At 39.0% G+C, this 57,812-nt stretch overlaps 1 protein-coding gene and 2 long non-coding RNA genes across 3 annotated transcripts; 2 read left to right on the top strand and 1 right to left on the bottom strand.

Annotated features, from left to right (window-relative positions):
* Window positions 1-25,104: 25,104 nt before the first annotated feature.
* Window positions 25,105-29,687, top strand: LOC139189358 (uncharacterized). Its single transcript, XR_011573230.1, has 2 exons — window positions 25,105-25,397; window positions 28,794-29,687. It is a non-coding gene; the product is annotated as an uncharacterized lncRNA (long non-coding RNA).
* On the top strand, window positions 26,012-27,806 carry LOC103448800 (uncharacterized). The gene is made up of 4 exons (XR_003766991.2): window positions 26,012-26,157; window positions 26,245-26,335; window positions 26,885-26,947; window positions 27,626-27,806. It is a non-coding gene; the product is annotated as an uncharacterized lncRNA (long non-coding RNA).
* Window positions 28,945-51,874, bottom strand: LOC103448801 (probable leucine-rich repeat receptor-like serine/threonine-protein kinase At3g14840). Its single transcript, XM_070808240.1, has 24 exons — window positions 51,512-51,874; window positions 51,014-51,185; window positions 36,601-36,681; window positions 36,384-36,452; window positions 36,032-36,103; window positions 35,858-35,929; window positions 35,641-35,712; window positions 35,456-35,527; window positions 35,297-35,368; window positions 35,140-35,211; window positions 34,986-35,057; window positions 34,703-34,774; window positions 34,314-34,370; window positions 33,650-33,709; window positions 33,523-33,558; window positions 33,341-33,381; window positions 32,781-33,169; window positions 32,430-32,625; window positions 31,224-31,373; window positions 30,750-30,868; window positions 30,415-30,625; window positions 30,062-30,299; window positions 29,713-29,863; window positions 28,945-29,574 (listed from the first exon to the last, which is right to left on the bottom strand). Exons 1-24 carry the CDS (start codon window positions 51,612-51,614, stop codon window positions 29,179-29,181), a joined length of 3,045 nt encoding a protein of 1,014 aa, XP_070664341.1. The 5' UTR covers window positions 51,615-51,874; the 3' UTR covers window positions 28,945-29,178.
* Between the last annotated feature and the right edge of the window lie 5,938 nt (window positions 51,875-57,812).

The raw sequence follows: 57,812 nt of genomic DNA, 5'->3' as shown, positions 1-57,812 counted from the left end.
AGAATAAGAAGATAAATAAAAGTTTAGGGACTCACTAAGTTCTAGCAATACGGGTGCTAATGTGTGTATTATCCTCTTTATCAAGCTTGGCCAATCCAAAGTTAGATATTTTCTGGTTAAGATTTTTATCAAGCAGAACATTAGTAGCCTTGATGTCTCTATGAACGACCTTCAATCTTGATTCCTCATGAAGATAAGCCAAACCTCTTGCTGTAACAATACAAATCTTGTGCCTTGTTGGCCAATCCAACTTCTAATGACTTTCTTCACCCGTTCAATTTGCCAAATTAAACAAAGTTAGTTGTAAGGGACATATTTTTAGTGCATAAGATCTTTTATGCCACTATATGATGAAATGAACTTTTGGCAAACAAGACTAATATTTACTGAAGATAAGCATGAGCGATGCTATAATTTTCCAGGTACTTATAGACAAGCAATAATTGATTTCTTTCAATACAACATATGTGGAGCTTGACAAGATGAGGGTGTTGCAGAGCAGAAATCATGCCAATCTCATTAACAAATTCATGATTCCCTTGCTTTGATTTGGAAGACAGCTGCTTAATAGTTATTACGGTGCCATCTGCTAGAATGCCCTACATTTAAGAAAGATAGTCAAATTCGCATCACTATGGAGCAAATTAACTTTCATTAGAACGGACAGTGTCAAACTAGAAAAAAATATATAATCAATAAATAAATTATTTGCTCCAAAGAATACCTTATAAACAGAATCAAAACCACATTCACCAATGTTATTGCTAGGCCTGGCAATTCCTGACACGACCCGATAATCTGACACGACACGACACGAAATTAACAGGTGTTCGGGTCGACACGATAACGAAGCGGGTCGTTATCGGGTAACCCGATAAGCACCTGTTAAGATAATGGGTTGTTCGGGTATACACGTGGGTAACACGATACACGATAAGCAGAATATTAATTTAATAATTTATAACCCTAAAAAAAATACTATAATAATTATATATATTAATTTAACAATTTTATACCCCTAAAAACTATAATAATTATATATATATATTAAATTAACTATAATAATTATAATAATTATATATACTATAATAATTATACCCCCAAAATATTAACTATAATAGTTCTATATATATATATATATATATATATATATATATATATATATATATATTAAATTTTATACCCCTAAAAACTATAATAATTATACATACAAAATAAATAGATTTAAATCTACTTAATAAATAAATAAATATATATATACACACACACCACTGAACTTCATGGGATACGAATTATACGAAACTAATTTCAACGATCCAACCGTCAAACTTGTTTGTATATGCTTCGAGATCGCATCAGCAAAAAATTACAAAAAAACAAACATTCACAGATCAAGTAACGAGACAAAACTTTCCGACGGTTATAAACGAAAAATCAAGATTTAACGGTTATTTTAACTCTGATTTTGATGATTTTTTACAGCTACACTCATTGACCGTATATGAATACAATGAATGAATTTGATCTTCAATTTAAAATATTTACACTAGTGGATACCACAAAATCTTATGTTATACTTGATGAAAGTATGAATAAACTCTTAAGTGTTAGTGAATATATTGTTTTGATAGGATACGCATTCTACAAAACTAGTTTCAACGATCCAACCGTCAAACATGTTTGTATATACTTCGAGATCACATACGCCAAAAATTGCAAAAAACAAACATTTAGAGATCAAGTAACGAGACAAAACTTTTCGACGGTTATAAACGAAAAATCATGATTTAACGGTTATTTTAACTCCAATTTTGATAATTTTTTACAGCTACACTCCTTGACCCTATATGAATACAATGAATGAATTCAATCTTCAATTTAAAATATTTACACTAGTGGATACCACAAAATCTTATATTATACTTAATGAAAATATGAATAAACTCTTAATTGTTAGTGAATATATTGTTTTGATGAGATACGCATTTTGCGAGACTAGTTTCAACGATCCAACCGTCAAACTTGTTTGTATATGCTTCGAGATCGCATACGCCAAAAATTGAAAAAAACAAACATTCAGAGATCAAGTAACGGGACAAAACTTTTCGACGGTTATAAACGAAAAATCACGATTTAACGGTTATTTTAACTCCAATTTTAATGATTTTTTACATCTACACTCGTTGACCCTATATGAATACAATGAATGAATTCGATCTTCAATTTAAAATATTTACACTAGTGGATACCATAAAATCTTATGTTATACTTGATGAAAGTATGAATAAACTCTTAAGTGTTAGTGAATCTATTGTTTTGATGGGATACGCATTCGACGAAACTAGTTTCAACGATCCAACCGTCAAACATGTTTGTATATACTTCAAGATCGCATATGCCAAAAATTGCAAAAAAATAAAAATTCAGAGATCATGTAACAGGACAAAACCTTTTGACGGTTATAAAAGAAAAATCACGATTTAACGGTTATTTTAACTCCGATTTTGATGATTTTTTACAGCTACACTCTTTGACCCTATATGAATACAATGAATGAAATCGATCTTCAATTTAAAATATTTACACTAGTGGATACTACAAAATCTTATGTTATACTTAGCGAAAATATAAATAAACTCTCAAGTGTTAGTGAATCTATTGTTTTGATGAGATACGCATTTTGCGAAACTAGTTTCAACGATCCAACCGTCAAACTTGTTTGTATATGCTTCGAGATCGCATAGGCCAAAAATTGCAAAAAAGAAACATTCAAAGATCAAGTAACGGGACAAAACTTTTCGACGGTTATAAACGAAAAATCACAATTTAACGGTTATTTTAACTCCGACTTTGATGATTTTTTAATGATATACTCCTTGACCCTATATAAATACAATTAATGAATTTGATCTTCAATTTAAAATATTTACACTAGTGGATACCACAAAATCTTATGTTATACTTGATGAAAGTATGAATAAACTCTTAAGTGTTAGTGAATCTATTGTTTTGATAGGATACGCATTCTATGAAACTAGTTTCAACGATCCAACCGTAAAAAATGTTTGTATATACTTCGAGATTGCATATGCCAAAAATTGCAAAAAACAAACATTTAGAGATCAAGTAACGAGACAAAACTTTTCGACGGTTATAAACGAAAAATCACGATTTAACAGTTATTTTAACTTCGATTTTGATGATTTTTTACAGTTACACTCCTTGACCCTGTATGAATACAATGAATGAATTCGATCTTCAATTTAAAATATTTACACTAGTGGATACCACAAAATCTTATGTTATACTTAATGAAAGTAAGAATAAACTTTTAAGTGTTAGTGAATCTATTGTTTTGATGGGATACGCATTCTACGAAACTAGTTTCAACAATCTAACCGTCATACTTGTTTGTATATACTTCGAGATCACATACGCCAAAAATTGTAAAAAACAAACATTTAAAGATTAAGTAACGGGACACAACTTTTCAACGGTTATAAACGAAAAATCACAATTTAACGGTTATTTTAACTCCGATTTTGATGATTTTTTACAACTACACTTCTTGACCCTATATGAATACAATGATTGAATTCGATATTCAATTTAAAATATTTACACTAGTGGATACCACAAAATCTTATGCTATACTTAATGAAAGTACGAATAAACACACTAGTGGGTCAGTTTCATTAAGCTTTGAGTTCCATTGGCAAGGTTTAAACTTTTGAGAAAGGCTTCACAACCTTGAAAACAAAAACGCTTACATTTTGCATATCCTTGCACATTTAATATTTGTAATAAATTAGTAGTGTATGGATGTATTTTTTATGAGGCTCTTATTTTCGAGTGTAGATGTAGTACTTAAGCGACAAATGTGTTTTAATGTTTTGAAGTAATATTTATGTGACAATGTGTGGTATGTGCAAATTTAAGAAAAAAAAATATTTTTCTTAACGGGTCATAACGGGTCGGGTCACTTTAAATGTGCAAGGATATGCAAAATGTAAGCGTTTTGTGACCCGACCTGTTGAGGACCCGTTAAAATAACAGGTGTGACACGACACGACCCGTTAAGATAACAGATGTTACACGAACACGATTGACACGATCCGTTTGCCAGACCTAGTTATTGCCTCTATTAAAGTTGCTTGTGGCATCTTTGAGTTGCTTGAAGGTAAATTTACCAGTTTGCAGGTCCACACCCTTCAAATCTATATAACAAGTAAAACTCATAAGAAATTGTGTCTTAAGAAAACTTTCAGAACGACAGCATTCTTAGTTCTTAATATTTTGTGCCTGATTCTAGAATTTAACAAGTAAGGCAGACACTTTGCATCATGAGTTTGGAAGATAAATATATTACAGCAACATCAAAGTGCCGGAAAGCTCAATATCTAAATAATTACTGTCTTTGTAGTGCACGTCAATATGCAGGAGAACCATGCAAAATAGCATAAATGTTGTACTTAATTAGTTACGAAAAAAGGTCGATGAGAAAAAGTAATGGAGAAACAAAAAGGAAAAACCAGTATAACAGAATAAACTGCAAATTAATACCATCCTCCAATGTCTTTTGTTGCCCCAAGAGGCCTCTCTTCCAATGAACACCAAATATCAGTAGTATAATTAAGACTCCCCCAACCACAATTCCAACCACCGTACCTATAGGCACGCCACTTCTACCAGTTGATGTGTCACTTACAGGTTTTGGCGGGGGATCAAAGTCTGTCTGAAGAAAGGTGATACGGATTTTACTACACACGTAAACGGGCTAAAAACTCCTATAATACTTGTAAGAATGACAAAGTTATTGTAGTATAAACGGATCTCGCAAGGTCGTTCTCCACAGGAATTATTAAATAATTCGAAACAAACCAAATTCCAATTAATTATTGTAAAGTAGAAATTGAGATGATTGAGTTTATAACCTACTTAAATTAAAAACGAATTTAATTAATAAAAGTAAACAAATTAGGGTCTCCCTCACTAACCCACATGTCATTGTGCCACCTCGGCGCGGTAAATCACTCAAGTTGTATATTTTGGCCGCCGAGGAATCCGTTGGCTGTCTTCGTGAAAGCATCTTGGTGCTCCTCACGCCATTCGAATTTGTCCGAATCTATAAGTTTCAAGAGCGTGGAGAAAGCTTTCATCTTCCCTGCCGAGTTAGAAATGAAACGGCAGAGGAAATTGACTTTATCGAGTAGTGATTGTTATTGTTTCTTTGTTGTCGGAGGTGGAGCATCGATGATCACCCGAGCTTTATTTGTGTCCACTTCAATGCCACGATGATGTACAAGAAAACCTAAAAAGTTGCCGACCGATACACCAAATGCTTATTTGGCAGGATTCATTTTAAGGTTATGTTGGCGCATTTGAAGGAAAACCTGCCGAAGATCATCTAAATGTGTTCGGCGATGTTTTGATTTAACTACAACATCATCAAAATAGACTTCGATGATGGTACCAATTAAAACATGAAAAATCGTATTCATAGCACGTTGGCATATGGCACCAGTGTTTTTCAAGTCAAATGGCATGACGACCCATTCGTAAGTCCCGAGTGCCCATGGGCAACGAAAAGTAATTTTATAGACGTCGGCCTCAGCAATGAAAATCTGGTTGTAACCAGCATGACCATTCATGAAGGATAATATCTCATGGTGTACTACTACTTCGATTAACAAATCTAAAATTGGCATTGTATACTCGTCTTTAGGGGTTGCCAAATTCAAATTTCAAAAATTGATACAAATATGTAGAGCACCACTTTTCTGTAAAAATAGGACGATGGTCGCCAGCCATTCAATGTATCGAGTTGTCCGGATAAACCCAGCTTTTAAAAGTCGAACGAGTTCATCTTTTATGCCAAGTTGTACTTCGGTCGAGAATCGTCGGGGGGGGGGGGGAGGGGTTGGAGGAACGGTTTACAACCAGGTTTGATGCGTAATTCGTGCTAGATGAACGTTCGGTCTAAACTAGGCATCTTATGGTAACTCAAGCAAAACAATCTTTAAATTCCTTGAGTAAATTACAAAGTGCAGTTTTCATAGGTTGGGGTAACAAAGCACTAATAAACAAAGGCCGTGGGTTTTCGGCCGTTTCGACATTTACTTCCTCTAAAGGTTCTTTGACTTGGGCCCGACTGTCTTCGAGCTCGGCCATGGCAGCTTGAATCTTGTCAAGTGATAAAACTGGACTGTTGTTTCCTTCGGCGAGAAACTCTACCAAGTTCACACCCGAATTTAGCTACCTAGAAATAGCATACCAATGCGCCAGTAGTCGTTCTATGATGGATGAAACCATGGCCCAGCATCTATCTAGTTTGGTACCAGACATCAGGATCGGCAACTAGGTCGGCCAACCCTAGTTTCGCCGAATCTTAATGAACAATCTCGGCGCTTACCTCGATGGCTTTCTGAACTGAGATCTAAGTCGACCGTCATTCCTCATCAAACGCTTGCAGGGTGATGTAGCCGACGTGATCGTCATAATAACGAGCTTGAATCATATTTGCTTCGAATGGCTAATTGTCGGCTAGATGAACTAAGATCGATTTGCCGTCTCAAAAGATAATGACCTAGTATAATAACGAGGGGATGCAGCTCATTTGATAGATCCAGTCATGATCAAGAAATGCATTATACCCTGTCTTTGAATCGACTATGAAAATTACAGTCATGTGATTACGACCTACGATAATTACCTCCAACGGAAGCACTCATTTGGTCTGGGATTTGTCACCGACGAAGCTGCTCATGGTGACCCCTGATGGAATAAGTTCGTCGTTGGAACGACGTAATGTGTTCATGATAACAACAGGCATGATGTTGACCGTTGCTCCATAGTCGATGAAAATTTTGAAGACCGGATATCCTTCAATATGAGCCATAACATATAACGGCTTAAGATGATGGAGATTAACTGATGAAAAGTGAGGAAACAATTCGGCAAAAACTGTTTTAAGTTTATCTTCTTTTGTTGCTTGCTAAATCTCTTCGGCGACCATAAAATCAACTTGCGTGGCTTCCTCGGCAACCACGTTGCTGTCCAGGAAATTTGGTTGGGATGTGGTTGGTTGGAACTCGGTAGGTAAAACATAGACCATGCTGATTTCCCTGTTGTCGATGACCGAATGACCTATCGGGTCATGATCTTCTTCTTCTGGACTTTCGGGTGAGGTGTCCTACGTATGGGCAGTATTTGCTTGCTTTTTTCAGCTGACGCCGGGGTATGCTCATGCGGTATGTTCACTAGAGTCTTCTCATTCTGCATGTTGACCTCAGGTTCGTTCAGTGTTAAAACTGGGTTTTGGTCTTGTGACGACATATGAGTTTGCTCCTGATATGTGATGCGAGTATCTCTCGTGTCAAGGTAAGCATCTAATTGTGCTACGCATTCCTTTTCATCGACAGTAAGGTCGAAGAGAGAAACATCTGAAAAGACTTTGAAATAGTATCGTAAATATTGAAGGTCATCGAAAGAGGAAGTTCGGCAGCGTCAATATCAATATATGGATCTACCTCGAAGTCGAAAACTCAAGGCTCTCGTATATGTTGGAACCTAGCTTTCATCCCCGGATCTGAGGTCTTTTGGATGATTCATTCAACATCGGGGCAAGTTAGAACAAGATCAAGAGTATCTTGGCATGCTTTCGGCAAGCCGTATAAATCATTTGCCGAATGCTTCTTGTGAAACTCTCGCATGTATTCTAAAGTTTCACTAAGAAATGGTGGGTGGAGATTCTATCTAACTCTGATCAACGGTTCTTGTGTAGATAGCAGGGGAAGTTTGCTCTTAATCTCATTCCGGAAGTGCTCGAGGCGAGCTTCTATTTCCTCAGGTTGAATGAGGAGTTTGATTCACTTTTTGGATTCTTCGATCGTGGTTTCAAAGTCACGATCAATCACTTTCTTCCCTTGGAGCAACTCGATCATGATCGCAGGAGGTTATCGGTCATCTTTATTATTGGTCGTTTCCTTCGGCTTCCACTTGGTAACCGAGGTATCCTAAGTTGCTCGTCGGCGGGCTATACAATCTATTCTTTGGCTCCGACGTTTTAACGATTTGGACAACGCAATGTATACACTGGTAGGGGAGTTATAAGTATACCAGTGTTGATCACGTGGCTCAGGAGGTCTGATGATACACTGGTTCGCAGGTGAACTTGAATTACCAGAGTTACACGTATAATAATCCTCGTTGTAAAACTGCACGTTGAAATCAAGGTGTCGTCTGGCCGAAGATGGCATCTTGTCTTGTACCTGCGGGCCGAGCCTATCAAAACTTTCTAGTGTTGTCCTACCCCAAGTACCTTTTGGGATGGTGTTGCAGTTGTGGATGCCTGTCGTGACCTTTTAGTTCGAAATAGCTTTTTCTTCGGCTCAGTTAAGATGACATTTGTTTTACACCGACTACATAAGATTTATCGGCTCGTCGGTTTCCTCAGTGCTGGAGTCCGACATTGACTCGATAATAGTTGGTCCAATCAAATCTTGGGGTACTCGTTTGAAAATAAATCAATCTTCAATCGTGGTTGAGAGTTCTGCTTTGGGATGAATTGCATTGGAACGAACTCGGCTTTTCATTTTCCTTTATCCCTCGGTAGATGAACATCTACCATGTTTACTGTCACCGTAGGAAAATGATCGGTGTCAGCGCCCATTTGTTTCTCGGGGAACTTGAGCTTACCATTGTCGATCCAGATCTAGATGACATCACGAAATACGACGTAGTTGTTTGTTGTATGTTTGTTCAAGTCATGGTACTTGCAATATGTTTTTCCTTTCAAATCTTCAGCCTTGAAAATGTTATGCCCTTACCGAAGCTTGATAATTTTCACGAGCAACAGCTACTTGAAGATGGCGTCGGCCTTGGTAATGTCAACAGTATAAACTTTCGATGTTTTGATGGTAGCTTCTTCAGAGGCCGAGCGGGTTTTGGCATCCTTGGAATTAGCATAAGCCAATGCTTTGCATATGTATGGCTTGTCAATCACTATCTCGGCCGCGTCAATACTGGCATATTGGGATTCTTCGCCTTCGACCGATGCATAACTGACCGTAGGGTTCTTGTAGATTGTTCCTCAGGATAGGGGCTTCAAATATTTTATTCTCGTAGCAAATAATCATATTGCTCAACATGTTAAGCCAGTTCGTACATATCTCGAAGTTTTCCCTCAAAAATTTCTTTTTGTATTCCACATATAGGTCATTCAAGGCAAGCCTAACGAACTCGACTTCTGGGATAGATACTCGACACCAGTTTTTGGCCGACTTAAACCTCGTAAGGTATTCCATTGGCGACTCGTCAGAAGCTTGAGCCATCCTGGCCAGAGAAAATACTGACACATCCATCCCTGGTCGATAGAACTGCTCATGAAATTTCTTAACTAATTCCTCCCAGCTTTGGATGGAATTAGGTGAAAGGTTTATATACCACGCGAATGCTGAGCCGGTTAATGAGAAATTGAACAGTCGAAGCTTATGAAAATCATTGTTAACGTCCCTACGTTGGGCAGTGAATTGAGCTACATGTTATAACGACTATAAGGATGACTCTCCGGCGAAAAGGTTGAAATCCGGAATTTTGAACCTCTTGGGGTATTCAAACTTTTCTACGAATGCTGGATATGGGTGAATGAATTTCGGAAACTTCGGCCCTTTTTTTAGGGCCGAATCAATCATTCTCTAAACCTCGACCATATCAATAGATGTTGTTTCCGCTCCTTGGTCAAATATGTCTGATCTACTAGTTGATCCACCCCTTTTCTTTAAGTCAATCATTTTGAGCCAACCATATATTGTCTCGGCTTGTATCACTGGTGGCAAATTATTCTTAAGTGAGGGCTGTCGGGAACGATCGACGGGTCCATCTTCGTGGCCTTTATTGACCAGTAGTTTGAGCAACCTGGTATGTATAGCACTATTATCGCTCGTCTCTTAGAGTATACTTTTTATCTAAACCAATCCTCTTTGCAATGGGATTCGGCCAACCTTAACTAGACGGTCGATGATGATTGGACGGCCCATGATAGGACTCTAAGTGTGTGTTTGTTTCACCTTCTTAAGTGGGACTGGACTAGCTAGGATTATTGTCTCATGTTTGGTATGCTTGGGGACTAACTTAAATGAGACTAGCCCGGACTCGTGTGGACTCCGAGCCTCGTTAGATTGTCCAAAATAGTCTCGTGTTAAACCATGGGATTGCCAAGGACTACGATATGCCTTCTTCTTCGCTTTCCTCACTTGCTACCTCCTTCTTCGTCTTTCCTCATCTATCTTTGTCTTTACCTCTCTCTGCTAGATCAAGCTCGTTGGGAAATTAATTGATGAGTTCCTCTTAGCGGTCGCATTCGATGCAAATCTCAAACCGAATCGATTATATAATCTGGCGATTTCTTTGGATGATTAAGCTCGACTCTTCGACGACGGCCTTTAGTGGTCGATGTCTATCTTCAGTCGCATACATGGCCATGGGTATAGGAATCTGAGGGTGAGAAGGATGAAGATTGGGTATTTTTAGGGTTATGGGTACTTTTTATTTGTAATAATCAAAATATTTGGGAATTGGGTCTTTAGCAGCGGAGGTTTATCTTCAAGATCAAGTTTAAGCCTTTTGTTATTGGAAATTTTGTAACTTCCAAGGTGTTGAGGAACACCAGGAAATTGGCGAAGAAGATATCCTCTTTCTTTAATCTATTAATTTTGATATTCTTAATAAAAAAAATTAGAATATAATAATAATTTATTGTTAGTCCAGCTTTTTAGTCTGACACTGCAACAAACGCTTCACTAAGTTAGTCCAGCTTAATCTAGTCTAAGTCAATCTAGGTTAGTCCATGAGCTAAGTCCAGTTCGAGATAGTTTGGTGCAACAAACACACCCTAAATGGTTACTACGCCAAGAGTCACTAAACTCGACCCAAACTATTATTTTGGGCCCAAACACATATATAAAACCAACCATGGAATTAAAGTGTTGTTTTGCTCCAAGTTTTTTAGTTAATTATTTTAACTTGCCAAATGCATAAATAATTAGATTATTCTGTAGTATTTCGCTATGGTGGTATTAATTTTCTGTTTTTTTTTTTTTTTTTTTTTTAGTACATCGTATTTTTATACCAAGGGAGGGGAAGTTTGGCTAAGTCACACATTAGACAGCCTAATTTGATATCGAATTCACCATCCACGATATTCGAACCTACGACATCTCACTTCAAAGTGAAGAGAAATATCACTAGACCATCGTAGTACTGAGTGGCTTATTCTGTTTTTAGATGGCTTAATCCGGCTTATTCTGTAATTTTCATGTCTAATTAGGTACTAATGTTTCTACTTTATGTGTTCTGTAAATTTTTTGTCATGAGCTATTATTAGTTTTTATTTACAAGGAAATGCTTGAGTTTGCAATTCAACCCTTAGATTTAATGTAATTGTATTTTATCGTATTTCTGAGGAAATCTATATACGATGAATTATATCTGAGGAAATCTATATACGGTGAACTTTGACAATAAATTACTAGCCTTCCTATTGATTTCTTATAATTAAATTGGAATGGTTGGTTTTAGCGGCCAACTGAGAAGGAACAAGTTGATGTGGAATGAGATATAGCCAATGAATTGCAGAGCTCATTATCGATTCTTGGCCTGATGTAAGTACTCCACTTTATGTTTTTCTGTCTGCCGCGTGTTTTCTTCTTTTGTTTAAAACAGAAGTCTTAGTTCCAATAAAAATATTAACCTCTTCGACCAAAAAAAAAAAAAAAAAAAAATATATATATATATATATATATATATATATATATATATATATATATATATATATATTAACCTCTTTGACACTTAGTATGTGAATGAATTAGCCCAAACTAGAGTTATTATATGTTATGCCTCCTTTCTTTCTATTTTTGTGCTCAAGGAGGTATTTAATATGTCATAGAAGTAGGCCTGGCAAACGGGTCGTGTCTGTCGTGTTCGTGTCGTTTTCGTATAACACCTGTCATCGTAACGGGTCGTGTCGTGTCACACATGTTATCTTAACGGGTCTTTAACAGGTCGGGTCACTTTACCCAACGGGTAAAGTGACCCGACCCTGGGTAAAGTGACCCGACCCTTTATGACCCGTTAAGAAAAATATATTTTTTTCTTAAATTTGCATATACCACACATTACCACATAAATATTACTTCAAAACATTAAAACATATTTGTCATTTAAGTACTACATCTACACACGAAAATAAGAGCCTAATAAAAAACAAGTTTGACCACATAAATATTACTTCAAAACATTAAAACATATTTGTCATTTAAGTACTACATCTACACATGAAAATAAGAGCCTAATAAAAAACAAGTTTGACGGTTGGATCATTAAAATTAGTTTCATAGAATTCGTATCTCATCAAAACGATAGATTCACTAACACTTAGAGCAGTTCCAGCGGAGGGCATTTTGCCCAGCACCCAGCTGAAAAAACTGCCCAGCACCCTGTGAAACCCCTCCACCCGACCCAATTGACTGGCACCCAGCGCAAGCTGGTCTGTAGCCCAGTCCAAAATTGACTGAGGTGTTGCCCGGTACATCTGACTCATGCTGACGCCAGCCGGGTAATGCGGAGGAGGAGGAGGTCCATTTTTCGAGGAGCGTTGGTGTGGAGCACCTCCACGGCGAGATCCGACTCCGTGGGTGTGGAGCACCTCCATGGCGAGCTCCGGTGAGGAGACGACAACGAGGTGCCTGTGAGCGTTTGTGTGGAGCTCCGGCGAGATCCCAACCGTTGGTGTGGAGCACCTCCACGGCGACCTCCCATTTTTGGGGGAAGAGGTCCATTTCAGGTGCTGGGTGCTCATTTGAAGAAGAAAACATGGAGAAAAAGGAGAGAGAGAGAGAGAGAGCTCACGGGAGTGAGCTGGAAAAGAGAGAGAGAGAGAGAGAGAGAGAGAGAGAGAGAGAGAGAGAGAGAGAATAAAAGGGTGAGGACCGGACAAAGAAAGGAAGAAAAAATAAATTAAATGATAAAATATTAATTGATATGAATAAAATAATATAATATTAGATGGGCTGGGTGCCAGTCCATTTTTAGGGGTGGAGCTGCTTTAGCCTATTACTGTTCATTGGGGTCTATTACTGTTCACTTGGGTGGATAAATACGCTGGGTGCTGGCGCAAAGTCCTTAGGGGTGGACTTGCTCTTAGAGTTTATTTATACTTTCATTAAGTATAACATAAGATTTGTGGTATCCACATGTGTAAATATTTTAAATTGAAGATCAAATTCATTCATTGTATTTGTATAGGGTCAAGGAGTGTAGTTGTAAATAATCATCAAAATCAGAGTTAAAATAACCGTTAAATCGTGATTTTTTGTTTTATAACCGTCGAAAAGTTTTGTCTCATTACTTGATCTTTGAATGTGTGTTTTTTGTGATTTTTGGCATATGCGATCTCGAAGCATATACAAACAAGTTTGACGGTTGGATCGTTAAAATTAGTTTCATAGAATTCATATCCCATCAAAGCGATAGATTCACTAACACTTAGGGTTTATTTATACTTTCATTAAGTATAACGTAAGATTTTGTGGTATCCACTTGTGTAAATATTTTAAATTGATGATCAAATTCATTCATTGTATTCGTATAGGGTCAAGGAGTGTAGTTGAAAAAATCATCAAAATCGGAGTTAAAATAACCGTTAAATCGTGATTTTTTGTTTTATAATCGTCGAAAAGTTTTGTCTCAATTCTTGATCTCTGAATGTTTGTTTTTTGTGATTTTTGGCGTATGCGATCTCGAAGCATATCAAACAAGTTTGACGGTTGGTTCGTTAAAATTAGTTTCATAGAATTCGTATCGCATCAAAACGATAGATTCATTAACACTTAGAGTTTAATTATACTTTCATTAAGTATAACATAAGATTTTGTGGTATCCACTTGTGTAAATATTTTAAATTGACGATCAAATTCATTCATTGTATTCGTATAGGGTCAAGGAGTGTAGTTGTAAAAAATCATCAAAATCGGAGTTAAAATAACCGTTAAATCATGATTTTTTGTTTTATAACCGTCGAAAAAGTTTTGTCTCATTACTTGATTTCTAAATGTTTGTTTTTTGTGATTTTTGGCATATGCGATCTTGAAGCATATACAAACAAGTTTGACGGTTGGATCGTTAAAATTAGTTTCATAGAATTCGTATCATATCAAAACGATAGATTCACTAACACTTAAAGTTTATTTATACTTTCATTAAGTATAACATAAGATTTTGTGGTATCCACTTGTGTAAATATTTTAAATTGACGATCAAATTCATTCATTGTATTCGTACAGGGTCAAAGATTGTAGTTGTAAAAAATCATCAAAATCGGAGTTAAAATAACCGTTAAATCATGATTTTTTGTTTTATAACCGTCGAAAAGTTTTGTCTCATTACTTGATCTCTGAATGTTTGTTTTTTGTGATTTTTGGCGTATGCGATCTTGAAGCATATACAAACAAGTTTGACGGTTGGATTTTTAAAATTAGTTTCATAGAATTCGTATCCCATCAAAACGATAGATTCATTAACACTTAGAGTTTATTTATACTTTCATTAAGTGTATCATAAGATTTTGTGGTATCCACTTGTGTAAATATTTTAAATTGACGATCAAATTCATTCATTGTATTCATATAGGGTCAATGAGTGTAGTCGTAAAAAATCATCAAAATTGGAGTTAAAATAACCGTTAAATCATGATTTTTTGTTTTATAACCGTCGAAATGTTTTGTCTCATTTCTTGATCTCTGAATGTTTGTTTTTTGTAATTTTTGGCGTATGCGATCTCGAAGCATATATAAACAAGTTTGACGGTTGGATTGTTAAAATTAGGTTCATAGAATTCATATCTCATCAAAACGATAGATTCACTAACAGTTAGATTTTATTTATACTTTCATTAAGTATAACATAAGATTTTGTGATATCCACTTGTGTAAATATTTTAAATTGAATATCCAATTCATTCATTGAATTCGTATAGGGTCAAGGAGTGTCGTTGTAAAAAATCATCAAAATCGGAGTTAAAATAACCGTTAAATCGTGATTTTTTGTTTTATAACCGTCGAAACGTTTTGTCTCATTACTTAATCTCTGATTGTTTTTTTTTTGTGATTTTTGGCATATGTGATCTCGAAGCATATACAAACAAGTTTGACGGTTGGATCGTTAAAATTAGTTTCATAGAGTTTGTATCTCATCAAAACGATAGATTCACTAACACTTAGAGTTTATTTATATTTTCATTAAGTATAACATAAAATTTTGTAGTATCCACTAGTGTAAATATTTTAAATTGAAAATCGAATTCATTCATTGTATTCATATATGGTCAACGAGTGTAGCTGTAAAAAATATCAAAATCGGAGTTAAAATAACTGTTAAATCGTAATTTTTTGTTTTATAACCGTCGAAAAGTTTTGTCTCGTTACTTGATCTCTAAATGTTTGTTTTTTGCAATTTTTTGCTGATGCGATCTCGAAGCATATACAAACAAGTTTAATGGTTGGATCGTTGAAATTAGTTTCGTGTATTCCATCAAGTTCAATGGTGTGTATATATATATATATTATGTAGATTTAAATCTATTTATTTTGTACGTATAATTATTATAGTTTTTAGGGGTATAAATTTAATTTAAAACTTAATATATATATATATATATATAATTATTATAGTAATATTTTGGGGGTATAATTATTATAGTATATATAATTATTATAATTATTTTAGTTAATATTTTGGGGGTATAATTATTATAGTATATATAATTATTATAGTTAATTTAATATATATATATATAATTATTATAGTTTTAAACTTTTTAGGGGTATAAAATTGTTAAATTAATATATATAATTATTATAGTATTTTTTAGCGTTATAAAATTATTAACAGGTGCTTATCGTGTTATCCACATGTATACTCGAACTAACCCGTTATCTTAACAGTTGCTTATCGGGTTACCCGATAACACCCGATTCGTTATCGTGTCGACCCGAACATCTGTTAATTTTGTGTCGTGTCGTGTCGGATTATCAGGTCGTGTCAGGAATTGCCAGGTGTGAACACGGAAAATTCCTGAAACGAAAAAGACAAGAACAACGTGCACAAAATAATATTTTGTGATTTTGATTTGGGTTACAATCTCTCTCAATTTTGATCATCTGATTCGATCTCCGTAAGGTGTTGATTTATGGATGTTTCGTTGATCCAAGGGCCGTCGAGGCTTGATCTTGGATGAACTGTTGGAAGTTTCTTCAAGGGGCCGTGGGCTTGATCTTTGAAGGTGGATTTGAGCGGATCTTCAAAGAGCCATTGGGGCTTGATCTTGAGGATGAGTGTTTCTTCAAGGGCCGTTAAGGTTTGATCTTGAATAACGGTGATGAACGGATCTTCAAGGGCTTTTGGGCTTGATCTTGAAGAACGGTTGGATGTGTGGATTTGTTGATGTTGTTGATCCAAGGGCCGTCGGGGCTTGATCTTGGATGAACGGATGATGAACGATGGTGCTTTCTTCAAGGGCCGTCGGGGCTTGATCTTGAATTGGTGGATGGTTGATCCAAGGGCCGTCGGGGCTTGATCTTGAAGATGGATGATTGTTGATCCAAGGGCCGTCGGGGCTTGATCTTGGGATGAACAGTTGTGTGGATTTATTGATGTTGTTGATCCAAAGGGCCGTTGGGGCTTGATCTTAGGATGAACAGTTGTGTGGATTTGTTGATGTTGTTGATCCAAATGGCCGTTGGGGCTTGATCTTAGGATGAACATTTATGTGGATTTGGTGATGTTGTTGATCCAAAAGGGGCGTCGGGGCTTGATCTTAGGATGAACAGTTGTGTGGATTTGTTGAACACTTTCTTCAAGGGCCGTCGAGACTTGATCTTGAATTGGTGGAAGTTCTTCAAGGGCCGTTGGGGCTTGATCTTGAAGGAGAAATTTCTTCAAGGGCCGTTAGGGCTTGATCTTGAAGGAGGATTTGACGAAGAACGAAGAGGGCTTTCTTGATCCTTCGGGATTTGCTTGAATTTGGGAGGTTGGATGCTTGAAAGCTTTAGAGTTTCAAAGCTTCAAGGATTTTGGATGTGTGGGGAGTATTCTCTTCCATTTTGGGAGTAGAGAAATGTATTTGTGAATTGGTTTATTGATTCTTTGATGGATGAGCCTATTTATAGGCTTTGGGAACGAATCACCACCATCCATTTGTTTTGGTGGATGTTGTAGGTGAATTTTGGTGGATGTTGTAGGTGAAACTTGGTGGATGTTTGTAGGTGAAACTTGGTGGATGTTGTAGGTGAACTTAGTGTATGATGTAGGTGAAGTGAATGAAGGTTGTAATTTTAATACAATGGTCAACATTTATTTCACCAAAATTTCAATGTTTACAAATGTAATCTTAATGCAATGGCTAACATTTATGCCACCGAAATTTCAATGTCTACAAATGCCCCCACTTCAAGGCGCGTTGTATACATGTGCTTGTTACATGTAGGAGATGCGTTTTGAAGTCCGTTAATGTAGTTGTCAATCCAAGGGCCATCGAGGCTTGATCTTGAATTGGGCTGGAGATTTCTTCAAGGGCCGTTGAGGCTTGTTCTTGGACTTTGTTCGAAATTTCTTCAAGGGCCGTCGAGGCTTGATCTTGAAGGTTGAAATTGGACCACAAGGAGCTTTATGTGGTAGATGATCTTTGGTTTTGGTAGTGGATGAATCGGCACGTATTTGTTTTTGCGCTTTGTTGACTTTCCACAGCTTTGATCTTGAACTGGGTTGGAGGATTTTTTGGATTCCTCCAATTGTTGATTTTCCACAGCTTATTCTTGAACTGGATTTGATTCAAATATGGTGGACGCTTGATCTTGAATCGGACTTGTGATTTCCTCAAGGGCCGTCGAGGCTTGATCTTGAATTTGGCCGGAAACTTCTTCAAGGGTCATTGATGCTTGATTCTTGAAGGTTGACTCGAACACATGGCAAGCAGGCACGAGGTGAAGGTGACGACTTGTTGCTTTGTTCAATCTTTCTAATTCACACCTGAGCAGTTTGGTCAACGGTATGATCTTCAAGATTGATGGGCTCTTCTTCCAGTTGGTGACTTGATCTTTAAGGACTTGATTCAAGGGTGGTGAAACGGCACATGCAGCCTACAACGCCTAGCAAGTCGACCCAAGAATTTGAGGGTCAAAACGAGTCCTCCACCCAGAGTGATTGCAAACCTGATGATATGAAATACTTTTGATTTTGAAGAAGTAGCGGATGAATCGACACGTGCTTTGTTGTGCTTGTCTCCACATGCTTCAATGTATCATTTTCCCTTGTCTTATCTATTCTTCTGGTAGAATGTAGCATCTTCTCGAGTTCTTCAGCTCAGACTCCTTCTGCTGAGCTGACTGTGCAGACTGCATTCTTCTCTGCTTGTTTCTTCAGGCAGATGTGGCAGTTTCTTGAGTTCCTCAGCTCAGACTCCTTCTGCTGAGCTGACTGTGAAGATTGCATTCTTCTCTACTTTTTTCTTCTGCACGTTGTCTCCACATGTTGCAATGTATCATTTTCACTTGCCTTATCTGTTCTCCAGGCAAATGTGGCATCCGAGTTTGAGTGGAGGTTCCGGCATATTGTTTTCTTTATCCTTGTCTTTGTAGGTAAGAACAAGGAAAAAGGAAAGGACAGGGAGGACGCATGATATGAGATACTCTTGCTTTCTACCCTGGTGATATGAGATACTTTTGCTTTGGTGTCATTTGTTTGCAGAGGTACCCCAAGGAATAAGAAACACTGAGTGACTCGAGAGGCTTCGTTGGGAAGGCATTCTCGGAGATGAAGAAAGGTTATGTATGTCTGCCTTGCTATGGAGGGTGAAGGTGGACAGTTATAGGAAATTCTTTAGTACCTGTAGAGGTACTATTCTTTTACTCGTGTCGGCAACCAATGCGTGATTGATCAGTATGGCTTCACATGCTTTCTTCTTTATCAGAAATCTTCGACAAATTGTCCGTAATTTTTGTCAAGCTGAGTGTGCATGTGACATGTGTTGACGAGGCTGAAAAAGACTGACGCCTCTTCGATATTTGGGATCGGCGCTTCGACAAATTGCCCTTGATTTCCGTAAAGCTGAGTTTGCGCGTGACAGGTGCTGACGAGGCTGAAAAAGACTAGCGCCTCTTCGATATCTGGGATTGGCGCTTTAACAAATTGCCCGTGATTTCCACAAAGCTGAGTTTGCGCGTGACGGGTGTTAACGCGTCTGGAAAAGCAAGATGCTTCTCCGATTTCTGAGCTTGCCTCTTTGATTTTTGAATTGGCCTCTTCGAATTCTGAGCTCGCCTCTTCGATCTTTGAAATCCCGTCGAGTGTTGATCTTTATAGAGGCACGCAGTTCGTTTCAAAGCACACTTGAATTTTCGCTTGTAGAAACTTCATTCTTGCACTTCTAAGATCTTGATTTGTCCGACCTCTTCTTTCTTCAACACCTTTGAAAATGTCTGGACCCTCCGACCGTCGTTTTGATTTGAACCTTGGTGAAGAGGTAGTCCTGTCTTCTCCAGATAACATATGGCGCCCATCCTTCATATCCCCTACTAGTCCTCTTACCGTTGGGGATTCGGTGGTGAAGAATGATATGACTGCTGCGGTGGTGGCCCGAAACCTTGTCACTCCCAAAGATAACAGACTACTTTCCAAACGGTCTGATGAGTTGGCTGTTAAGGATTCTCTGGCTCTCAGTGTGCAGTGTGCAGGTTCTGTATCTAATATGGCCCAACGCCTATTTGCTCGAACTCGTCAAGTTGAATCATTGGCGGCTGAAGTGATGAGTCTCAAACAGGAGATTAGAGGGCTCAAGCAGGAGAATAAATAGTTGCATAAGCTCGCACATATCTATGCGACAAACATGAAGAGGAAGATTAACCAGATGCAGGAATCTGATGGTCAGATTTTACTTGATCATCAGAGGTTTGTGGGTTTGTTCCAGCAGCATTTGCCTTCGTCTTCTGGGGCTGTACCGCGTAATGAAGCTCCAAATGATCAACCTTTGGCTCATCTTCTTCCTGGAGTTCTGTCGAGTAGTGTGGCTTCAAACAGTCAACCTCCGGTGCCTCTCATTTCTTGAGCTCTGCCGAGTGGTGAGGCGGCACCTGATCGTCCTTGAAGATCCCCTCTTGTAAATTTGATTTGATTTTTTTTTTTAAGTATGTATAATGCAAATTTATGTAAAATTTCCAGAAAAAATAAATAAAAACGGACTTTATTTCTCTCAATGCATTTGTTTTGTTTTGTTTTTTTGTTTTTTTTGTAAATACATAATAACATATGTATTTATTTATTTTTGTAATAAAATTGACTTTCTTTAATAAAACTTTTATATTTTTTTTTTAATTTTGATATGACTGAACTCGAACTTGAATGTTCGAGCCGCCTACGTACCCTTCCAAAAAAGAGATCAAGCTATAACGTAGTTCAAATGAGTGATGAATTTAACAGTAATTTTGATGATGATTTTGCCGTACACAGTTTATGCTCTTGCGGGCCAGGAGCTTTGGTTCATGCAGTTTAGGCTCGTGCGAACAAAGAGCATTGGTTCGTGCAGTTTAGGCTCGTGCGAACAAGGAGCATTGGTGTTGCCTTTTATGCTCGTGCAGACCAGGAGCTTTGTGCCATGCAGTTTAGACTCATGCGGGCGAGGAGAATTTGTGAATTTTGTTAAGCAATTTTGGAGAGGCGTTCCTCACAATCTTCATAGCAAGGAGCCTTGACCGAGTGATTGAAGAAGTCTTTGGGAAAGAAATCGCGCATCGTGATGGGGATGGACGATCTATGTGTCGAAATTTCATCATCTTCAACACGTTCACGTTGCTTTGAAGGTTGACAAGAGCTGTTTTGCCCCCTTTCCGATTGGCGGACTTGTGGAGGAGACGTATGCTTCTTGTGCAATTTCTTAGGAGTGACTTGAGTCCATCCTTCAACTTTGCTTGTCTTGGAGGATGCCCCCTGAGGTTGAGGTAAAAATTTTGAGTCGGAAGAGCCAGAAGTGATGGTGGTATAGTTTGACTTCACCACATCGTCAATATCTAGCTCGATGATTCCTTTATGAGCCAGCTTCATGATGAGATCTTTCAGCACGAAGCACTTTTTTGTCGGATGACTGATGAAGCGGTGGAATTTACAGTACCTTGGACTGTCGGTGCGATTCATCTCTTCTGGCCGTCTGCACTCAGGCAAGCCGATCACCTTCTTTTCCAGCAAGTCTTCTAACATGGCAACCACATCAGAGTCGGGGAATGGATAAGTTTTCTCCTCAAGCTCCTTCAAAGTGCGTCTACGCATCTCTTGATCACGAAAAGCTTCAGCTTGAATCGCCTTGCCTCGTGTAGGGATTTTGACGGGAGATGTGTTGACTGTCATTGCTTCCTTGGTGGATTTCCACGTAGCCTTCTCCACCTTTGTCTCAAGAATTTTGTCGTTCTTGTAGTCGGCGATCGGTTCCTTCTTCCCATGATGGGCGATGCTCAACTCCATGTCATGGGCGCGGGTGGCCAATTTCTCGAATGTCTGTGGTTTAATGCCTTGAATGATGTATTGCAAACCCCATTGCATGCCTTGGATGCACATCTCGATTGAAGAGGTTTCCGATAGCCTGTCTTTACGGTCGAGGCTTAGAGTGCGCCATCTGTTGATGTAGTCAATGACTGGCTCGTCCTTCCACTGCTTTGTGCTCGTTAGCTCTAGCATGCTCACAGTGCGGCGGGTGCTGTAGAAGCGGTTGAGGAATTCCCTTTCCAACTGTTCCCAGCTGTTGATGGACTCAGGCTCTAGGTCCGTGTACCATTCAAAGGCTTTTCATTTTAGCGAGCGCACAAACTGCTTGGCAAGGTAGTCTCCCTCCGTCCCCGCATTGTTGCAAGTTTCGACGAAATGTGCAACGTGCTGCTTTGGGTTTCCTTTTCCATCAAACTGCATGAACTTTGGTGGTTGATATCCCCTCGGCATCTTTAGGGCATCAATCTTCTTTGAATAAGGCTTTTAGTACAACCTAGAGGTATTTGAGCTCCCTTCGAACTGTGCCTTGACGGTGCTGGCAATCATCTCTTGCAACTGCTGGATAGAAAGAGATCCCATGAGTGCCGCTTCTTGGTCTGGCTCCAGCTTCACATCGATTCTCTCTACCGTAGACTCATCTTCTGGGTTAGGGTTCTCGCCGTCCTGTGGCTCCAGTCGACTGACGAGTGCAGCGATTTGCAAGTCTGTTTCTTCCACAGTTCGGGTTAGCCTTGCGATTGCTTCATTCATTTGAGCCAGTTGTTCTTCGATGGAGGTAACGCTGATGGTCATGACTTGTGCAACCACTAGACGTGACTTTCCTTTAGACATCCAAGATGCTGACGAAGAACGTCGTTGGTTGTTTTGGGATGTCATCTTGTGTGCCTCAGCAGCATGCTTCGGTGCCCCCAGCGAGGTCAGGTTGATGACAGACTCACACCTTTGATGCTCCATTTGCTCTTTTAGCGGCACCAACTTTGAAGTGGCATGTTGAGGAGCGGTTGTGGCGCTAATGGATTGTCCATTTGCGGCAGAAGTGCTTAGGATCATTCCCTCAGTGATTGCGAGAACGGCTTGTCCCTTGCTTGATGCTATTGACTTTGAGGTGTGTTTGGATTCCTTGAACGGAGAAAGAGATGAGAGGTAGAGATTATCCCACCGGGCGTGCCAATTTGTGAACACGGAAAATTCCTGAAACGAAAAAGACAAGAACAACGTGCACAAAATAATATTTTGTGATTTTGATTTGGGTTACAATCTCTCTCAATTTTGATCCTCTGATTCGATCTCCGTAAGGTGTTGATTTATGGATGTTTCGTTGATCCAAGGGCCGTCGAGGCTTGATCTTGGATGAACTGTTGGAAGTTTCTTCAAGGGGCCGTGGGCTTGATCTTTGAAGGTGGATTTGGATTCCTTGAACGGAGAAAGAGATGAGAGGTAGAGATTATCCCACCGGGCGTGCCAATTTGTGAACACGGAAAATTCCTGAAACGAAAAAGACAAGAACAACGTGCACAAAATAATATTTTGTGATTTTGATTTGGGTTACAATCTCTCTCAATTTTGATCTTCTGATTCGATCTCCGTAAGGTGTTGATTTATGGATGTTTCGTTGATCCAAGGGCCGTCGAGGCTTGATCTTGGATGAACTGTTGGAAGTTTCTTCAAGGGGCCGTGGGCTTGATCTTTGAAGGTGGATTTGAGCGGATCTTCAAAGAGCCATTGGGGCTTGATCTTGAGGATGAGTGTTTCTTCAAGGGCCGTTAAGGTTTGATCTTGAATAACGGTGATGAACGGATCTTCAAGGGCTTTTGGGCTTGATCTTGAAGAACGGTTGGATGTGTGGATTTGTTGATGTTGTTGATCCAAGGGCCGTCGGGGCTTGATCTTGGATGAACGGATGATGAACGATGGTGCTTTCTTCAAGGGCCGTCGGGGCTTGATTTTGAATTGGTGGATGGTTGATCCAAGGGCCGTCGGGGCTTGATCTTGAAGATGGATGATTGTTGATCCAAGGGCCGTCGGGGCTTGATCTTGGGATGAACAGTTGTGTGGATTTATTGATGTTGTTGATCCAAAGGGCCGTTGGGGCTTGATCTTAGGATGAACAGTTGTGTGGATTTGTTGATGTTGTTGATCCAAATGGCCGTTGGGGCTTGATCTTAGGATGAACATTTATGTGGATTTGGTGATGTTGTTGATCCAAAAGGGGCGTCGGGGCTTGATCTTAGGATGAACAGTTGTGTGGATTTGTTGAACACTTTCTTCAAGGGCCGTCGAGACTTGATCTTGAATTGGTGGAAGTTCTTCAAGGGCCGTTGGGGCTTGATCTTGAAGGAGAAATTTCTTCAAGGGCCGTTAGGGCTTGATCTTGAAGGAGGATTTGACGAAGAACGAAGAGGGCTTTCTTGATCCTTCGGGATTTGCTTGAATTTGGGAGGTTGGATGCTTGAAAGCTTTAGAGTTTCAAAGCTTCAAGGATTTTGGATGTGTGGGGAGTATTCTCTTCCATTTTGGGAGTAGAGAAATGTATTTGTGAATTGGTTTATTGATTCTTTGATGGATGAGCCTATTTATAGGCTTTGGGAACGAATCACCACCATCCATTTGTTTTGGTGGATGTTGTAGGTGAATTTTGGTGGATGTTGTAGGTGAAACTTGGTGGATGTTTGTAGGTGAAACTTGGTGGATGTTGTAGGTGAACTTAGTGTATGATGTAGGTGAAGTGAATGAAGGTTGTAATTTTAATACAATGGTCAACATTTATTTCACCAAAATTTCAATGTTTACAAATGTAATCTTACTGCAATGGCTAACATTTATGCCACCGAAATTTCAATGTCTACACCAGGCCTACGTAGAAGGTCAAAGGCCTTTGCTTTAATTTCCAAATCATCAAATTGAATGTGCTTATGTAATCTTATTATTGATTTTATTTTCGTTTTTTTCTTTTTATTTTTTAGTATTTGACTCCTCTCCTATTCTCTCTTTTGACCCTTTTAATTTTTTTTTTCCGATTTTGATAATTAATTAATAAGTTGGATTTTATATTTAATTTAATCTGTAAATTTTGTAAACTATGTAGGGGGAGTTCAAGGTCAAGAGGGGTACGCACATATTAAGTGTATGTATTTCAATCAGATTGTAGATTTTGTATGGAAATAGTATGTAACTCAGTCAGATTGTAGATTTTGTGTGATTTTTAATAGGACTATCAAATCTTTTGTATGTAAATAGTATGTAATACACATAAAGTATTATCCTTTGTATATAAATAGTACTAGATACAAAGTTTTTGTATGATTTTCAATCCCGCAGCATTGCTCTTGAACATTCTTTGCTAGTTATATATACTAAAGCGCCATGGAAAAAACATTGTTCATAAGCGACGGTGTAAAGACGAAAATACCCATCTTCAATTTGCCTTTGTGTATTTCAAGTTGGTACAGTAAAAAGACGAAAAACCCTTTTGCACACGTGGAGTGCTAATGAGGTTTCTCGGTGGTCTTGTCCTGATTCGAAACGAAACCGAATCCCGCCTATCCAAATTTTCTCACCCTTTCGTTCCTACCTCCTCCACCTCTTCATCCTTGCTCCACCGCGAATCGAAACCAAAAGTTGCTCATCCAAATCAGTTTCGGTTCACTCAAATCCTTAGAACCCTAAAACCCAAATTTCTCCAGATCATTCCAAAATTCAACGGCAAACACAAAACCCAGATCCCTAAACTCACTCGATAACGTGTCAAGGGCTGGGCATCCAGTTCTCGCTCCCGTTGGATCCAGTATGCTTTTGCTGCTGCCAATCTACAGGTAAAGCTTAAATTTACATACAATTTTTTTTTTCTTGATTGGAATTTGGGCTTTTTATTCCTCCTTAATCCCAAGGTTCTGTAATTTATGCAACTTCGATAAAGGGACATGTTTTTTATTGCTGAAAATTGTTAAGGCCAGTTTAGATATTCATTTGCTCATTAATTGCTTCATTTCGGCCTTTAATCCCGTTGGATCCAGGTCCTGTCTCTCGACCAGTTCAGCCTGGCCCGACTTCCTCCTTTTGGCCTTCAATTGCTTCATTTTTTCCCAGTACCATTCTGGGTATGTGTGTATTTCAAAACAAGTTTCTTCGGTGTGCCTTGTTCCATTGCAGTGGTTGCAGTGAAGCTTATCTTTGTCAATATTGTAACACCCGCCCTCTAATTATAAAAATATATGTATGTAATTACCCCAAAACATTTTAATTATATCAATTTTGTCCCATTTTATCTACCCAATCTGAAAATGGATCCCTTTCTTTCTAAATCTGCCACTTGGCAGCACCCCAAACAATTTCTCCTTCTTCTTTTCTGTTTTTCTTTTCTTTCTTCCTGTCTCTCCCTCTCGGCTCTCTCTCATCTCTCACTTCTCTCCCTCTTCTCTGCACCGCGCACACATGCACGCACCCATCTCCCCGCGCGAGGAAGCCCATCACCCTTCATCACCGCGTCCTGCTCTCTCTCTCTCTCCCTCTCGTTCCCGCGACCCCAGAGAACCGGAAAAGGAGCTCCGGCGAGATTTTTCAATCTCCGGTTAGGTAAGCCCCTAATTCTCTCTTTTCGTCCTTGATTCTTGCGAGATTGAGGTTTAATTGGAGTTAATTCGTGATTTTTGGAGGTTATAGGACGAAATCGAAGCCGGGTGTAAGCACACCCAACTCCGGCGACCTCGGGGGTTTTTCCGGCCATCTCCGTCCATTCCACGACGAAAGGAAGGTATAGAAATACTCCCCTCGTCTTGCTCTTCGTTTTGGTACCTAGATCGAAGTCTAGGGTTGTGTGTGGAAGTCGGCCGGAGCTGTGAAGCTCCGGTGGTGGTGCTCCGGCGAGACAGGCCTCCCAGGCCGGTTCCATGCTAAGCGGGCCTTAGGCCCGTGTGGTTTGGGGAGCCAAGCCCAAAACCCTAGCCTATTTTACTTTTAATTATTTTATTTAATTGTAATTGTTTTAGGACCCTTAAAGGCCTTCGGGCCATTAGGAATTTAGGGCCCGTAGCCCATTAGTCAAACCCAAGAAACCTTTTTAAGGTTTTTATTTATTTTCTGTTTTAGGAAGTAAGGCCTTAGGGCCAATTGTAAAGTGGGCTTTCAGCCCTTTTCCCAAGTCCCTTTAGCTTAATTAAAACCCAAACCCCAAGCCCATTCTGGCTTTCGTCCAGGATCTCTCCTAGGCTAATTTCGACGTCCTGGACCCGTTTTTGAAGTCCGTTTTCCCAATTCAATTGTTAAAATAGAGTTTTATTAATTGGACCCTTTATGTGCTTAGGGGCAATTATTGGTGACGTTTTCTTGTTCGTTAGTTTGCGTGACTCTTCGGCGGCTAAGTACTGTGAGTGGACCCCTTCAAAAGCATGTTTTAATAGTAGAAATGCATACATGAAAGACATGATTTAATGATTACGTTTTATGAAACGTTTTGAGATAACATGCTTACTAAGGCTAGTTTGAATTATTACTATTTTTCCTATAACCCATGTTCTTATAGAATATCCGATGGATGACGATATGATATGTAGAACATGTTTCGAACACCTCTTTATAGTATAGATGATGGATGACTTTATACTATGAAGTTGTTTTTTAATATATATATATATGTTCAATGGTTTTGTACTTACCTAGTGGTCCTTTCTGCTATGGGACGTAGGGATAGATTCCGGTCCGTCCCGGGCGACGGTTTGGTGTTGGCATAGGGCTTGGAGTGTGTTTCCTCTGGCTATTTAGCATAGGGACGGGGAGCCGGCATAGGGCCTGAAGTGTATTTTCCTCTGACTGTCTGCTCAGAGACGGGGAGCCGGCATGGGGCCTGGGGGTTATCGGACAATTCACTAGTGATTATTATATATGAATTATGATTTGAGATACTGCACATCATGCTAGAATTCGGAAAACCTATGTTTATCATTATATATATGTTTTCATAAACCTGGGGGTTAGTACGTTGATAACTGTTTTATTATATATATATCAACTTGGTCCACTCATGTTTGTTTTGCGCCCCCTTCAGGACTTAGAATCGAGGCGTACAATCCCGGCATCCAGACACTTCCGCATCGGTATCTTCGAGTCCTCTAGGTGTAGGACCCCGTTCTGTGTTCATTCAAATTGTTTATGTTAATTCTTCTAATATTCTCGATTAGATGTGTGCTCTGAACACGTTCCTTAAATGCATATTCTTTATTCTTTTATATTTATAAACCTTATCTATTCCTTATTCTCAGCATTTGCATTCAATTAATGGCTTTCGTCACCCTTGGGTGTCGGCCAGCACGTGCCTATCTTGGTATTCGAGGAATATCGGGATCGGGGCGTGTCAAATATCTTCTTGGGTGCGATTTGGGCTAGATGTTCCCGCGGATGTTAAACGAAAGGATGATGATGATGGGGACTTGGTGATCATCACCATAGAAGAGCTTGTGGTTTTAGATTTTGTTTCAAGCATAGGGGTTTGTCTCTGGCCTTCACGTCTAACCAAATAAAAACATTCTTCAATCCCAGGGATAGGTTTCATCCTTAGGATTTCACTCCTGACTTGATCAAAACCATGATCTAACCCCGCAACAAAGTCGTAAACCCTGTCCTTTGAAAGCTCCTCCCTACGGCTTTGCAGGTCTGCTTTGCATATCATCTTGATAGGGCGCCTTTTATCAAGATCTTGCGATACTCCTTTGAGTTCAGTGAAGTACAAATTTACTGGACGACCGTCTTGTTTAGTTCGCGTAGCCCTACACCTGAGTTCACAATATTGGAACTCGTCTGAATTGTCGTAAAACATCTGGGTTACACTTTCCCACACATCTTTGGCTGTCGGCAAGTCAATAAAGAGACTCGATAGGTGGGGCTTCATGGTTTTCAACAACCATCCTCGTACTATAGCAGTGATCATTGACCCACTTTGTATATCCAGGCGAGTCTTCAGCAACAACAGGGGTTTTTCCTGTCAAATACCCCAGTTTGCCAAGGCCAGAGGCATGGACCTCCATCATCTTCGACTAAACTTTGAAATTCGAGTCGCTCAATCTAAATCTGAATGGAAGGCCGCTGATTTTGGTAGACTCACTTTGAATAGACATAGTTTGCATGGGAATTATCTCACCGGTTTTTGTTTTTCTGTCTTCAGTCATTGCAGGGACTGATTTGTAGGTTTATTTTGATATGTTTTTTTGACTTTGTAGCTTTGTTTATTCCAAAGCCACAGACGTTGGATTTCTCGGTTCGTGACAAACACCAGCAATAATTCTTGATGCAAGTTGCATGCCTTGAGGGGGTTTTTAAGGGTTTTTGGAAAGAGACGGGCCGAAGCATCCTCTGATACCGACATAAAAGTTAAGGTGTAATTGTACGTATCCTTCTCTCTAGGAGGTAAATAAATAGTTGTTCAAGAGGTCCCATAAAATAGGAAATAAGAATCCGAATTATACAAGGAATCAATCACATGATCACATTCCTAAACTATATGGTTGACTCACGTCAACAAATAGTTATAGAGGAAATACAAATGATTTATTATTTGATGTGTTTGAGTGTGCCAAGGTTGAGTCAAACTGATAACTGTGCAGCTCAAGTTATATCGCTTCTGTTCTTCCAGTAATCTGAATCAGGATGGACGGGATACAGATCGTGAGCAGACGCAGACGAAGCAGTCCATGGCCCTTCAGTTGACTCCATTTCTATATGTTTCTCTCCCGTGCCCCTTCCAAAACTAGATTGAAAATGTTTCCTCATTGCATCAATCTCAATACTCTTGGCATTTGGATCCGAGACCAACTCATGAACAACAACCTTTCCTTCAAGCATGCTCACAACCGAAGACATGGTAGGCCTAGCTGTCGAAGTAACATTGCAACAAAGGAGAGCCACATTGATTGCAACAATCATCTCCTCTTTATTAAAGTCTGATCCCAACCTTGGATCAACTAGGTCCATCAAATCCCCCTGATCTTTTAGAAGTCGTGCCTACAAAAAATGGAAGCATCAAAGGCAATATGAATTCTGTCTTTGGATTAAACTTCATCGATTCAAATGTACTTTCATACGTATAAGGCATATTAAGAAAATTTGAAGTGAAATTAGGAAGTAGTAGATTCATGCTACCCAATCAAGAAGATAAAAGCTTTCTTCCTTTTTCCGGTAAGTTGTGTTGTTTCTCCCGCTAACAATTTCCAATACAAGAATACCAAAACTATAGACATCTGCTTTATCAGTCAGATAACCCCGCATTGCATATTCGGGCGCCATGTATCCACTGCAATATCATGAAATCAAATCATTAACCCAACTATATTGAAAGAACAAATCTGCCCTTGAAATTTCTTGAACAAGGATTTGGTTAGGTTGGAAATTATGTAAGTTAGAGACTTTCCGTTGCTCTATCTTCTTTTTTAAGGGTTGAAGAAGATCAAAACAAGAGAATAAGAAGATAAATAAAAGTGTAGGGACTGACTAAGTTCCAGCAATACGGGTGCTAATGTGTGTATTATCCTCTTCATTAAGCTTGGCCAATCCAAAGTCAGATATTTTCGGTTTAAGATTTTTATCAAGCAGAACATTAGTAGCCTTGATGTCTCTATGAACGACCTTCAATCTTGATTCTTCATGAAGATAAGCCAAACCTCTTGCTGTACCAATACAAATCTTGTGCCTTGTTGGCCAATCCAACTGCAAATGACTTTCTTTTGCCCCTTCAATTTGCCAAATTAAACAAAGTTAGTTGTAAAGGACATTTTTAGTGCATAAGATCTTTTATGCCCATTGTATGAATGAAATGAACTTTTGGCAAGCGAGATTGATATTTACTAAACAAAGCATGAGCGACGCTATTATTTTCCAGGTACTCATAGACAAGCAATAGTTGATTTCCTTCAACACAACATCCGTGGAGCTTGACAAGATGAGGGTGTTGCAGAGCAGAAATCATGCCAATCTCATTAACAAATTCACGATTCCCTTGCTTTGATTTGGAAGAAAGCTGCTTAACAGCTATTACGGTGTTATCTGCTAGAACGCCCTGCATTTGAGAAAGATAGTCAAATTCGCCTCACTATATAAAGCAAATTAACTTTCATTTGAACAGACAATATCAAATTAGAAAAAAATGTAATAAATAAATAAATATCAGCTCCGAAGAATACCTTATAAACTGAACCAAAACCACCTTCACCAATCTTATTGGCTTTGTTAAAGTTGCTTGTGGCATCTTTGAGTTGCTTTAAGGTAAATTTACCGGTTTGCAAGCCCACACCCTTCAAATCTGTATCACAAGTAAAACTCATAAGAAATTGTGTCGAAGAAAACTTTCAGAACGATAGTATTCTTAGTTCTTAATATTTTGTGCTTCTAGAATTTAACTAGTAATTGGATCTATAGGCAGACACTCTGCAATCCGCATCATGAGTTTGGACGATAAATATATTATAGCAACATCAAAGGGCCAAAAAGCTCAATATCTAAATAATTACTGTCTTTGTGTATGCACGTCAATATGCATGAGAACCATGCAAAATAGCATAAATATTGTTCTTAGTTACGAAAAAAGTTCAATAAGAAAAAGTAATGGAGAAACAAAAAGAAAAACCAGTATAACAGAATAAACTGCAAATTATTACCATCCTCCAATGTCTTTTGTTGTCCTGGGAGACCTCTCTTACAAAGAATACCAAATATCAGTAGTATAATGAAGACTCCTCCGACCACAATTCCAACCACACCACCTGTAGGCACGCCACTTCCACCAGGTTTTGGCGGGGGATCAAAGTCTGTCGGAAGAAAGAATATAGCTTAAATTAGAGTAAATGTAAATGTAATTGATATGAGAGTGGATTATTCAACCAGCTATCTAATGCACACAGAAACAGAAGATTGAACCCGGTCCTTGGGGCATCCTTAAATAAGTAGATAGTATATGAAGTAATCCATCGAACAAACTTTCTTCGGATGGTTGTAAATATTATATGTTTCCCTTAAGTGAACTGGATTATTTTCATGTAAATAGTTAAAAATGTTAAAACAGTCCAACCCCAGCCCATTCTACACAAATCCAGAAAATTCTAGCACTAAAGACGGTGCATCATGCAGGCGTATCAATATGCTAGATAATTCTAGCATTATCCTATTAAGTCAGTGGGTGTGTGTATATAATCATGTGCTAGAAAGTTCTAGCAGCTTATACAATATGTGGCTATTATGAAAAGTCATATGTCGGTGCAGTGTGTGCATGAACATGCACTAGAAAGTGCTAGTGAAGTCGGCATACATGCCTATAAATAGGTGTGTGATGTTGTGAAATAAACCAACCAACCAAGAAGAAGCGGGCAACCAAGTGAGAGTGAGAAGTCAGAGTAGTCTTGTGAGGAGTATGAGTGATCTAGAGTTTGTCTTTAGAAAATGAGTGAGGTCATTGCCTCTAAAGAGTGTCTTTGAGAGTTTGTGTGTTGCAATATTTTGTGAGTGTAATACAAGTAATTTGTTCACTTGTTTTGTGTCTCCAACACTTGTGTTAGAATTCTGTACTCTTAAGTTTTTCCTCAACAAACAATCCTCAAGTTGAATTTTGTTGTATTTAAAAGCACATACCGTCGCCTAGAAAATTCAGCATATTATGTGATAAGAAAATTTAAAAGAGTATTTCAAGTCTTGGCTCAAACTATGTAAAACAGGAGAAAAGCACAGAAGCATTTTTGTGAAAATACAAGGGAAAGGAAATATTGAAGAACCTTGCAGAGCTGAAGTCGGATCTCTTAATTTAGTAGATATATCAATGCATATGGTCGACGCATAGTAATAAGACAAAGGTCAGATCATTGAAAACTTACTTGGGTCTACTGAAATAGCTGAAATAAGAGGACCATAGACTCCTCTAACAGGGATGCCTGTCGTCCCTTTCCCGGCCCAATATAAACGAATCTCCAATGTATTATTAGTTACAGGAGCAGTAAAGTTCATTATGACTACATCACCAAACACACGAGCTTCATCCATGATATTGAAGTCCTTCTTCACTAGGATTCCCTTCAATATATTTATGTATATATACTAATTTAGTTGCTTAACATTTCATGAACATAAATGTGAAAGTTAACATTCAAATCGACCAAAATATAAACAATGCTAGCTGAAAATTAGAATAATTCACTGGTATACATGGAAGTGGATGCGATACTTACCTGAATGTAAATATTGAATATGCGCCTTCCCAAGCTTTTATATGTTTTGCCATTTCTAAACATTATCTCTGCAAAATGGAGCTTTACAGTGTAGTCTCCATTTCCCAGACAAAACCCAAAATAAGTTAGAGAGATGGGAGAAAGGCGTGCGTTCATGTACAGTAGAGGATTGGCCATAGAGAGTGTAGTTTCATTACGCCATATAAAGGTGTCCTTAGGGCGGTCATCATCAATGAAGGAACCGGTGCTGCTTACTGCCCAATTTGTTGTGCTCTGGTACAATGATGAAGGTCCATCTAGAAATGTGTCAGCTTCATATAGTGTATCTTTCTTTCCAGGGACAGTAAATTGTGTCCCACCACAATTTATATGGAGCGAGTAGTACAAATCTATGAAAAAAGAAAATGGAGATTAGTAGGCATTGAGGAGGAAAACTAAAAAAGAATACAACAACAACAACAACAACAACAAAGCCTTTTCCCACTAAGTGGGGTCGGCTAAACTAAAAAAGAATGAACCGAAAAAATAAAGGTAATTATTTGTGTAGAAACCCGGCTTACATTTTGGACATTCTGAAGTTTTGAAACATGAAACAGTTCTCCTGATAGAGTAATTCAGGGTATAGAAAATGTCAGCAATCATAAATGGAAGAAGTAGGGAAAAAAAAATAGTACAGAATACACCGTTGGAAACCAAAGTAAATTTATAGGTGCATGCTTTGAGACGGTTAATTTGAACTTACGAACTATTGCCTTCTGACGAGCTTGCAAACAAGTTACTGCAGAAATTAACACAAATGAAAAGTTAATCTAAGCTTTGCTCCACATAACACAAACAGATTAACTTCAAGCTAATGGAGACATTCTTACGTGTTGCTTAGGGCTGGACAACTTGCATCCTCTATGGTGAGGTTGTTATATGAAAGATCACTGCACAAAAAGAGATATGATGCAAATTCTGTTGAATTGTAAGTCTCTAGCTGATTAGAATTAGTGAAATAAGTTATGAGCTTAATTGTGTATTCACTTGAGTTGTAATATTGCCAAGTGTGAGGTTCAAAGATGTAAGGCAAATAATGCAAAAATAGTTAGATGTGTGGCTGAGATCACTTTGTGATGTCTAAGGATCCAGCTGTGCTTTGCTAACGGTAAAATTCTCTTTGCACGACTTGTATGTTAGAGAGAGAGAGAGAGATATTGAATGAAGAAGGATTCTCCACTGCTGCATTCTGCAGAGCAGCGAGGACATACATTCTCTGTGTGATTTTCTTCATCCTCCTTTTTCAGTATTAATCATCTTCTGCAGTCCTCATATTCATTGAGGTTTCATAAACCAGAATCAAAGAAGCATAAACAAATTCTTTTCCAGATGTGGTTTGTCAGTACAAAAGGGAACAAGGGTGAGGAGAAAGAGGTAGGCATTAACATGGTTCGAATGAAGTTTTTGATGTAATAGTTTTATATCTATCTTAGTAAAAAAAACAGCATAAATTTCCTGAGTAACTAAAGAGTAGCATTTGGAATAGAAGCTTACACTTTGTATTTCGGCCAATTAGGTACAGGTCCAGTCAGCAAGTTTCCAGTTAAGAATCTAAAAAGAAAGAATACAGAAAAACTCAGTAAAGAATATAGTGTTTATTCTTAGGAATTTCTTTATAAAGGTTTGAAAATTTGAGTTTGCCAACTCTGAGTGCATTAGATCAGTACTTCCATCAGAAAGACACATCTAAGGGTGATCACCTTGTGTCAGTTAATTGCATGAATAAACTAAATTCTATTGCAGTATAACCCGTGACTCATAATTATAGTAATCCTGATTGGAAATCCTTCCAGCTTGTCAGGCTGGGGTGTATCAAAACCATTGAAGAATGTCTGCTTGAATTTCATGTAAGGAAGACTAGATTGGTCATTCCAATTGCTTACATATATTGCACTTTTGGTAGACTAGCCAAGCTGCTTGGAATTACTCCGGTCAGCTTGTTAAAGCTGAGGTCTCTACACAAACAAATAGCAAATGCAGTTTAGATGTGCTCTCTGCAGAAAGGGAAATGACATCTGCAAGAGATGTTCTCTTAATAAATACAGAAACATAAAGTCCGCCCAACAGCGTCTAAGTCACTTCAATAATCCTAGAGTATAATCACATCTAGAAGAAATTTTTTATTTGAAGACGGAAAAAAATAGGGACGAATACATTTGTACTTACAAAGTTTTCAATTCGGTCATATGCGCAAGATATGGAGGTAGCTTTCCAATAAGGTTGCAATTCCTCAATATCCTGCAACAGACACCAAAGCTTTGAGTTTACAGAAGATTTCTGGTACAGACAGAAATTGTGTGTCATGGAACCATTAACTCACAGTGTCTTCATGTTTTTCATCTTATCCAGCGAAGGAATGGGTGATTCAGGTCCACTCAAGTCAGTGATTCTCCTGCACGTTAAAATTGGGCCATGAACATAAACTACACATTTCGCTAATCGTTTTGTATTTATAAATAGAGACGAGATATACTAACAAGTCAGTCAAGTTTGTCAAAAGAGAAATGCCAGAAGGAATTGGCCCTGTCAAACCGCTAGCTTGAATCACTCTGTTTCAACGAGTCATAACATATGAATTAGAGATAATATTCAGAATCATATAGCAGAAAGATGACACACAAAAGAAAAACACTCACAGTTTTTCAAGATTTGTCCAGTTCTCAATAAAATCAGGTATCTGCCCGAAAAAGTGACTGTCACTAACCCGACTGCATAATGATTGGACAAAAGGGAAAATATTACGAATTAGTATCAGAAAGCAGTAAAAAAAATGTATAAGTGCTCGGGAAACCTTTAAGAAGAAAGAACCACAGAAACTTACAAGTCCTTTATTTTGGTAAGATTTGCAAATGTTTCTGGCAACTCCCCAGTAAAATTGTTTGAGGAAAGCAGCCTAAATACGAAATAGATATAACCATTATATCAATGATAAAGAAGTAGATGATTTACTAGTGAAAACATCCAGAATTTGTCTACAAGAAAGAAAACTCCAAATCCAAATACTTTTTAACACGGTAAAATTTGAAAAGGACTCTTACAATCTTTCTATGTTGACCCAAGATCCAAGCTCCTGAGGGAGAGGTCCAGAGAAGTTATTGAAACTGATGTCCCTATACAAACAAATTCAATTCCATTGATTAAAAAAACATCATTAAGGATCTCCATGGAATCAAATGGGGTAAGCAAGAAACCAATGCGCAATCAACACTCACAAACTCTTCAGGGTGGTGATGTTTCCGAGCTCTTTGGGGATAGAACCGTTCAAAAGATTTCCAAGAAGGGATCTGCATAAAAAACTATAGTCTTAAGATCACTTTTTTCAAGCAAGAGGATCAATAACATTAACATGTTCGTCAATACACCCCCATGTGTTCAATTCAATATTTATGATTCAAACACCTCATGACCACGGAAGCCCATCATCATGAACAAAACCCAATGTAGTAGATTCATAGTTTAAGAAAGAAATGGCTGAAGAACATTGGAGTGACCAAATAAAGCAATAAGAACATGACATGAACATCAAACACAAAAATGCCAGGTAGTGTTGAGAGAAGACAGTACATGTTCAGAAGTGGAAGAGAGCTCCATTCTGGAGGGATGGTACCGCTCAGGTAGTTGCGGGTGAGGTCACTGAAGGAGAAAGAAAGAAACCAGTTATTGTCTCATTGACAACAAAAATAAAGGTAAGCTATATATGACATTAGAATAAACCATTTACACGACACATAGTTATTTTCTTTTAAATAATGTAAACTTGGAGGGGTAAAAATGTGCTTACATTTCTTGAAGATAGGTGAGATTTACCAGCTCTACTGGGAGTGTTCCTTGCAAATCTTGGGCTTTTAGGGCTTTTAGAATTCTGTGCTTCATCGGAAAATAGGGTTTCAAAGATTAGTTGCAAATTAACAGATATCTATTACGCATCTATACTGTGACTAAAAGGAAAAGCAACCATAGAAATGAGACCAAACAGGTAAAACGCTAATTTATCACAGAAAATGCTTACTTTTGGTCAGGGAATTAAATAGGAAGAAGGAACTGGTTTTCTTACTTTAAAACCGAAGGAAAATGTCCAATGTTCTTTAGAAAGAATAAAACTTGAGGAATTACACAAACGGTAAATGTGTATTTGTTACAAGCACACTGTGAATCATTCTTTCATTAACTTTGCAACTAATAACTTTGTCAATACAGAGTTGTATGTGTATAATAAGTATGCAAGAATCATGGTGACTACGTACAATTATACGTTGATCAAGTATGCAAGAATCAAGCCTAAATACAGCACAGCGGTAATACCAAGTCCTAACAACTCAGCATGACATGGAACATCTATGCTGGCTCATAACCAGATCAGAAACACATTGTTATAGTAATTGAGCAAATTGGTCACATCCCAGAACTAGATTTTGCAGATAAGTTAAGTTGAATTGCTGTACATGGTAGGGTTGAATGTTTTGTTGTTCATTCAATAAGAGAAATAGATTAGTCTTTTTGCATTTTCTTGAATTTCAAGGCACAAGAAGTTCTTATTAGATCAAGAAAAACTTCCAATTGGTTGCGGGTTGAAGAAAAAATAAAAAATCTGGAGGGGTAAAGTATTGGGAAATGGAAACCCAACTAGTGTACGTGTTTGGATCAAAACTTGACTTTGGGCTCAAGAAAGCAGCTAGCCCAAAAGGAGGCCTGAAGGAATAGTTGACCAAGGCCCGGCCGAAACCCAGAAAAGCAGAAAAGGCATTTTTTGACTTGGTGCAGCTCATGAAGACCACTTGCTCACCTACCCAAAGGCCAAGTGGTATAGACTGACCAGCTACACAGCCTATAAAGTACTTTATGGTGGCATTACATGTAAAATAGCTGATGAGTTATCACCCTCAAACCGCATTCGGGCAAGGCTGCTGCTACAGGAGGCCAAGCCGAGTTGTCTATATAAGAAGAAAGAGAAACCAGGAATAAGGACACTCAATCAAACAAACAAATGCAAGCACAAACTATGCTCAAAGCCAGATTTGCCTTCAAAACGAAGTTGTAGTCAGCCCAAGCCTTCATCCCTCTCGGGACAAGCCTTCATCCCTCGTGGGATAAACCTTCCTTCAAACCTTTATAATAGCTCTGCTACCCTGTTCAACCTTGCTGTAGTATCGATTCATCTTTTGTAATCTCTCTATCTCTCTCTCTCTCTCTCTAAGCTTTCAGACCCTTGACAAAACTACAAAGATTGGAACCTGCAAAACGATCAGCCTTACCTGATAAGGTTAAACCTTGCCCGACCTTCTTTGTTTTTGTCTTTTCATTCATTAGCCTAGCAATATGTTGTATACTTCCAATTATATGCAAGTTATTTCAAGATGACTATTAAAAGGCTTTCTCAGTACTTGGATCCGATTTGAATATATCTTCAGTGTTCAAACCAGATCCAAGTCCTAAGCCCTCGGGCATGCAAATCTGATCAGTTAAAAGTCCTTGGCCTCAAGGCATAAAAAAAGAACCTTATGTGGACTTAACCCATCCACGACAGTCCTTGATAAACGAGAAGTCCAAAGTTACTTGGGGCGCAAGTGATCGACATACCTCTTAGTTTTATTTCTATTATATTATGATTATCATAGAACGCTTAAGCATGGAATGGATTCTGATGGGAAGCCTCAAGGCCTACACCTAAGGCCCCACGAAGGCACCTATTTGGATTCATTCCGTTCTGCGATCTAGAACGTTTGACTAAGAACGAATTCTAATGGGAAGCCTCAAGGCCTACACCTAAGGCCCTACGAAGGCACCTATTTGGGTTCATTCTACCTCTCGGACTCGGTTAATCAGAAGTATAATAGTTATAAGACTCTTGCACTCACAAGAACAAATATGATGTGTTCGAGCACTGGTTTAGTTTGATAAGAAGCCTCAAGGCCTATACCTAAGGCCCCACAAAGGCACCTGTTATAACTAACACGGTTTCTCGAGTATATACATATATATAACTAAAACTCGACATCCATTTTACATCTGCCATGCTGAAGATGGCAGTGGCATGCCTGAGCACCTAAAAGTTAATCTTGATTGTGAGCCTCAAGGCCTACACCTAAGGCCCCACAAAGGCACCTTTCAAAGTTAATTTTGTCCTTCTCTTTCAGCCTTGCCCGGTGAGCCTTGCCCGACAAATCTTGCCCGATAAGACTTGCCCGACGAAGCTTGCCCGACAAAGCCCGACAGTGAAGCAGAAGCCCGACAGCAGCCCTCAACCGGCGCCAACCTCCCGGGGAACTGTGTGCTCGTTGGCCAGGAAACATCCCCGACGAAAATTCCTGACGCGAACATAGTTTTGGCACGCCCGGTGGGATTCCCCTTTTTGATCAGAAGATATATGACAAAAATGTCAGAAGATTTGCAAACCACATTGTTGCAAATGTTGCAAAGATTGGAGAAAACCTTCACAGGCTCCAGAAACGATACAGACTTGGTTCCTCCCAAAGGAAAAAGACTTAAAGCTAGCCAGCCAGAAGATATGGTGATGGCCAAACCTGCAGTTCCCTTCTCGGAGGCCCCTATAAATATGATCAATATGGCATGGGCGGAGAAAGGAAAAGAAAAGATCACAAGGGAAGCAGAGGAAGAAAGACTGGCTAAAAAACCTACATGAGGGATGATCAAATCGCCCGAATATCCAAAAGTAGCAATAATCAAGGGGATGGTTATGTGTAATAAGTGCCAATGCGAGTGTGAGCTCGAAATTCCCCCAGCTGGAATCCTCATTGATCATGAACTGATCAGGAGGAAGGAAGAAGACGTAAGGAGAGAAGCCCGCGAAAAGATCAAGCAGACAACAAAAAAGGACACTTCCCGAAGCGTTTTTCAACAACTAGGAGGTGATTCCCAACCCAAAGCTTTGTCAGAAGTATTTCGAAACCATGAAGCTTCTAAAGAGGCAGAAGATATGGAGGCCAAAATACGGAGGGGTGCAGATCATCCTCAATATGGCCAGATGGGGAGGGAAATCAAGAGGATTGATGGGATAACCAATCCTGTCAGAAAAGGAAATCCTGCCCACCTAGGGCGAAAATGGTACATAGTCGGAAAGAACAGACAGCCTACCAAACCAATGGGAGCCTCCATGGTCAGGAGGGTTCAAAGGCAGCATAAAGCCTACATGAATTCCCTGAAGACCCCCGCAACATCCGAAGCCTCAAAAAATCAAAAGTTGGAGAAAACAGCATCTAGGGGAAGGAGTCAGCTCCGCTGGAGAAGTAAGAAAGAGGTAGAAAAGGCCAATAGTAAGACAGAAGGCGAGGGGAATCACGTGCCACAGAACCAACACCCTGGGAAGTATAGGATCTTGAGGAGAGCTCAAGAAGATCTGATCATGGTGCCAACCCCTGGGTGGAAGCTAGAGCCTATTTGCGTTGGAACTGTTTCATCTGATAGGAGACCACCTTCTTTGCCATTGGTGGATCCTTTTGGTGAAGTTCCAAAACAAACACTGTATGCGGGCATGAATCAACAGCAACAGGGGGGCACCAGAACCACTACTTCCAGCCGATGCGATGGCCTGGTTGGATGAATTCATGGACCAGATTGGGAGCAAGAAGGAAGATTTGCTCGAGCCTAATAATTTCCATGTCAACATGGCATATGTATTATCCGCCACGTTTGGTGTCAGACCTGATCAACCCGCTACTATGGAGGGTGATTACTTGACAACTGAGCCAATGATGGCACATGTCAATGTGGAGGTAGTTGAAGAAGAAGAATCTGGCAAGGCCGAATCTTCAAAAACATCCAAAAGTGGTCCTCTAAGGATTTATACAGACGAGATGGTGTTTAACCGCCCGAACATCTCGCTGGCCAACCATCTGAAGCCCATATATGTTACAGCTTACTTGAAAGGTGTGCCCTTCAAAAGAATTCTAATTGATGGAGGAGCAGCTGTTAATGTGTTACCAGCCAAGCAGATGAGGAAAATGGGAAGAGGCACGGAGGATCTTATTCCCACAGACCTCACGGTCTCTAGCTTCTCAGGCGCTATCACCAAGACTCATGGGATATTGCCTTTAGAAGTGGATTTGGGATCTAAACAGATAATGCTGGCATTCTTTGTGGGGGACTGCACCTCCACTTATGGGGCCTTACTCGGAAGAGATTGGATCCACCAAAGTTTGGCCATACCCTCCACTCTTCATCAACAAGTAGTTGTTTATCATGAGGCGGGCACAGAAGGACCAGGCTTTTGGGAGATAGTAGAGGCCGAATCACGGCCATTCCTCCCCACAGCCAATGTTGCGGAAGAAAGTTTCTACAACCCCAACGTAGGAATCTTGAAATGTTCAGGAGCTGATAAGAACGGCCGCCCTACCAAGGTGACGGCCCAAAAGCTTTTGGAACAAGGAATGCTCCTTACTAAAGAGGAGTGGGATAGACCTTGTATCATCCCAAATCCCCTACACCATCAATGACTGAACAAAAGAAGAAAAATCAGGTAATGGCAGTCAGATCCCTGATTAAAAGACTGTTGGTGTATGGGAAGGGAAGAAGGCAAGAAAGGGAGCTCTTGGATAAGGAAGAGCAAGAATGGCAGGAGGGAGCTTCAACCAGCCAGCATGAACGCAAGGAGGAATCTTGCAGAGAAGAACTGGATAGGGCCATTCAAATGGCCGAGTGCATATATGACCTAGACGGGCCAGACGACTTGCCCGAGAGCCTGGAGCTGGTCGAATTTTTGTGTGCAGAACCGGATAAGCCACCACCAGAAGTCCAGGATCCTCTGGAAATTATTGATCTAGGAACAGAGGATGATCCAAGACCAATACAGATCAGTGGTTTATTGAGGGTTGATTATCGGGCAAGGATTATTTGCCTTTTGCAAGAATTCAAAGACTGTTTTGCTTGGCATTATACTGAGATGCCAGGGTTAGATCCAACCTTGGTGGAACATAGAATGCCCATCAAGGAGGGATATAAACCTGTTAAGCAAGCACCACGAAGGATGTCGAAGAAGATAGAAGAAAAGATCAAAGAAGAGATTGAAAGACTGGTAAAAGTTGGCTTTATCAGACTAGCCAAATATGTGGAGTGGCTAGCCAACATTGTACCCGTTTTAAAAGCTGTAACAAAAGCAGTACGATGTTGTGTTGACTACAGAAATATTAATAGTGCCACACCGAAAGATGAGTATCCCATGCCCATGGCCGATTTATCCATAGATGCAGTAGTAAAACATAAAGTCTTATCTTTTATGGATGGAAATGCCGAGTATAATCAGATAAAGATGGCTCCAGAAGATATACATAAAACAACTTTTAGGTGTCCCGGTCATGTGGGGGCATATGAATATCTGGTCATACCATTCGGGCTCAAGAATGCTGGTGCAACCTACCAAAGGGCAATGAATGCCATCTTTCACGATCTGATTGGCCAGAGCATGGAAGTATATATCGATGACATCGTGGTAAAATCTAAGACAGAAGAGCATCATCTAGTAGACCTCAAGCAAACATTGACAAGGATGAGGATCCACAAATTGAAGATGAATCCAAATAAGTGCGCATTTGGAGTGAGAGCGGGCAACTTCTTGGGATTCCTAGTGCATCAGATAGGTGTGGAAGTGGACAAGAACAAATCTCGGGCAATAATGGAGTCACCTTCACCCACCAATAAAGTACAACTCCAAAGGCTACTAGGCAAAATTAACTTCTTGAGGAGATTCATTGCCAATTTAGCAGGCAAGATCCAGCCGCTAACTCCTCTACTAAGATTGAAAGATAAAGAAAACTTCGAGTGGGGACCGCCACACCAACAGGCTTTTGACAGCATCAAGGCATATTTAACTTCTCCACCAGTGTTGGTGCCACCTCAAAGGGGAAAGCCCTTAAAGTTGTATATTTCTGCTTCAGAAAAGTCAATCGGAAGTTTGCTAGCCCAAAATAATGAAGGCGGGAAGGAGCAGACCGTATACTACCTCAGCAGAATTCTGACCGAGGTAGAGATAAGATATTCTCCAGTAGAGAGATTATGCTTGGCTCTATATTTTACTGCCAGCAAGCTAAGGCATTACATGTTGCCCTGTCACGTACACATCATCGCCAAAACAGATGTGATAAAGTACATGTTGTCAAAGCCAATGCTAACAGGAAGGATTGGGAAGTGGATTCTAGCATTATCAGAGTTCAGTTTTCAATATGTACCCCAAAGGGCAGTCAAAGGCCAAGCAATTGCTGACTTCCTGACCGAGCATCAAGAATCTCAAAGTGAGGTAATCAATATCCCGGGAAGCCTGGAGGTTACTAGCATTTGGATCCCACCAAGAAAAGATATTTTGGGCAAAGAAGATAAGGTCCAGCAAGAAATAAGAAGAGTAACTGGTCTCTGGATCACTCCTTGGAAGTTGTATTTCGATGGATCTCACACTCAGAAGGCTTCAGGAGCTGGGATTGTGATTGTAAACCCTTAAGGGGTTTATCATTATTACTCATTTCTCCTAGACTACCAAGAAAATACTAATAATCGGGTAGAGTATGAGGCCTTAATAATTGGTCTGGAAATCCTGATGGATTTGGGGGCAGCAGAGGTAGAGGTCTTTGGTGATTCAGAGTTGGTAATAAACCAGCTAAATGGTGAGTTCAAGTGCAGACATATCACTATAGCGGGGTATCACATGGCAGCTACGCAATTATTGAGTTTCTGGGATTCTGAGATATCAGTCAATCATGTTCCCAGGGGATCCAACTTAGCGGCCAACGAGATGGCACAACTAGCCTCAGGAGTGCCAATACAGGAAAGAAAATATGGGGTAGATGTCGAGATCCAAAAAAGAAACCTTTTTTCTATCTTAGAAAGGGGATTCAGTCTGGATATAATGGTTCTAGAAACCAAGATAGAAGATTGGAGGTCACCTATCATTCATCATTTGAAGGATCCCTCTTCGCCTACAAGTAAGAAGAATAGACAGCAAGCAACCAAGTATGTCTTATGGGCGACGAACCTACTAAGGAAAACTCCAGATGGGCTACTATTAAAATGCTTAGGCCAAGAAGAATCCATGAGAGTAATGGCCGAAGTACATGAAGGAATATGTGGAGCACATCAGGCGGGGACAAAGATGAGATGGTTGCTTAGAAGGTACGGTTATTTCTGGCCCGACATGGAAAAAGATTGCAAGTCTTATGCCCGAGGTTGTGAAGAATGTCAAAGGCACGGACCTCTCCAACATGTGCCTTCAGTACCTTTAAATCCAGTAGTCAAGCCTTGGCCTTTCAGAGGGTGGGCGATGGACTTCATCGGGCAAATCTATCCAACTTCTAGTAAAGGGCATACTTTTATAATTGTAGCAATGGATTACTTCACCAAGTGGGTGGAAACATCGGCAGTAAAATCCATAACTTCAGCCGCAGTCAAGAATTTTATCGAGACCAAGATTCTGCACAGATACGGGGTGCCCGAAACTATAGTAACGGACCGTGGGCCATCTTTTATTTCAAAAAAAGTTGAAGAGTTTGCAAGCAAGTACAAAATAAAGATGATCCAGTCCAGTCCGTACTATCCTCAATCAGGCAGAGGCCAGCAACAAGATCCTGGTCAACATTATCAAAAGAATGGTGATAGATAGTCCAGAAAAGTGACATGAAAAGCTGGGGAATACGTTGTGGGCATACAGAACTTCCAAGAGGGCAGGAACAGGGACAACTCCTTATGCTTTGATTTTCGGGCAAGATGCAGTGCTCCATATGGAGATCAATGTTAGTTCTGTTAGAATTCAAAACCAATTTGGGTTACATAGTGAAGAATACATCGAAGGCATGTGTCAAGGAATTGAAGACTTGGATGTAGCCCGAATTGAAGCCTTGAACCAGATTCAGGAAGGAAAGAAAGCTGTTGCCCGAGCTTATAACAAAAAGGTGAAGATAAAGTCTTTCAAAGAGGGAGATTTAGTATGGAAAACAGTCCTCCCGCTAGGAGCTCAGCTTCGGGGCTTTGGAAAATGGAGCCCGACATGGGAAGGTCATTTCATTATTAGTCGAGTTTTGGATAAAGGAGGATACTACCTAGCGGACCTCGAAGTAAATGGGCAGAAACATCCCATTAATGTTAAATTCTTGAAAAAATATTGTCCTACATTATGGGATGTTAGAGATTGTTAAATTGAAGAGGGGGCAAAGTAAAGTAGGCTTCGGGAGTTTCATGTGCAGTGTTTGTTCATCAACCATTCAAAGAAGACAGAAAGACAAAAGTTGCTGAAATAATATTTATTTCATGTCGACAAATTGGTGAAATTAACAATAGATTCAATTCCTACGTATTACATTTGATTATCTCTGGATATGGTGGTGTTTTCAGCTGGTTTTCCGATATCTTCATGAATAGAACCCAATCAGGTGATCGGGTTGTGCGGCCAACATGAGCCTAGTAGAGGATCCTTAGACAGGACCGTCACCATATGTGATGGTGAAGCCCGACTTATCACCGTAACAAGGAGGAAGACAAGCCTTCAAGAGGAAACCGCCTGACCAATGGTGTTGGAGATAGCGGGGTGTTCGACCAAGGGTGTTGGAGATAGCAGTCATTTGATGAAAACCCTTTTTCTCACGAAAAGGGAGTTTTAGGAAACTCCACTCAAAGCCTGAGGAACCCATTTCTCAGTTTTTAAAAGAAGACAAGAACGCTCGAGGAAGATGGAAGGGAAGGCCGAAGAGGATTTGATGGCTTGACAGAAGAAATTCCGAGCCATAATTTATAGGGCCCACAGGACAGTTCAAAGGTCATGAGAAGAGCAAGGGGCACAGAAAACACAAGTTCCAAAAGATTGATATACACGCATGCGGATATTCAATTAATATTGGCGCCTGGAATTCCAGGTTAAATATCAATTGAAGGGGACACTGTTTGGATCAAAACTTAACTTTGGGCTCAAGAAATGAGCTGGCCCAAAAGGAGGCCTGAAGGAATAGTTGACCAAGGCCCGGCCAAAACCCAGAAAAGCAGAAAATGCCTTTTCTGACTTGGTGCAGCTCATGAAGACCACTTGCTCACCTACCCAAAGGCCAAGTGGTATAGACTGACCAGCTACACAGCCCATAAAGTACTTTATGGTGGCATTACATGTAAAATAGCTGATGAGTCATCACCCTCAAACCGCATTCGGGCAAGGCTGCTGCTACATGAGGCCAAGCCAAGTTGTCTATATAAGAAGAAAGAGAAACCAGGAATAAGGACACTCAATCAAACAAACAAATGCAAGCACAAACTCTGCTCAAAGCCAGATTTGCCTTCAAAATGAAGTTGTAGTCAGCCCAAGCCTTCATCCCTCTCGGGACAAGCCTTCATCCATCGCGGGCTAAACCTTCTTTCAAACCTTTGTAATAGCTCTGCTACCCTGTTCAACCTTGCTGTAGTATCGATTCATCTTTTGTAATCTCTCTATCTCTCTCTCTCTCTCTCTCTCTCTCTAAGCTTTCAGACCCTTGACAAAACTACAAAGATAGGAACCTGCAAGACGATCAGCCTTACCTGATAAGGTTAAACCTTGCCCGACCTTCTTTGTTTTTGTCTTTTCATTCATTAGCCTAGCAATATGTTGTATACTTCCAGTTATATGCAAGTTATTTCTAGCAAGATGACTATTAAAAGGCTTTCTCAGTACTTGGATCCGATTTGAATATATCTTTAGTGTTCAAACCAGATCCAAGTCCTAAGCCCTCGGGCATGCAAATCTGATCAGTTAAAAGTCATTGGCCTCAAGGCATAAAAAAGAACCTTATGTGGACTTAACCCATCCACGACAGTCCTTGATAAACGAGAAGTCTGAAGTTACTTGGGGCGCAAGTAATCGACCTACCTCTTAGTTTTATTTCTATTATATTATGATTATCATAGAACGCTTAAGCATGGAATGGATTATGATGGGAAGCCTCAAGGCCTACACCTAAGGCCCTACGAAGGCACCTATTTGGATTCATTCCGTTCTGCGATCTAGAACGTTTGAGTATAAGAACGAATTCTAATGGGAAGCCTCAAGGCCTACACCTAAGGCCCTACGAAGGCACCTATTTGGGTTCATTCTACCTCTCGGACTCGGTTAATCAGAAGTATAATAGTTATAAGACTCCTGCACTCACAAAAACAAATATGATATGTTCGAGCACTGGTTTGGTTTGATAGGAAGACTCAAGGCTTATACCTAAGGCCCCACAAAGGCACCTGTTATAACTAACACGGTTTCTCGGGTATATACATATATATAACTAAAACTCGACATCCATTTTACATCTGCCATGCTGAAGATGGCAGTGGCACGCCTGAGCACCTAAAAGTTAATCTTGATTGTGAGCCTCAAGGCCTACGAGCCTTGCCCGACAAGTCTTGCCCGATAAGACTTGCCCGACGAAGCTTGCCCGACAAAGCTCGACAGTGAAGCAGAAGCTCGACAGTAGCCCTCAACCGGCGCCAACCTCCCGGGGAGCTGTGTGCTTGTTGGCCAGGAAACATCCTCGACGAAAATTCCTGACCCGAACAGTACAGACGACTAAGCCCGTTCTAGTGTTAGGCAGCCGAAGCCCATTTGAGAATTTTAAGATATATTCCAATTTTCATCATAATTTTGTTCCAACAAAAACTGAATTGGTGGAAATCGAAATTTTCAATCCTGACTTGCACGTCAAGAATAGTTTATAGTTCTAAGAAATTTGATTCAATTTATTTTTATGCCACGAATAAGAACTTCAAATTTTTACGCCACGAACCCAGGCAAAATTTTCATTGTGTTAGGAAAAAGGTTCGGTACATTAAGTGTCATAATGCAAGTGGTAGAAATTTTTTCCCATGTATCTAAATATTTGTATTATGATACTTGATGTACCGAACCATATTCTCAACGCACTAAAAAAATCCCTTTGAAGCTAGGGTCGGGGTGTGAGAAAATCCCTAAGAAAGAAACGAGCTCGACTGTGCTATTAAACTAACATCCCTCAAATCCAATTGGAATTAATTGGCCTAGCTACCTTGCCCGACGTAAGGTTGAATGAGTGAATACAACGTGCCAAGTTGCCAATAGACAACTCGATGGTGCCCACACTAGGCCTTATAATTCCTACTTTATTTTGGAGGTTTCATGGGCATAGGGTTAGGTTTGGGGACATTTAGTGAAAAATTGATTGATACTTATAGCAAATAGACGTGGGGTCCACAAAACCGAATTCCAACCTTCTAATCAACATTTCTCCTCGCACATTTGTGAGCAGTTTAGATGGAACGAATTTTTTTTTTCAATATTTTTAATATAATAATATATATCACGCTAAGAAAAATTTACACGTATTAATATATGATTCAACGTAAATTTTATAAAGCTCTGTTTATATGAAGCTTTGTTTAATAAATAAAAAAAATTGTTCAATATAAGTTATTTTCCTCTCTTACATGCATAGTTAATTTTCTTTGTAGGAGACAACGCTGATTGAGAAGAGATTTTTTCAAGTGGTACACCAAATATCATATTACACATGGAGAAAATGATATTTTTTTTTCGTATTCCCTCACCTATTTTATAACACTTAAATTATTTGCTTGAATAATGAACAATTACAAAATTTTCTGCTCATTAAGATTCATTGACCTAAAAAGTCTTCATGTGGATATTATACAATGTCACTGGATGGTACGTGGACATAGACCTTTCTTGTTTTTTCTTTTAGTGTTTATTCTTATGACAAAGACTGAAAAACTTTGATCTTATCCTTCTCAACCTTTTTCACAACAAAAGGCGCCTAATCTGTACGTTGCTTTTTCTTTATTTTCTCAACTTTTTCTTTCTTTTTCTCTTAATAGTTCTATATATCATGAGATGGAGCTCGTTCAAAACACAACGAGCAAACTATTTATCCAGGAAAGAAAAATTTAATGAGCAATTTTTAATGGCTTAAGAAATAAGTTAATCAATGACAATTCTATATAACCCAACGTTTATTTTCCAACTTATGTTCTCTTTATCACATTAAGTTTTTTTTTTTTTAATAAACGATTATCTACACTAAGGCATGAGAGAGTTGTCTAAACCTCATAATGAGTTAGTAATTATATGGTTCAAATACGCCTTTGGCCAGAATCGAACCTAAAACCTCTCACTTACAAGTAAAAAAAAAACTAAGTGACACATTAAGTACTTAAATTGGTGTTTATTAACGCAATAATCTCATATGCATATTATGACAAAGAATCACTTATTTCTCTCGGTAATCTATTATTAACAACTTATTTCCAACTCTTTTCGCTGTAAAGTAACATTCTATATTCACAACGTGTCTCAAACAAAAGAACTATACAAACATAAAACTATTCATATCTATATATATACACACACACTAGCATATGGGCACACACAAAGTGTGTGAGAAATTTTTTTTTTTTTTAATAGAAGGAGAGAGGAAGGGAGTGATAGAGAATGTCAGAAGTTTTTTTTTTTTTTTTTTAAATTAGAGATATGTTAGAATTACATGTAGGTGAGGCTTTGAAAAAAAAAACAAAATTTGGTTGTGTGAAATTACATTTCTGCCCCATATTTCTTATTCATGTTTTGTTTTAATTAGAGAGTTAAACTGGTAATTTCATATGGTTTTGGTTGACAGTTGTGAAATTACATTTCTACCCCATATTTCTTATTCATGTTCTATTTTAATTAGAGGGTTAAACTAGTAATTTCATAGAGTTTTGGTTGACAATGAGTGTTTTATTAATTAGTAGAATGAGTGTAGAATGAAATTTTTGAAGTGCTAATAACACTTCCATATATATATACTAATTATATATATATATATATATATATATATATATATTAACGATATGTTCTCTATGGTGAAACAGAAAAAGGAGTAATTAGAATCTCTTGCATTTTTTCCAACTTTTTTAGATTAAACATATGTTCTTTTACAAAATTTGATGAAGATGCTTTCATCAATTACCAACTTAGCATTTTATTTATTCATTTAATATATATATATATATATATATATATATATATATATTCACTTAAATTAGCTAACAACTAATTTCCTACAATCTAGGAATTTTAAATTCACGGCATTATTTTTTAACTTTTTTTATTTTTAACAACTGATAGGGACGGAGGAGTGCGCTAAGTCTCATAATGAAGTAGCAATAATGTGATTCAAATTCATGGCTTTATTAAAAACATTAATTTAAGTAATTCATCAATATCATTGAAAAATAACTTTTTATATCTGTTATTATATTTAATTAGTCTCTTCTTTCATAAAAAAAAACAAAGTCATTAATACTTTTATTTATAAAAAAAATAATAAAATATAAAAAATAAAAAACTTCATTAATTTTATTAAAAAATGTATTTAAAAGTTATGGTATATTTAAAAAAAAGGTACTAACTTTTGGGACATTTAGATTCTAAATGTACCATAAAATCAAATGCACCAATATCAAAGGTACCTCTAAAAAATGTTTAATCAAATTCTTAAAAGGAACCAATGTTTACTCAACGAAATTAAAAAAAGAAAAACTAATGAAAAGGGCTTGAAAACTTTGAGTTTTAATGATAAGGACAAAATAAAGGGTAAAGTGAATAGTACCAGGATTGACTTTTTAGTGTAAAAATGTGGTTTTTCGTTAAAGTAAACAGTACCGGGTGCTTTTCGTTAAAGTTCCCATTAAAAAATAAGGCAACTACATCAAAACGTCCCAACAAAAAAATTTAGAAGCAGTAGCATTTTACTAACTAGTTGACAGTCTAATGGTACTTCTCTTATTAGATTTAAAAGATGTACCAAATTCAAATTTGTTTTTTGCCAAAAAAAAAATTCAAATTTGTCTCCCCGTTAATTAAAAAACAAGTAGTATTTTAATTTCTTAATTTTAATCGAAGTAAATATCCCCAACGATCTAATAATGTTCCGGAAAAACCTTTGTTGAGGGTGGCACCAATAAATGCACATCAATTTACATCACAAAAAGCCGATAAGATTATTTGGTATCAGCTTGTGAGATGTGGAAAAATTGTGTTCGGATCGTAGACCGCGTGTCATTATATGAGTGGAGGAAAGTTTTATTTTTCAAATTGTATTAATTTTTTAACACAAATAACTCATCATTTATATAATGACACGTGGTATACCAACTCATGTTCTGAATCCGAAATGTTTGTTTTTGAGAGAGAGAGAGAGAGAGAGAGAGAGGTTTACATTCCGGTAATATGGCAGACAGTGGAGGAGCAAGTACAGTTGATGGCATTCGCAGATTCTTTGGTTGCTTTTGGATCAGTCCATGGAAGTTGGCCGCTGCATGGATCTGCGTCTCCACTGAAATTCCAGCCCGTCTTCCCCAGTGTCTTTGCTATGTCTTTCAAAGTGTGCACTATATATACGCAAAATAAAAGGCAACAAATTAACATCGTGCTCAACAAAATAGTAAAAAAAAAAATTGATGCATAGACAAGAACTACAGAGTGCACCGCAGCATCATATGATTGATAACTATTTTAATTTTTAATTTTTAATTATTAGTTCATTGGTAACTGTTTTCACTTCTCGGAAAAATGTAAACTGAAAACCAAAATCAACCCAAACCAAATTTTAAAAACTAAAAGATTATCAAACAAACTTAAAACCATCATTTATAGAATGAAACAAAGGAAACTAAGGAAGATATTACACAAAGATATTGAGGTGAATTACTCGTACCTTCATCATTTGGCAATCGAGTAGCTCCAAAGGCAAAAGTTACAAAGCAAGCTACAAAGAAAAGAGAATGAGGAAGAAATCGAGGGAAGAACATATTCATCATTTTTCTAGGCAAGGTCTTTCACATTTGAAGAGAAAACCAGGGACAAAAGGATCAGTTTGTGCAGCTAGCTGGATGGAATATGTTGAGAGGTTTTGGAATTTGTTGGATTGTATGTATGAAAATTTGTGAGAGTGGCGAAGAAAGAAAGAAAGATTTGTGAGGAGAATGAGTCTGAATTACAGCTTTTTATTCGAAGGGAAGCAGTGGACCTCGAAGGACACAAACAGAAGTCAATGACTTGTGTTACCTTACTTGCCCTTAAAACCAAAGACCAAACAAGAAAGGAAAAAAAATAGGGAACTTTAACGAAAAACTTCCGGTACTGTTCACTTTAACGAAAAATCACATTTTTACACTAAAAAGTCGATTATGGTACTATTTACTTTACCCTTTATTTTGTCCTTATCGTTAAAACTCAAAATTTTCAAGTCATTTTCATTAGTTTTCCGAAACAAATATATTATTCCCAACCACTTACTCTATTTATTTTTATTTAATTATTTATATAATTAAAGATACATTTACATAATTTGAGTTTAGCCATGCTAGTTATGTCATTGTGTTTTATCCTACACAAAGTTTGAATTCCGTTTGCCGTAATTTAGTTAAATTTAATATAATTATCTTATTGTTTGACAATGGATAGACTCCTTAGTAACATGTTAAAAAGACTGGTTTCGCGGGTAGTGACTTGTTGAACTTAAGTTATTATATTATATAGAATTTTATTATAAGTGGTCCCTGAATATGAGTGTTGCAAATCAATGTTGTCTTCTGTCTGAATTCTATTAAAAAAAATATATTATGTGCTGATGTGACACACATAAGACTCTGCACTCCAATAATACGATGACACATGGATTAAATAAAGCGTTTCAAAAATTTAAAAAGGTAAAAAGAAGAAAAACAACAAACTAAAAATCCTCATCTTCTCCTTCTTTGAACTCCGCCACCAACAACAATCTCCATATTTATAGATAACATTAATCAATTTTCAATTTCATATATCATTTTGATACGTTTATCAATTTCAGGGATCATCTGTGATAAAAATATGAATTTGACTACAATATTTACATATATTTAATACAATCAATATCTTTAGGATATAATTTGGCCACCTATTTAAATGTTAATTATGTAGAATGTCTAAAGGAAGAACTTATTAGAAAAGAAATCCATATTTGTGTCTCAAATTTATCTATTTGCTTAACAGTGCTGTTCATGTCAAGTTTCTAAGAAATAAATTGTGTCCAACACCATCTGAAAACGAAAAAAAAAATGGAACTTTAACGAAAAGTTCATGGTACTGTTCACTTTAACGAAAAACCACATTTTTACACTAAAAAGTCAATATTGGTACTATTTATTTTCCCTTTTATTTTGTCCTTATCGTTAAAATTTAAAGTTTTCAAACTATTTTCATTAGTTTTCGTAAAAAATAACCCTTTTTCCATTTTGAGAATATATATATTTTTATTACAATCAATCTTATTATTAATAATCTAAGTTTAACTACAAAGATCGGAGTGTTTAAACTTGCAACACAATAAATTAAAGAAAAAAGTCATTGTGAACACGGAAAATTCCTGAAACGAAAGAGACAAGAAACGACGTGCACAAACAAATATTTGTATTTGATGATTTTGGGTTACAATCTCTCTCTATTTTGATCCTCTGATTCGATCTCCGTAAGGTGTTGATTTGTGGATGTTTCGTTGATCCAAGGGCCGTTGGGGCTTGATATTGGATGAACTGTTGGAAGTTTCTTCAAAGGGCCGTGGACTTGATCTTTGAAGGTGGATTTGAGCGGATCTTCAAGGAGCCGTTGGGGGCTTGATCTTGAGGATGAATGTTTCTTCAAGGGCCGTTTGAGGCTTGATCTTGAATAACAGTGATGAGTGGATCTTCAAGGGCTTTTGGGCTTGATCTTGAAGAAACAGTGATGAACAGATCTTCAAGGGCTTTTGGGCTTGATCTTGAAGAACGGTTGGATGTGTGTGGATTCGCCGACGTTGTTGATCCAAAGGGCCGTTGGGCTTGATCTTGGATGAACGGATGATGAACGATGGTGCTTTCTTCAAGGGTCGTCGGGGCTTGATCTTGAATGAACGGATGATGAACGATGGTGCTTTCTTCAAGGGCCGTCGGGGCTTGATCTTGAATTGGTGGATGATTGTTGATCCAAATGGCCGTTGGGGCTTGATCTTGGAAGAACGATGAATGAAGAACGAAGAAGGCTTTCTTGATTCTTCGGGAACCTGGATGCTTGAGAGCTTTGGAGTTTCAGAGCTTCAGAGCTTCAAGGTGTAATATGAATTGGTTCCCCCAAATGAATGAAATTGGCTTGTATTTATAGAAATTTCCAAGGCCCTAATTTTGAATATAATATTGCAGATGAAATAAGTCGTTTCTTCCAGGTGTTGACACGTGTCCTATTTGATGACTTTTCTAACTTATTTCAATTTTCGTTGAGTCACACGCTACGTGTAAAATTTATGTAATACATGAGCGTTGACACTTTGATTTATCAGTCAATATTTATTTACGAAATTTCGATGTCTACAAATGCCCCCACTTCAAGGCACGTCGTATACATGTGCTTGTCACGTGTAGGAGATGCGTTTTGAAGTCCTTTATTGTAGATGTCGATCCAAGGGCCGTCGAGGCTTGATCTTGAATTGGGCTGGAGATTTCTTCAAGGGTCGTTGAGGCTTGATCTTGAATTGGGCTTGAGATTTCTTCAAGGGCCGTTGAGGCTTGTTCTTGAACTTTTGTTTGAAATTTCTTCAAGGATCGTCGAGGCTTGATCTTGAAGGTTGAAATTGGGCCACAAGGAGCTTCATGTGGTAGATGATTTTTGGCTTTGGTAGTGGATGAATCGGCACGTATTTTGTTGCGCTTGTTGACTTTCCACAGCTTTGATCTTGAACTGGGTTGGAGGATTTTCTGGATTCCTCCAATTGTTGATTTTCCACAGCTTATTCTTGAACTAGGTTTTGATTCAAGGGTGGTAGACACTTGATCTTGAATCAGACTTGTGATTTCTTCCAGGGCCGTCGAGGCTTGATTTCGAATTTGGCTGAAAGCTTCTTCAAGGGCCGTTGAGGCTTGATTCTTGAAGGTTGACTCGAACACATGACAAGCAGGCACGAGGTGAAAGTGACGACTTGTTGCTCTGTTCAATCTTTCTAATTCACACCTGAGCAGTTTGGTCAACGGTATGATCTTCAAGATTGATGAACTCTTATTCCAGTTGGTGACTTGATCTTTAAGGATTTGATTCAAGGGTGGTGAATCGGCACGTGCAGCCCACAACGCCTAGTAAGTCGACCCAAGAATTTGAGGGTCAAAACGAGTTCTTCATCTCAGACTCTTTCTGCCGAGTTGACTGAGCATGCTGCATTCTTCTCTGCTTGTTTCTTCAGGCAGATATGGCAGCTTCTTGAGTTCTTCAGCTCGGACTCCTTCTGCTGAGTTGACTGTGCAGACTGCATTCTTCTCTGCTTGTTCCTTTTGCACCTTGTCTCCACATGCTGCAAAGTATCATTTTCACTTGCCTTATCTATTCTTCAGGTAGATGTGGTAGCTTCTTTGGAAGTACAGCAGCAGTGGGAGACGAGTACTCGAGAGCAGTGCTAGGTAGGCAATCAGGGAAGGGTTCCAAGCAGTCGATTCCTTACCCGCGTTTGAGTGGAGGTTCCGACATATTGTTTTCTTTATCCTTGTCTTTGTAGGTAAGAACAAGGACAAAGGAAAAGACAGGGAGAACGCATGATATGAGATACTCTTGCTTTCTACCCTGGTGATATGAGATACTTTTGCTTTGGAGCTATTGGCTTGCAGAGGTACCCCAAGGAATAAGGAACACTGAATGACTCGAGAGGTTTCGTTGGGAAAGCATTTTTTGGAGATGAAGAAAGGCTCTGTATGTCTGCCTTGCTATGGAAGGTGAAGGTGGACAGTTATAGGAGGTCCCTTAATACCTGTAGAGGTACTATTCTTTCACTCGTGTCGGCAACCGTTGGATGATTGAACAGTAAACTTCACGTGCTTTTTCCTTCACCCAAAAATCTTCAACAAATTGTCTGTGATTTGCGCAAAGTTGAGTGTGCATATGACAGGTGATGACGCGGCTGAAAAAGACTGGCGCCTCTTCGATATCTGGGATCAGCGCTTCGACAAATTACCCGTGATTTCCGCAAAGCTGAGTTTGCGTGTGATGGGTGTCGACGCGTCTGGAAAAGCAAGATGCTTTTCTGATTTCCGAGCTTGCCTCTTCGATTTTTGAATGGCCTTTTCGAATTCTGAGCTCGCCTCTTCGATCTCTGAAATCCCGTCGAGTGCTGATTTTTTTATAGAGGCATGCAGTTCGTTTCAAAGCACACTTGAATTTTCGCATGTGAAAACTCCCCTCTTGTACTTCTAAGATCTTGATTTGTCCGATCTCTTCTTCCTTCAACACTTTGAAAATGTCTGGACCCTCTGACCGTCGTTTTGACTTGAATCTTGGTGAAGAGGCAGTCCCGCCTTCTCCAGACAACATATGGCGCCCATCCTTCATATCCCTTACTGGTCCTCTTACCGTTGGGGATTCGGTGGTGAAGAATGATATGACCGCTGCGGTGGTGGCCCGAAACCTTGTCACTCCCAGAGATAACAGACTACTTTCCAAACGGTCTGATGAGTTGGCTGTTAAGGATTCTCTGGCTCTCAGTGTACAGTGTGCAGGTTCTGTGTCCAACATGGCCCAACGCCTATTTGCTCGAACCCGTCAAGTTGAATCGTTGGCGGCTGAAGTGATGAGTCTCAAACAGGAGATCAGAGGGCTCAAGCATGAGAATAAACAGTTGCACAAGCTTGCACACAACTATGCCACAAACATGAAGAGGAAAATTGACCAGATGCAGGAATCTGATGGTCAGATTTTACTTGATCATCGGAGGTTTGTGAGTTTGTTCCAGCAGCATTTACCTTCGTCTTCTGGGGCTGTACCGACTGCTGAGGCTTCAAACAGCCAACCTCCGACGCCTTCTCTTCCTGGAGCTCTGCCGAGTTGTGAAGCGCCACCTGATCGTCCTTGAATATCCCCTCTTGTAAATTTGATTTGATTTGATTTTTTTTTTTTAATTTATGTATAATGCAAATTTATGTAAAATTTCCAGAAAAATAAATAAAATGGACCTTCTATTTCTCTCTATGCATTTGTTTTTTATTTTTTTTTTGTTTTTTTCTTTTTCCTTTGGTGCTGGATGCACCAAGTTCCATCATTTTTTTATTATTTATTTTTTTATTTTTTTACAATTTTTTTTTTCTTTCCGCACATGGTGCCCATGCACCACCAGAAACTTTTGATCTGCCATGGGGCTGTACCCCATCTTTGATCCACCATTCCTCTTTTTTCACGTGGTGCCAGATGCACCACCACCTCTTTTTTTTTTTTTTTTTTTTTTTTTTTAATTGTATTTCTTTCTGTATAAATTAGGATGCTTGGCGGAGGGATTTGTAGGGAAGGACGAAGACGGACGGAGAGCTGGAGTTTAAGGAAGAGCTTCTCGGCCGGCTAGTCGTTTGACAGCGGTCTTTGAAGTTGGTGGCAGCTGCGAGGCAAGAGACGGAGGAGAAGGAAGAAGGAGGGGACGGTTAAGCAACCTGAGAACGCTCGACCTGAGTTACAACTTCATCGCCGGAGCAATCTTTTCCTCTTCAAGGCCTTGTTCATCGCCAGCAACTTCCAGGCTCAACAACATCATCATACAACAATAGTAGAAGAGGAAGAGAACAATGAAAAGCATGGACGGAGAGCACTGAACAATCCTAATCGTCATGGAAGTCGAAGCTCAAGAATCTAATTCCCAAAACGATGTCGTCGTCAGCTCCTCCTGCGATATCATATTTGCTTTGAAGCAAGAAGCCCTCTTCTTCGTTGAATCCCACAACTGGAACCCTGACGCTGCCGTTTCCACATTTCAGGACAACAACGCCGCCGTCCTCGCCGCTGCTGCCGAGCTCGGAGTCGAGAATCACGCTGCTGGTGCTGATGTTGCTGATGCTGTCGAGACAGAATCAAATGTTACTAAGCAGGAGAAGCACATCAACCTTCGAACCCAAGACCCTCCACCTGAGCGGAGCATGGAAGCCAGTTGTGGTGTAGCGACGGTGGTGTTCGCAGATCGGGGAAGCGGGCAGGAGGAAGGC

This window comes from Malus domestica, chromosome 11 (genome assembly GCF_042453785.1).
Source record: "Malus domestica chromosome 11, GDT2T_hap1".
NCBI lineage: Eukaryota > Viridiplantae > Streptophyta > Magnoliopsida > Rosales > Rosaceae > Malus > Malus domestica.
The sequence above is the reverse complement of the archived record's forward strand: the minus strand, read 5'-3'. Positions and strand labels throughout refer to the sequence as shown.

What these genes read in the sequence shown, in the direction of transcription:
- LOC103448801 (XM_070808240.1), bottom strand. Translation starts at nt 51,614, where the DNA reads ATGATGAATATGTTCTTCCCTCGATTTCTTCCTCATTCTCTTTTCTTT. An exon ending in TCGTCAGAAGGCAATAGTTC is followed by an intron (nt 33,382 to 33,522) that starts GTAAGTTCAAAT and finishes TTACTCTATCAG; the next exon opens with GAGAACTGTTTCATGTTTCA. An exon ending in GCTTTTATCTTCTTGATTGG is followed by an intron (nt 29,575 to 29,712) that starts GTAGCATGAATC and finishes CATTTTTTGTAG; the next exon opens with GCACGACTTCTAAAAGATCA.